At 37.3% G+C, this 60,948-nt stretch overlaps 2 protein-coding genes and 1 long non-coding RNA gene across 4 annotated transcripts in view; 1 reads left to right on the top strand and 2 right to left on the bottom strand.

Moving 5' to 3' along the window:
• Positions 1-1,663: 1,663 nt before the first annotated feature.
• LOC115924211 lies at positions 1,664-3,841 on the bottom strand. Its single transcript, XR_004064212.1, has 2 exons — positions 2,789-3,841; positions 1,664-2,425 (listed from the first exon to the last, which is right to left on the bottom strand). It is a non-coding gene; the product is annotated as an uncharacterized LOC115924211 (long non-coding RNA).
• Positions 3,842-7,187: 3,346 nt separating this feature from the next.
• Positions 7,188-38,942, bottom strand: LOC115924210 (AT-rich interactive domain-containing protein 5B-like). Its single transcript, XM_030986110.1, has 9 exons — positions 38,800-38,942; positions 38,225-38,482; positions 16,709-16,976; positions 14,921-15,160; positions 13,879-13,982; positions 12,540-12,765; positions 11,299-11,449; positions 10,437-10,620; positions 7,188-9,946 (listed from the first exon to the last, which is right to left on the bottom strand). Exons 1-9 carry the CDS (start codon positions 38,902-38,904, stop codon positions 7,958-7,960), a joined length of 3,525 nt encoding a protein of 1,174 aa, XP_030841970.1. The 5' UTR covers positions 38,905-38,942; the 3' UTR covers positions 7,188-7,957.
• Positions 38,943-52,075: 13,133 nt separating this feature from the next.
• The window catches only part of LOC105442315 (peptidase inhibitor 16-like), a 10,845-nt gene continuing 1,972 nt past the window's right edge, over positions 52,076-60,948 (top strand). Inside the window, exons 1-2 of one of the 2 annotated variants that reach the window (XM_011674293.2) lie at positions 52,076-52,315; positions 60,300-60,385. In XM_011674293.2, coding sequence (XP_011672595.1) covers positions 52,226-52,315; positions 60,300-60,385 — 176 coding nt within the window. In that variant the 5' untranslated portion in view covers positions 52,076-52,225. Of the gene's footprint in view, positions 52,316-57,586; positions 57,883-60,299; positions 60,386-60,948 lie in introns of those variants that run through there. The other variant, XM_011674294.2, reaches the window with a different exon arrangement.

Here is a 60,948-nt window from a genome sequence, read left to right as displayed (position 1 = left end):
TGGGTTATTAATGTAGACAAATGCTCATGTACCCTTTACAACTCTTTTCATGTATGTTATTACCAAAGAAGAAAAAAAGCCAGTCAGTCACTCAATAGTGTCTGACAGTGAAGTCTAGCAAGTAAACGGGTTTCCTTGCATAATTTGAATATGAGGACACTGCTAACGTTTAAATTTCACAGATAGGACATACATGACACATTCATAATTCCTGCAAAGTTCTACAGAATTTGAGGTTGGCTGCAAAAGGGACATAGTACCTTTAAACAGCAATCCAAACTGTGTAATGAGTTAGTTTGTGTGAGAGCAGAAAATGAGAGAAACAGAATGGCAAAAGTTTGAAATACATTGATTGGACCATTAAAGGGAGTTATGAATGTTTGAAAAATGAGAGAACTAAATCTACCAGGTTTGTGAATCTGAAACTGGCATTTTGGTCAATGGATTGTGACAAGTAGTCGTGTACAACGCTTTTGTTTCTTGTTTACAAAAAAATGATTAATTTCTGTTTTTCTCCTTAGTCCCATTTCCCTTGGGTTTACCACTCTAAATTTACTAAGGATCGCATTATCTTCATCACCTTGAAGCGGCACTTAACTGGAAGAAGAAGAAGAAGAATATGATAAGTGCTCTTGAGAGAAAAGACCCTCCTGACTCAAACATTTTGAAACATTTACATTTTAGCCATTTTGTGAGTTGAAATAAATGGGACAGTTATTCGGCACTGCCTCACAGGAACATTTAAGATTCAGTCAATTTGAAGAGCCCATATTGCCTTCAGCGAATACAAATTTTTAAAATTGATAACTTTCCTATGTTTTGTCAGATTTTAATTCAACTTTTACCAGTCTGATTTTTGTCTATTGAGGTTGAATTTTCCTTTAAGTGGGAATGTCGTGGTCGAGTGGTTTAAGGCGCTCGACTGTAGATGCGAAGGTCGAGGGTTCGAATCCCGACACGGCACTAATATCCTTTGGCAAGATATTTACCTGCACTTGCTACTCTCCACCCAGGTGTTAAATGGGTACCCGGTAGGATGTGAACGTTCATGTGGTTAGTCGAGCAAGTGTGCGCTTGTAAAATGGCGACTGGCTGGAATGCTCCCCGGGAGTGGTAAATGTGCACACATTGCGTGCGGGTAAGCCTGAATCCGATGACCGGGGTAATAATATATCTGTAAAGCGCTTAGGCACATCGTTGGATCGGTGTATAGAGCGCTATATAAAAACACGGATTATTATTATTATTATTATTATAAATACTTTTTTCTTTTTATTACATTAGAATAAGGCAAGATTCAAATCAAATTCTTGTGTGATTCAACATTCTCAATGACAATTACTCTGTGGCCAATATCCCACACCTATGTAACCATATGTCAGAAACCTTGCCCTAACCCTGTACCTTTTGACAAAATAAAAAGTTTTTCTCCTGCCATAGAGGATCAATGGATTAGAGGATCAATTGAAGTACAAAATAATGGATCATAACTAACACTACTAGTACTGTTAGGGATTGAAGTTCATTCAATTCATTCCACACTGGACAGCTTTCAACAAAGCTTTTTGGGGTGGAACAAATTCATGATCCAAGATTGAGATGTTTGGCCCATACTTTTTTTAAACCAACACATACATAATCAATAAAACAAAATGCACAGCAGTTCTGAAGAATTCCTATGCAAATACTGCATAGTTTTTATTTACTTTCATAATCAAACGACATGATATATAAATAGTACATCGGTTCCAGTTGGAGTATAAAAAAATTGTCCCTACCATAATTTCAATATCTGATATTTCTCCCACACACAATAAGTAACAGATGCTTTACAAGAAATAGAGGGGTTTTGATACAATTAAGCATAAATGCCAGTTTTGGAGTATTCAAATATCAAAGCCAAGATTGTCAATATAGAGACCCACTGCAAAAGCATACTCTATTAATTAAAGCGATACTGTACTAGAAGTGCATGTACCACCGCAAAATCCCCTCCAGCACCATCTAAGGTCATCTATAGCAGTATAGTCCCGTAACTCTCTACTTCTCTAGCTGCGCTGTTGGTTCTCGCATCGACTTCTCTGTCTGCAAAGTGGAAATTAGGTATCGAGTTACGTGCTGTTGGAGAGTTGACCATGAGATGGCGCTGTGCAATAAACAGTACGCTTGGGCAGAAAGTTCATTGGTTCAGTATCGCTTTAAATTATCAATACTAGAGCAGGCAATTGACGGCCAGAGGTGCGTTGACGAGTCTCTTCACACTGAGGTACAAGCCAGTTTGGCTCAAGTGCACAAACATGTTAACGGCAGCCATAAAGACAAGGATATCTAACCAGGCGTCTAGGTGTTGTCTGTTCATAATTTTGTGCATTTTTGGCAACAATTCACCTCCAAAATGATAATATCATCATCAGATATGTAAACTCTTTAAAGGTAAAGACCGTCATGCGATTGCATTGTGAAAGAAACGTTGTGGAATCGATCAGAAAAGGTTGATCATCTAGCATCTAGCATCTGCAAGGTTCTGGAATCATCAAAATGATAAGAAATTTGGCCCATTCTTCGTAAAGTTACAAGCACTATACACAGAAAGATGTATATGGGACTACCCTATATCTCTCACAGACCATGAGAGAAACAAATTTACCAAATATGTGAATTAGTAGGCGGTTTCCCGGCAAATTTGTTATCATCATGTATTAGTCAAAACATATTCTTTCACATGATTGGTAATGAGAACTTCCATTTCATTTTTTGAAATTGGGGCGTTTCCAATACTGGTCTTTACCTTTAATGTACATGTAGTTGGTGACGTATGGGACAAGATAGAGTGATGTCGCCATCTCGAGGAATAGAAAGAAAACATGTTTTACAAAGAGAGGCTTGAAAAACAATAATTTGGGGGAATCAAGAGGGTACTGACTACTCTATAACGATTGGCAAGTTGGCTTCGATAAATGACCCAGTCCAAAAAAAAATGACACTTATGTTGCATACATTTCTCATACATATACCGGTAGCTCACTGTACACTGAAAATGACACTTCTTTTTTTTTACATTATTCACAAAGGTTTAATTGAATAGCATACCAAAAACAGCTTACAAAAAAAAGTTAGTATGATACTGATAACATAGACATTATCGAGTTTACCCAAATGTATGAAATGATTGGAGCATAAAAATGTGTTGCCCATCTAAAACTGTCTATTTGTGAACTGAATTGGAAGACAACAACATGCAGTAAAAGCAATGTGGTGTTTGAAAACAAATTGCACATTTGTTCACTAGTAAATTAAATGTTTTGACTCGATAAGTTTCGCTTGGTGAACTCCGTAGCAGGAAAATGACAAAATGTATTGGTATAGTTAATCCAACGCAAATAAATATATATTTTTAATCAGATTTGTTATTCTTCCGGGAAATTAAAAATTAATTAAACCGTAAACATTTTGTGTACATAACGGACAATAATATGCCATTACTTGTTTAAACAACAGATTTTGAAAGCAACCATATATTGTATGATGGCCTAATTTACTATTCAGCAAAAACTTCTTCCTTCATCAAGTATTTTATCTTCATAATTTACATCCTTTAAAAATTAGCTTTATCAAAAATCACATCATTCATTTAATTAATTGCAGACATTGTATAGACGACAATCTATTAAGATATTATTGCAGCTTTTAACACCAGAGTAAAATGTTCCCAAAGAATGAATGAACCCTTCATAGTCTTACTGTTGCATAACACTTAATATTTTCAATACTAACAAAAAATGTAATGTGACATATTAAAAAGTGGCACTGAAAAAGAGTGCCTCTGCTAGGCTTGTTTCTTATGGAGCTCTCACACTCTGCCGTGTAGGCCTACCGTCCACCTGCCGGGCTATTAAAAAAAAAACAGAGTCCAGAACGTTGGGTTTTGAACGAACTTGTCCCCGGCCGCAAAAAAAAAATCATAAAATTAATCTTTTCACCGTTTCGTTGCCATCTTCTGACCGTTCTCACCGGGCGCATACCGGGTGTTGAACGTGCTTCTACCGTCTTCACCGCGCAGATTGACTTTTGTTGAAAATTTTGGCCGTTTCCACACCGGGCCCATACCGGGTCTCGAACGTGTGCACCGGGTTTGTAGCAGCCACCTACCGGTCACTTAGCGTCCCCTCACCGCTCGGAGCGTCCTGTGAGCGAGTCCCCGGACTGCTGACGTCATGACACGACTGCCATAAATACCCCGATTTGAACGGCAACGGTCAGTCCGCTCTCTATTTTTCATCACCGTTCTGTAACGGGTTATGAGCGTGTTGTGAACGTGTCCATACAGTGTGACCGTTTTCATAACGTATTCATACCGTCCTCATACCGTTCAACACCGTCCTCTTGCCACTTACTTGCGGCCGGTGCCAGCCGGCCAAAGTTTTGAACATGCCCAAAACTTTCGCCGGGTCCCACCGGGTGTAAATAAGCGCCAACGCCCTATTAACGTGTTGCCCGCTTTGATAACGAACCACCGTGTGCCCTCGCCGTTCTCCACCGTCCGCAGACATTTTCGCGCACGGTGGCACACGGTAGGCCTACACGGCAGAGTGTGAGAGTCACTTTAGGTAGAAACTATTCTTGCATATTTCAATTATGGAGGGGGGGGGGGGGGTGCATTAAATAAACTATTTATCCTGACATCATTTTCTTACAGCCGATAACTTTTTAGGCATTATGCAATTTTGCAGGATCCAACAATTTAGCTGAAATATGAATCCCATCTCCCTCGATTGAGTTGCAATATAAATCCCAATTTATCAAGTCCAACCTGTCAAGAGTCGATAACATCTAATGTATGTTTAGCACATAGTGTAGTGAACGTGAAGCATGGGTACTTTGGTTTGTACATGTATGAAAAGTAATGAAATAATGATATGATCACACAGGCATATTCATGCAAACTGAATCAATCTTTCAATACATTTTACACGTTGTATACTTAAAGATTGTATAGGCATGGCAATGGTAACGTAAGTGGTGACATGATCATGTACATGTGGGAAGGCCGGCCCCATTTGACTGATTACAGTAACAAGTCGTCCCCATTGGTCTCCAGAAAATTTTGCGGAAAGGGGATCGGATTTCGGTCTTAAAGTTCCCATCTGAAAAATCTTTGCTACTGGTAATGAGCTTTAAGCACCAATTTTCTTGGTTCAGAATCACCAAAATCAATTTTCCAAAACCCGTTTCAAATAAATTTCAAAAGACCAATTTGGGAATGCTTTATACGTGCAGTTATCATCATCATCATCATTATCCATCAATGGGATAGGCTCTTTAATCCTTATTTTATGAATATAAGCTACAGACTTTTCAATTTATTGGGGGGGGGGGGGCATGAAAAAGAAACATAAATAGTATCAAAAAGTTAGTCATTTGTGTTTGTTATTGAGAACATCTTGCTTTTCATTAGCTACATCCTTGAGAATGTTGACCTTTGGGGCTAACTGTCAAAATGTATTTCAGAGGTAGTTACTGAGATCTATTTTCCTTAGACTATTTATGTCCTTCATGTGACATTACTCATACATCTCAGAAGTTTCATCAAAAGAGAAAAGAAAATCAGAAGTAAATCCCCATAATTTTTTGTTAAATCATCAACAGAGGTAGAACGTATTGACCTGAATGAGGCTTAAACATACCTGTAGTTCAATTTTTTGTTATAATTCCTATATTTACTTTTTAAGATAAAAGCTACCAATCAGAGTCCACTTTTTACCATCTTTAGGTCATAGTATTCATACGTAAGTTTATCCTGGATTAAGGTTTAATCATGCCGAAGGTCCAATGATTTATAGAGCGCCTAATTTCAATCTCTTTACTCCATACAAATGATCGTATGCCTGTAACAATATGATTAAATGAAATTAATCAAGTCATGATTTTCAAATCAGAAATTGATTTCACAATGATTTCCATTTGTACATGTAGTTAGAGATTGATCGTATTTCCAGGGATGCGGAGATTGGAATTTGGCGCTCCATAAATTAGAGGACTAAATCTAGCACGTCAGTCAGGGTTTAAAGCCATTCTGTACTACACGCACTACAAATCCCCTCTAGCACCATCTCAGGTCAGCTGTAGCAGTTCAGTTCAGTATAGCTTAAACCTGGATTAAAGGTATTACAAAGTTTTGGGAAATTTTGAAAAATGGGTGGATAGTAATTCTTTACAATTTTGATATATTTGGATGCCCTGTGGATGTTTTAAAAACACCAGAAATTTGAGCCCCTAAAACACTTCTGCTTTCGAGAAAAGTTGAATATAAAGATTTACCGGTGCTCCCGGTAAATTTTGATAAATTTCAAATAGCTCCTACGGCCGTACAATGGTAGCTGCGACCATAAAAATCTCGGAGTATGTAGTTGTGGTATATAATTTCCGATCGAGAATAGCTAATCGGTCGATTTTAGTCTATAAACATTGTTTTATAGCTTAATTAATATCTTGACCTTGAGAGGGAGCTATTCAACATAAAGTGTTTATTATTTACAATTTTATAACTTTAGAGTCGATTTCGACCGCGACAACGATCACTGAATATTGTAGGATCGTATATGCTTCCAATATGTTCATTTGAAACAAGTTCATGACCCCATACCAAAACTTTGTATTACCTTTAATGTTAATTCACATTTATGAATACTGGCCTCAGTGTCATATTTCTGTCAAGATTATCTTCTAATCAACACCATGATCTCTAAATCTCACTGATATTGCTACTTGCTAGAATAAAAAAGTGTACTCCTAAAAATGTCTAGTACGTGTAAGATTGACCATCCAATGGCATCATTACTGGTAGATGTACATACTTGCTGTGTTTGAAATGGATTCCCTGCAAAACTGCTTTGATGGTATTCTATTAACGTTTGAATTTGTATAACAAAGAGTGAGAAAATTGACAGGAGTTTAGGATTGATAGACAGGAACATACTTAATAAATCTAAGACATTTACTTATTTCAAGAAGACGGATAATACCCATGATTCAAATCGCAGCAACATGACAACTATGACAATTGAACATCAAAACATCTTAGAATAATACATACTTTACAATGGCAATGGCATGTAATGTCCCATCCACACACAAATACAAAACAAATGGATCACAAATTCACGATACCCCAAAATAAACTTTTAAAATCGAATGTAAAATGAAATATGAAAAATATTACTTTCATGAGAATGAAGGCTTTGTGAAAAATGTATAAAACACTTGATTTGTGCAAAAATATAAATTTTATACAAGGCACATGATGGAAGACTTACAAAATAAACAAAAACTGACCAATAAACAAACTGGAAAACATACGTGACAACGAAACTTGATGTGCAATTGCCCAATGGATGTTTATCGTATTTACGGCAGTGCTATTGTCTTTTTCGGCTCGGATACCGAGTAACATATGGACAAACTGTATTTACCAAGCTGGACATTTACACGTAGATGTAATTGATGAAGTACGTGTACATTTAAATTTCTGTAGACTTGATATATAATGTTGGTGCTACATGAATGTTCGAAGCAACCAATACATGATTCTGCTTCTGTGCCTGCTTCTTCCTGCCACATATACAGGTCTCCTGAGTTCAAAGGTCACAAATGCAAATTATAGGTCACGGTACAAACTGTTTGTAAACTTCTGTCGATAGTGGTTCAGAAGTACAAACGTCAATATGAATGTGTAGTTTAATTTACAAGAAATGTGCATACTCTCTCCGCAATAAAATTTTCCTTCAAGAACAAATTGTGGAATGGTTCTGCACAATATATTTGGAAGCATACACAGGGTCCGTCTCACGATACATCAATAAGATAAAGCAAACCTCCATAATTCTCCCAATAAACATAATGGAGATGTGTGTGGTCATCTAAACCTTCAATTAAGCGTGTATGTCCAGCAATGATATGACTAGCTTCTATACAAGGAGGCCTGGGTGGAGTCCCGAGGAAGCTGTGCAGTACTATAAGGCACCGATGGCGCAAAAGGGAACGGAGGGCGGAAGAAAAGCCCCTGCTGTAGCATACTCTCTGCCTGACTGGTAGGTATACCTGGGACAAGCCCCTGCAGGAAGGGCGACCCAGCCGGTAGGAATGTTGGGCGTGGAAGCATAGGGTAGTAAGGGAGCATGGGAAACCTAGAGAGGTGACTAAGATCAGTCAGGGGTTGGAGAGGCTTGCCCATGCTGTCTACTGCCATCGGAAGACTGAGAGCTGCGGGGAAGTCCAGAGGGAAATGTTGGGGGACGAGATCCTGGGCCAAGGATTTGGGGGTGGGGGCCTTGGAGGGGTCGACGACGGGGAGTTTGTGTAGAAGGGAAGGATGGGTCTGGTTAGTGGCTGGGTCAATGATACCCTGAGTGATGGAACCTCGAGGATTGGGTGTCATCTTCACTTTAGGTGCCATGCCAAGAAGGGAAGATGAAGCCATCAGTGGGGCTGAATGAGTCGAGTGCAATGGCGACGAGGAAGAAAGCATGGCATGGTGCTCGCGAGAGTTGGAGAGAGGAGACGAGGAACGCTTGCGGACTTTCTTATCGGAAGTTCTTAATCTATGCACTGGAGAGTTCCTTATCACATTGCTTGTGGAATGCAAGTTGGCATTACTGATGACACTCGGCCTACGCTTCCCATAAACCTCGTCTTCTAGCACATTGTCATAATACCTCTTCAGCTTCTTAGGCATGCTTAGGTCACAAGGTTCCTCCTGCTCCGGAACGGGTTCATACTTGACCGAGCGAGAGGAGGATGCAGAGGAGGAGGAGGAGGAAGAGGAGGAAGCAGATGAGGAAGAACGTATTGGTGGTACTATAGAAGCATGAGGTTTGACTGGAGTTGGTTCTGGTAGAAGAGATTTGCTTTTTGAATCATCAAATTCATACTGGCTTAATTTGTTAGTCACCTGAGTTGGGGCTATACTCATAACAGCTTGGTTATTGAGTTCTACTGGAGGGCGGTAGAGGAGAGGGGATTGTGGTAGGAATGTCATATGATACGGTGATAGGAACCGTGGTCCTGCTCCCAGCAAGCCTGGCATCTCTGCCACCACTTTCTTGTAGTGTTCTTGCTCAGCTGCAAATTGCTCTTTCGTCATGTTGCGTAAGATGAGGTCGTTGGGTTGCACAGCGCTTGCAAGTGGTGAATTGATCAACCCCGATGGCACATCACTTTCCAGCTTCACCTTTTTGGGATGCGTGTGCTGTATGACTGATGGGCGTGGAAGGAGGCTTTCCTGACTCCCTAACCTCAGGTCACCCATAGTGACATTGTTCAGATGGTTCACAGGGCTCGCACGACTAACATGCTTGCTATCAACTCCTCTTGAAATATGCCTTGAATGATCTACAAGACCTCTTTCTTCTTTGACCACTGAGTTATTCATAACTGAATGTGTTCTCTCACTTTTGATAGGCACTGCCTCCTCTTGTTTTACCTCTGCTATTTCTCCCTGCTGCATCAGTGGTGCCCCGCCGCTCACCTTGTCCAAAACGGTCGATGGCTGCGACTGAGGAGCAGGCTGTTGCTGCAACGGTTGTTTCTGGTCCTCAGCAGCCTGGTGGCCCAGTGCGGGACTCTCCCTCTCCTGTTTGGGTACTGTTGTAGCTGCTAAGACGGGTACCTGAGGTATGGCCAGGATGACTGGACCCATGTTCTTCAGACCGAGATGATGATGGTAGAGGTGGCTTCCCCCTTGAAGCTGAACGACGGGCGACTGTGGTATCATGGGAGGCATGGTCATGATGGGCATGCCGTTGATGCTCATCGCAGGCTTCACCTCTCCGCTGACAGTCATTGATGGAGTTATAGTGGCTGTGCTCGTTGGCACAGTGGTAGTTACTGTTGACACGGATGCACTTGTGTCTCTCATGACGACACTATTCAATCCTGCTTGCTCTAGCATCTGAAGAAAAAAAGGAAATACACAAGGATGGATTTAAAATTTAAATTAAATCCTGACACTGTATGCAGGGCAATCAATATATGTACTTTAGAATGTAATGAGCTCCAGGCATCACAACCTTCAGAGTTCTTCTCACATAAGAATCCCATTACCTACCTAAACAAATTAATTGTTTAATGCGAAGAATTTGTCAACAATTGCTAAGAGCAAAAGGTAGCCAATTCATTTCCCCCTTAGTTTATAGGTTTCAACAACTCCATGGACACAATCATTAAATATACTGTATGTAAAGGTGTCGTGGTCGAGTGGATACGTCACTGGACTGTGGATCACAAGGTCCGCGGCTCAAGTCCCGCCAAGGCACTAATGTCCTTTGGCAAGACATTGGCCTACATTTGCCAGGAGAATCTAAAGCTAAGGTATTACTTATAGATTAGAGTCTCTGAAATGCCCTGCTTAACACAATACTAGACTTGAAGCAATCTCTTACCTGCTCTTGCGCTCTCCTCTCTGCTTGCCGCCATGCCTCAAGCTCCTGAAGTTGTTCTCTGACGTGTTTCACCCTCGACCTCTTCTTATCTTTCTTGTCCTTCTTCTTCTTCTTGTCCTTTGCACCATACATGTCTGCTGGTTTGTCTGGCATGCGAAGGTGCTGCTCAAATGGAAAGAGCAACCTACAAAACAAGAAGACGACAAGATTAAAAACATTTTTCCCCTTCTAGTACATTTATTTTATTTATTTATTAGTCTTTTTTTAGTAGGGTGGCTCCATCAGTAGTTAAATACTGTTTTCAGTGGAGGTCATATCTTATTCCGTACTTCATCTACATTTCTATTATTCTCCAAGTCCTACTTATGGTTCTCCTTCTTTGGTCCAAGCTTTCTTGGAGACCAGTTTGTTTGCAGAAACCTTTTGACTGATTGGTTGTGTGCCCTTAATGAACGAGCATTTAGATGAAATTTACATTTAGCACAGAAAAGTAGCTGCGCTTTATACCCGTCTTTAAAACATATATACATGTAAATACACTTTCCCCACATATCTCTTTTTTCTATTCCAAAGCATTTCATTCTAGTAATTTGAAGATTTTTCTCGATACATGGTAGGTGAATAAGGGTTTTAATTTAAAGCCCCACTGTACTACTTGTAGCTCCTTGCTCCCTCTATATAGAAAATGCCTAAGCGGTGCCTGTTGGTCCCCCATGATCCTCTTTTTTCTTATGTTACTTGAGAGCTGAGTTGATGAGATAACCACCTGCCAGTGACCATGCAGGGTGGTCTAATCCCTCCTGATCAAACTAGTACAGATGGGATTTAAATAGTTTTAATGTTTATAGTTTTATGTGCAAACCTTTCATAGTGTTTCCTGGTGCATGTTGCAGCACTGGTACTGTTAGGGTTTCCCCCTAGCTGATCATAGATGACCTTCCATTGTTTCTGTGATGTGATACTCCTATAGCCACCAAGCTTGACAGCCAGCTCAAAGAAGGCAAACAGATCAACTGCAGGCAACAACAAAAAGAGACAATAAGATGGATTTGTATGAAGTTACATCAGTTGGGGTGGTTTAAAGCGGGACTGCACTACTTGTAACTACTTGCGCCCTCTATATAGCAAACAATGCCTTAGCGGTACCCGTTAGTCCCCCATGATCCCCTTTGTCTAATGTTAAGTGAGAGCTGGTTTGATGAGATAACCACCTGTCAGTGACCATGCAGGGAGGTCTAATCCCTCCTAGCCAAACTAGTGCAGACAGGCTTTAATCATTTGACTTTCAATTACATATATTAAAGTTACTTAGTTGTTGTTTTTTGGTCTTATTTTGTGTGAGTGAATGTTGCTTTGGTATAATTTCATGACTTGTTGAGATAACATTTATGTTCAAAACAAAGCCTGCAACTCTGGGTACTTCGATAACAAATATAACAAATATAAAGTAATCTAAAACACTAAAAATAACAGGGCATGGCACAAGGCTCTAGTACTCATAAACTTTCAAATATTTCCTCCCCCCCCCCCCTCCCCCATCCATTAAAAAAGGCCATTCTTAGTAGTTCAATTGTCCAATTTGCAGGCCAAAAAAATGAAAAGGTTAAATTCCAATGGCATTTGAAAGTAAATACTACTTTAGAACTTCCCTAAAAAAAGGGGGCTTGAAAATGTCTTTAAGTGGGAAAATAACGACTATTAGTTGTTAAATCGACTTAAAAGCTATAGAGCCAGTAAGAAATAGTTTGATTTTCGGACCATTGTACCGAATGACCGTACGTTTTATGCTGCGCAAAGATTCAATCAGTTTAATTTTGGCCAATACAAGAAGTGGGTTATTGATGTAGACAAATGCTCATGTACCCTTCACAGCTCATGTTATGTATGTTATTACCAAAGAAGAAAAAAAAAGCCATTTTGTCACTCAATAGTGTCTGACAGTAAAGTCTAGCAAGTAAACGGGTTTCCTTACATAATTTGAATATTAGGACACCGCTAACGTTTGAATTTCACAGATAGGACATACATGACATATTCACATTCCTGCAAAGTTCTACAGAATTTGATGTTGGCTGCAAAAGGGACATGGTATCTTTATCTTACGCTGTTTGAATCCAAGGTGTGGCACTCTGTCGATGGGTGTGTTCCTGTCCTTCATGTACTTGTAGAGGTGCGTAAGGAAGAGCTCCTCACTGGTCACTCTACCCATCCTAAACTCCGCCTTCAGCTGAGACAGGGTGTCGGCCCCACTCGACCCAAGCTCCAGTCGGTCTCTTGACCTCCGTGACCCGACCCTGTATGTCCTCTTGCTAGCAAGCAGGAAGGTGTTCTTTTTAATGGAAGATATGAACAAAATAAAATATTCCGTTAGGAGTTAGGATTAAAACACGCCTAATTTTTAGGTCAAAAACAGATAGGCAATTTAAGCATGTTTCACTGTATATGTATGCTATTGGATTTTAATCTTTATACTTTAAGAGAAAGTAGAGCTCTGGGAAGAGGTAAAACATAAATTGTGAGCATTATCATTGTTATTATGCAAGTGTGGAAGAACATCAGATAACAAATGTTCCCTGAAAAGCATGGCTCTTCAAATGCTTTCATATTCTAAATATGGCAAATAACAACATAAAAATCGGGACAGATTTTTATCCCACATGTTCATGTAGCCCCATATACATCTTTCTATGTACAGTGCTTGTAACTTTACTTAAGACTGAGCCAAATTTCTTATCATTTTGATGATTCCAGAACCTTGCAGTACACACCAATACGCTAGATGATCAACCTTTTTACATCGATTCCACACCGTTTCTTTCACGATGCAATCGCATGACCAGAACTCAACTTTATCTTTAAAAGTAAACTCTGATTAAAAGTAAGAACCATCATGGACATGAATCTATTATGTAGTGATTCTCCAGGTAGTCCACGTAACTTCAACTTATGTCATTTACTTTTGCAGCAGTTTTTACTTTAACTATTCATTTGCATGTCATGAATGTATAAAACATATGGAACATAGAAAAAGAAAATTTGCCTGGTGCAGGCATTAATTAAGCGTCACCCGCATCAATCTAATAATTTATGTACCGTTACAAGGGGCGCGTGTCCCATATTAGTGACAATGATATCTACAACTGCAACTACGGAAGGATCATTAGCATTAATTGCTGAACAAGATGATATCGATTCCTTTTCCTCATAAACTCCAGTGCTCCGTCTTGCAAAGAGTTGATATCAATCTCAATTATATACATAAGACATAGGATACTACAAACTTACGATTGATTGGAGGACTTGCGATTGATTTGGATCAATCGTAAGTCTTTGTAAGACGGGGCCCTGGAGACCACTTTTAACAGTTCTATTCATCATTATCCTTATTGGAGATATGGGTTTGGCCCTTGATGCTGTGGACCGAAACTGTAGTAAAACTCACCTGAAGGTTATGTGAGCCGGTGTGATTTCTAGGTGGTTCATACCGATCATCATCTGATTTTAACTTCACTTTCTTCTTCCTTGGTCTACCTTTCAGTTTGGGAGCTATACAAAATCAAATCAAATGCAAAATATCCACATTAGAAATATACAAATGCAATCATCATATAAACATAAAACTTTTAAAATGGCATTATATTTGATTAGAGTCCAAGCAACAAAACAGTGTGTATGTTTTCAGGGTATGGCAAGTCAGGTTAGTATACAAGCAAGTTACCAATAGTACTCTGCAAAGCCAACTGCAGTAGTAGCTCCAGGCTCTATTTCGTGGTATAGGGAAAGGATTGGGTTAGTGATGGGTTGTAGGTTATTTTTAGGGTGATGATATCAAAGGATTCACCTAGTGTAGAAGATTACTCTAAGCCTGGCATCATCGGCTCGAGATTGCCAAATATCCCGCTATTTGAACCATCCCGATCGCAAATTATCCAGCTAATTTGCGTCTACATCAGCCCGCAGTTGCAATTAGCGGGATATTTGGTCAAGAAAACATCCCAAGAAGTCTTGGTCTTGTTTCCAAAATAGCCCGCTATTTGGGAAATAGCGGGCTAATTTGTGCCTGTCCGAGCTAGTTTATGAAGAGCGTATTGGTCTGGTGGAGACGCAATTTTGAGCATCAGGATAATATCCAGAGTCTGAAAATAGCGGGTTATTTGGCAAACTCAAGCTGATGAGGACAGGCTTATCGAGCTATTGTCTGTAAAATATTTGTCTCACCATCCTCTGGGGTGATAGTGAGCACTAAAAAAAAAATTTTTTTTCCCTCAACCATGCCCCCCTTGAGTAAAAAATGGAATCTAACAACATCCCCCCCCCCCCCTTTTTGAGTAAGAAAGTTGGGAAAAATAGGGAAAAATAGGGGAAAATAGAGAAAATAGAGAAAATAGAGAAAATAAGAAGAAAATAGAGAAAATAAGAGGAAAATTTGAAAAAATAGGGATAAGATTGGGTAATTATCAGGCCTGCATCCTACGTACACCTACCTGTATATTCACACAACCTCTCGTCCTCCTCCATGATGGGATGATCAAACTCGTCCCGGCAGAAGAGCAGCTTGGTGTGAGGGTGGGGCATGGAGAGGAGCCCCAGGGCCTTCAGGAGGGGGTTGCTACGCCACTTGTCCCCCTGCTTCTCTATCCTCTTCAGGTTGCCATGGTAACGGCAGTAGCTGGGGTAGCTGACCACCATCAGCTTCTGGTCCTCTTCCGTATCTTTGCAGGGTTCTAGAATGTTCAAAAGGGTTTGAAATATTTTTAAAGTTAGGACCAGAGTCATCATACTGTACAACACAGGGCTTGACACTATAAACAGGCGCCCAGTTCACATGGACACCCTGAGTCTGCCCGGACCCCCACAATTTCAAAATTTAAGAGTACAGCTCATGCATACACAACCGAGACCCACTTTAGTAAAAAGGTACTTTGGAGCCCTGATACAGTCATTCAGAGATATTCTATTTAACTTGTAGTTGTGTCTTGTTTTACTGCTGTTCTTTTATGTTTCATTTTCTTTCTATTTTTTTTAATTTGTTTTAATTATTTTTTTGGGGGCCGAGTTTGTTTGCAAACTTGTTTAATGTTCAGAATTTTCACAATTTATCTCATATACATTTAAATTTTAATATACCCATGTGTTTACTCTGAAAGTAGTTTTATTTGAATTTTTTAATGCTGCAGTTCAATTATGCCCTTTTGCTGTATTCTTGTTCTTATTTCTATGCTTTTGTTTTCTAATAATACCAATATTCTCACGTAGCAGATAATAATATACACATAATATCAGTAGATTGTACATCATTTGCAATCTTTGGAGTTTGGAAGAATTTATATTAACTTGTATGTTTTCAGTGATTAGGTAACCATTTTGAATTTCTGTGGCAATTCATTATTCATGACCTTGCCTTTTATCATCCACACAATAATTTGGTTTCCACATGTGTAAATATCACACAAGAAGCACATTTATTATTACAACTTGGGGAATGCTATTTAAATGCTCTATTGTAATCAGATTGATAGGCAACAACATATTCTGATATTGTAAAATCAAACAAAATTACATGTATTTGATTTTGTTAATCCTGTACAGGGATGGGTTTTTTTTCCTGCATAATGGATTAAATTTTTTCTCACTTTATCCATGGTACATGTATATGGTATTGAAAAACATACCGGTACAAACATGTAACACCAACAACAGATATGGTTTACACATTGCCAGTAAACATGTACTCATTCTTTTTTTGTTCGTCATAAACATATGGTACCCATCTGGCTAATAAAATAAGAAACTTACAATCTGTTCGAAAATTCTCAATTAGATTGAGGCATCTGTGTCTTTTCTCCTGTATCGGTTGTTCAAATTATCATTGAATGGAATTATTCTCATTACTATCCTTAAAGGGGAAGTCCACCCCGATAATTGACTGGTATTAAAGGGAAAGTCTACCCTAATATTAAAGCCCATCTGTACTTGTGTACAGGAGGGATTAGACCACCCTGCAAGGTCACTGGACAGGTGGTTATCTCATCAACTCAGCTCTCAATGAACATAAGAAAAAGAGGATCATGGGGGACCAATGGTCACAGATTAGGCATTGTTTGGTATATAGAGGGCGCAAATAGCTACAAGTAGTGCAGTGGGGCTTTAAGTTGGTTAAAATAAAAGTAGAAAAATGAGAGAAAAAGGTTAGTGACAGTTTGAGATGTATACAAGTTTATAGCTACTGGTATTTCAAATTGATTTCATTTATATTACAAAAGACCACTGACCGTTTGAGTTTGTGGCTTGTTCATCTGTACACCTTAACCTGCTCAATGGTAACTCTTCAATAGCATCTCCATCCTGATTCTTAATAGACGCCACACCCTCGAACGTAAATGCCCCGCCCTGTTCCTCTGTGGTGGTAGTAGTGGTGGCGTGGTCGCTGGGGCAGATCGTGGGGAAACCATCGATCCACCTGACATCTTCCATGATCACCCATTCGAGGAGGTCTTCGATGCTCATGATGGCCTTGCCGTTGACTGCTATCACTTCATTCTGAAAGATTAACAAATGAGAAAAGTATTGCCATTAGTATGAATATAAATGGAGAAACAAACATACATGTAAGGGCACATGTCTGTATACTATGAAATACATTTGAGGGATTCAGTGTTAACATTTGTGGGCCCAAGTACAACACATGTACATTCAAGATTCAAGGTTTATTTTATTCAATATTCAGTCTTTATGGCACAATTTTAACTTAATAAGTTTATTTTCATATTTTGAAATTAAGAAATACAGCAATAAAGGCAAACAAAATACATGTAATTAAAGAAAGAAGGAAAAATGGAGATTGCAAGGCAAGGACAAAATAATGACACAATAACAATAGTATTAATACTAATGTAGACGAATTCAATGAGTATAACTATAAGAATTGTTTACTGTTCAAAAGACTAGCTAAGAAGGGGAGTTGAGTGCGCTAAATACAATGTACCGTTTAATTTGTCAACATAAATCCTGAATTACTACATCATGTGCAGACAGGTGGGGAAAATCAATCTAATGACCTGAAAGGACCTTGTATATGATATTGTATGCGAAACATTTATCACATAGATAACCCTTCTGACATTGACCTAGATTTATTGTGTTTGTTATCTACACGACACCAACCTACCCCAACATCCCTGTCATGTCGTATATCTTTCTAAAATTTACATTGTAGGCCAGTCAAATGTACCTGAAGAAATGCTTAAATTCCTTCAATGGGGAATGTAATGTATTCATTGCAAACAAAATGAAATCATTGAATACAGATTTCATATTAGAATGAAGGTCTATTGTTCATGCATACCAGTAGATGTACAATGAATCATGTTTATTTTGTGTCATTTCATGCATATGATTCATGATTCTCTGTATTAAATTTTAGAAGAAAGACAAAGTTTATATACATTGATGAAATGCCACCTTATGAGCACAAAAAAAAAGGGGGGGGGGTGAATCATATCAATTCACCTGAAAATATATTTTGGTCACAAATGACATGCTCTACATAAATTGTGACAATTCACTGACCACAGGAAAACCCTAGGGGTAAACAACAGAGTGACCTTTGCCTCATCTGAGACCATTTGAAGGAGCTTGAATCATTCATTACAAGGCAGGTGTTCTTGGGCTAATAATATTGTTGCAGCCAACAAGATGATCCCTAATGTTCTATTCATACGCTGACAAGTACATGACCTTCCCCCTCCCTTTCCATACACTCTCTCTCTCCCCACCGCCCCCCTCTCTCTCCCTCCCTCCCTCCCATCTCTCTCTCTCTCTCTCTCTCTATGATACTATCTCTCCCTCCCTCTCTCCCTGTGCACTGTAACAATCACATATACATTTGTATTTGTTTTACCAAGGACTTCCTAGTAAGTCCATGGTTTTACTCACTCCCTTGGTATTTAGATTGTTCAAGCAATTACGCAATGCTATCTAATACTAACTTGATAAAGGGCAAGGCATTTACACAAATATTAAATGCACATGTGCCAGAGAAGATGTGGAAATGACAATTACACTGCAGTTATTGATGATCGAACTAAACAGGAAACAGAAAAATCTGCAAGACCCTAAAGAAATCATCCATCAGGGGTAATACTGTGCACACACTTGAAAGTGAAGTAAACATGCATGTTCAGTCAAACCTGCTTTTAACGACCGACCTGTCTACAAAGACCAAATTTTGTTGTTTCCCTTGGACGATCGCTATAGACAGGTTTCACTGTAGTATGTACATGTAGTAGGCTTGAAGTTGATAACTCCATTTGATGTTAAATTTGTTGTAATAGGTTTACCCATTATCATTCTATAGCAATCCATGCAGTATTTCTTTGGTCCATGATAGTGATAACATTTCATAGTTGGACGGTGGGGGGGGGGGGGGGGGGTATGATCAATATAAACCTACTGTCTTTGCTCTCATTCTCATTGACCCTACAATATAAACCTACTGTCTTTGCTCTCACTCTCATTGACCGGTTGACTTCTGAATTCCCTAAATCCTATAAAAACAGGAGCCACCAAATTTATGTAGGCAAAGGCAATTTGTAACAACGAATAGAAAAGAAGGGGCTCAGGGCACTTTGCTCCTAAATTACATGGAATTTTAAAAACCTGTAGGCCTACAGTAATAGAAGGAAAAATTGAATGTGATATATCTGTTGAATTCTATTCATTCTTTGAATAAAGAGATTTAAATTGGCTTTAATGCCCCTCTGAACTAGTTTGGCATGGAGGGGTTAGACCCCCCCCCCCCCCCCACTTCAAGGTCACTAGACAGGTGATTATCTCAACAAATCAGCTCTCGATTAACATAAGAAAAAGGGCATCATGGGGGACCAATGGTCACCGATTAGGCATTGTTTGCTATGTAGAGGGCGCAAGTAGCTATACATGTAAGTAGTGCAGAAGGGCTTTTTAAGATCTTGATTCTCATGAATAAAGATATCTAGCTATGACGATCTAGCGGCAATATTTGTGGCAAATATGTCTCTGTATCCTCAAACAGGTCTTGGGTTTCGTCAAGTACCATGACTCACCGAGACAGAACCCACCTCCAGTGGCAGAATTTTAATTGGACTCGAAGCTCAGGAGGAAAAGACACGGTTTAGTCACAAATAAAATAAAACTTCCCTCTTTCATGAACCCAAAAGTCATGTACAAGAGTACCAAGTTGACTCACGATGGTCATATAATGCATATATCCGTTGTCATGCAGGAAAACTAAACATTCAACCACTACTTTTTTCCTAAAATATTTCTTGGCCGACAAACCCCTTATATGAATTACATATGGTGATTATACACTGCAATATTTGACTCCATACTGTAGAAAGGCAAAACAAACAACAAAAGAAAAGCTATGTACATGTGCCTTTTGTTACCGGTAATCAAACTGTGAAATGTAAATACACAAATTTGCCTATCAAAAAGAGTATTAAACTACACCTGTAAGGTTAAATGCATAAATAATAAAAAGAAACAAACAAACAAAAAGGACAAACAAGACAGAATTTATACAATGTATATGTGTAGGCCTACATGCACTGTAACTGGTGTTTCAATATGCCCAAATTGCCTTTAATAAGTTGACTTCACGGACAGTATAAATTTCATGATAGTTTCCTCAATTTATGTTCACATGTAGAGCACTTAAAAATCTCTCTTTAAATGTTGAATAACTATTACAATAAATGAATGAACATTGAACAGTCATTATTTTAATTTATCAAGTCAATAAAAAATGCACTTTGTTCTTTGTATTTAATCTCTCATACTTCATAATGAACACTGATACTGATAGCCATCAAAATAATCTCATTGTATTTCCTGTCTGAAATTAAATATATCAGCCACCATCAGATGGAAGAGATATCGGAGCTACTGTGCAAGGGATAGGATTTCTGCAATGAACTACTATCATGGTTTTCTTCAGAGCACAGTATAGATCTCATGCAATATACTGTACTTCTGCACCATCTTGGTGTTTACAATAATACATGTAGTCTTTGGTTTCAGACTTTTGGCATCTTGCACATACTACAGGCACCATGTAAACTAATACTGAGGTTGTTGAAGGGAAATACAACCTAATAAGTTCTGTTTTTGTGAAAGCAGAAAAGTATTTAAAAAAAAAGAGAATGGAGAGATTTATGAAATAAATAAATAATAAGAGAGTTATATGGGTCATATAAAATCACTATAGCAAAGTGAATCACAAATTTGCAAGTTTGAAAGTGCATTGTGATATAACCACAGACAAATTTCCCTTTTGTTGTCTCCCTGATGTTGGTACTCTTAATGTCAGTTGATTATTACTTCATGTTTAATCAACAATATTATCATCAGAATCACCATCAAAATCCTCCACATCATCATCATTATTATCCTAATCATTATCATTATTTGTTATTATTATTATTATTATTATTAACATACGGTAATCATTATCATCATTATCATCATTCTTCTAATTCTGCTCACTATTTTTTATGCTTATTCTTCTTATCATTATTATCATTATGAATTTAACTTTTAGAATTGTTATTATTATTATTATTATTATTATTATTAATATTAATATTAATAGTAATATTATCATTATTATCATCATTAATCATTTTATTTTAATTCTACTTGTATTATTATTACACACATTTTGTCTTTCCTTATTCATTGCCTCTGTTTGATCTTTGAATATTTTCACCATTTACGTAAAACATCTTCAACATTCCAATAAAGAGGGTCTGAACTAAAAGCCTAGCTACATAGTAAGACAGTACAGTTTAAATTTGCTTACTGCTTGCTGCTTTTAATAATTGAGAGAGGACAAGAAGGGAAAGGGAACACTGGTTCTCAACTGAATATTAATTTGAGCCCAATAGCATGTACACATGTTAAACATGGACATTATTCGTAATGATGCATCAATACAACTGGCAAGTTCTAATTGTATTCACTGTGAACAGCAAGGGATTTAATTTCAAGTCCGAGCATATTATTGATATTCCTATATTCGTGGAACATCATCCTCAGGAGCTAGGCTCACACTCACAATACCTATGAATAATTTATGATAATCATTGCCTTAGCCATTCCTTTGGTACATACATGCAGGCCGAAGAGTTTATAATCAAGGGATGCGTGTGATGTCCATAGACAGCCAGTTGAATTAAAGGGCCACTGCTGAATACTTAAAGATGTAAGCATTCTCAAGAAACACAAATCAGGACAAATATATCTTTTTTTTCTTCAAATACTTGAGAAAAAAAATCAAAAACTAGGTAGGGGTATGAATAATTTTAATAGTACAGTATTAACAAGATGCCACCACATGGGGACTGGGTGGAGGTACATTAAATACAAATTGGTGTACTGGTAATGAAATTCCTATCATGCTATTAGAACTTGAAAGAATGTACCTTGATCGCTCTTGATGTATTGCATCCCAAACTGCCTATCCTATTGCATCTCAATAAAGCCGCCTCGCTCTGCTCTGCTCGCGTGCGTGAGAGTGTGTGACTGTGTGTGTACACATGTTCAACAACATACATGTAATAATCCAGGAGCTATCAGCCATGCTTTATTACAAATCCACACTTGATGGAAAGAACAGGGATTATGCCAAGAAAATGAACTAAGGTCAGGTTTCTTTCGGAATTCATCATGTTATGTACGGTACGGTAGTTGAAGAAATAGGAAACTGAGCTCAAAATTGATATCCAGATTAATTCTGATAAGACTTTATATTTGTCTTGTTAGTGAGGCAGAGGTGATTGAGTTTTTAAGTCCTCTTCTAAATATGTACATTTGAAAGCAAATCACTGTTTTAAAAAGAAAAGAAAAAAAGGAGAATAATAATTTCAAAAAGAACAAAATCAATTAAAAATATTTATCAAAAAAATAATTTAAACAAAAAAAATTACTGTATCTTCCGTATTCATTATTATACTGAACATGTACAGTGAGTACATGTTGTGAAGACGCAGAAACTTGTATTCTTATCTCTTTTTCTTTCTTTGACGATAAATTATTCTTTATGTTAATGCAAACAATGATTACAGTGAACACATCATTAAATCCTTTATTCTCAAGACAAAATTGTTCCAGCAATATTGCATCAATTGGTATTTGATTCTGAGCGTGATGCGAATATCAGATATTGAGAATGAATGAAAACTCTGTCTCAGATTCCAATTCAATATGCAGGCCTGTAATGTGTAATGAATTTACCTCAAAGGCTCAAAGCCTCAAACCTAATACAATGTACAATTCCATATATATAAGCCCATGATGTGCCAGTTGCGGCAACATCATTAAGTTGTACAATGTATTTTCTTCTGCTGTAGGTTTTTCTTTTTTTATGATTTTTTTTCATCCCTTATTAAATTTTGGTTAGGATGTCTTGTGTGTGGGTAGTGCACGTCATTAAGCAGAAATTTACGTCAACAGCATGGATTTGCATCCATTATTAGGAGATGGGAGACCGATGATTCTCGCTTTCTTTAACAGCTGGGTTTTTGTAAGGTTAGGAGGGGGGGTTGCTTGTAAAACTGTTTGTACGACAGAGATGATATCATTTGTGGACTGTCTCTAAATGTCAAACAGAAGATGTACATAATATGCACTCATATAATTCAAGTGTGTATACTCAATGATGACTGACTAAAACATAATACCAATATAAATAATAATAAATTGGCATAAAAAGCAAACCAGATCAAAAGCAAATTTACAAGTAAATATTAAAAGTACAAAATTAATATACCATAATTGATGTAGAATAACTGCACTTTTTCGCTGAAAAAAATTCAAAGTCAGGGGTGCGTCTTTTTTTTTTTAAAGTTTCGATTTAATGCCCCCCCCCCCCACCTGGCGCTATGCCTGGCAATGACTCCTAGCTCAGTAATCGGTGTGTTGACTCACCACTCGGAAACTAGAAAAACACTCCAATTTGTCTGTCATCTTGGTTTAAAAGTAATCTTTCTGATAGATCTCAATACCGGTATGTATTTTATAATAATAATTCCTCCAATTTTCCTTCTATTACACAAGGTACCACAAGGTTCTATCCTAGGTCCTCTACTGTTTTTTAATTTACACTAATGATCTCACATATTCAACTGCACCTCGCAGTTAAATGAAAGGCCTTCCAGTGTGGGTTTTTTAACACGGACCTGGCTTTTCTGTCGGCAAAAAAAACTTAAAAAAACAAACAACTAATTGTTTGTTTTTTGGGGGTGTTTTTTTAGGATGAAAAAGAGGGGTGCCGTATGAGGGCGTTTTATACAACGTTAATTACGGTATGCAGAAATATAATTTTGCTTAGATTTGTTTTTTCCCTTCCATAATCCGTTTTATGATTTCACCATTTCAAAAATACATACTGTACATGTACATCTGGGAAGCAACACAAAAGCCCCTCCCCCTCTCCTCCCACTTCTTCTACTAAACTGGATAAGTTTGAAATACTGCAAAAGCAAAAATTACATGAATTTTGCATGAGCCTTCAGATTTACAAACACTACATCAATTTCTAAAACTCATGAAAGCTTTTCTCTTGAAAAAAAAGGTTTGCCATTTACAATTTGCATTAGTTTCATACCGCTAAAATTCTAGTTATAATGTACATGTACATCAGACCTGATTGTAATTGTGAATAGGCTCTCAAAGGCCAAATAAAAATTAAAAAATGTTTTAAATAGCGTCCTGCCTTTTTGAAAAATAGGAAGGAGGAGGCCCTTTTTTTCAAAATGGCCGCTCAAGATGGCTGCTCTGCACATTTTTCCTGACAGTCAGGCTATATTTCAAGATGGCCGCCAACAAATTTGTGTTTTTTTAAATTAGAAATAGATCCATTTAATCAGTGTTTTTCATGTTTTTTTTCTTTAAAAAAATAAATAAAAAAAACTTCAAAAAAAAAAATAGAAGGGGGCCCCTAAAAAGGAAGCGGGCGGGGACGCTAAACATGTATATTTTTTTAATGGCCTAAAAGAAGGCTGAAATATGGAATAAGAACTGTACCTCCATGTACAAAACTAATATGACACTTTTCCAGTTTTCCTGATCCCCAACGCACCAACAGTAAATGACAACAAATTATATTGTTTTGATCAAGTTGGCCATCATACACTCCTGTAACATGAATAGTTAGTTGTTCAGAGTTGATTGATATTGACAGCTGTATATTTTCACAGTACATCTGTGGGGTGTTTCACAAAGACAAAGATCGACTTAAGTTGGACTTGAACTATGGCAGGCCATTCATGCCACTCATTTTGCTCAACATTGGTCTCTCAATCATGATCTTTAGGTCCTATTTTTTTCTTCAATAATGAACTATCAAAAAGTGTAAATTCTGTAGATTTGCGACCATGATTTGTAAACCAATGTCAGGAATGATTACCGTAGAGGAACTAGTGGCATAAACGGCTTGTCTACATGTAGTTTTAAAAGTCCAACTCGAGTCAATCTTTAGTCTTTGTGAAACACTCCCCTGATTTATGAATGTGCTGGAATGTAACAGTAGGTCTATTCATGGTAATGAAAGTTTTAATAGCCAGTTCAGACTACAGAAAACATACGTGAAACTTGTAAAAAAGAAACGTCAGACCGTATTTGCCAGCGTATAGGCCGCAGTATTTTTGGAAGAGAAAATATCAAAAAGTCGGGTGCGGCCTATGCGGCGAAAGAGTAAAAAAAAAAAAAAAAGTCAAACCAGCACGAATTTGCACATATGGGACTAGATCTACGAATGGTACAATAACTATACATTTCCACACATCTTACCGACAATTTTATCTTGCATTGTTGACATGAAGACGAAAATAAACTTCCAAAAACAACCTCTGCCGATAGATCTTGATCTAAGTTCGTGCCAATGCATTGCAAAAGTAAAAGAAGGGCCCGTTTAACGGAGCTGCCGCAAATTGTAGCACGCAAAGTCGCTGTTTTGAATCCATTTCAATACACAAGAGAGAGGCGCAATGTACAGGTGTATACATCACAGAAAACTTCATATGCTAGCATCTGTGCGGCATGGCAGAGCGGTCTAAGGCGCTGATTTTAGTCACATCAACATTTGAACGCAAGAGATCAAATCCCGACTTCGAATTAAAAAAAAATAAATTTAAATGTCAAAATCGGGGGTGCGGCCTATGCGGCGCTGCGGCCTTATCGCCGGCAAATACGGTACTTGTATACAAAGACATTATCTCAAAGAGGTCAACTGACACAACAGCTGACCAATTATCACTGCGCGTTCATAATAAGCCCCACCCATTTCTACGATATTTGAGCAATATGAAATTCAAACTACCAAGGACTCTTGATTCTTTAGTGAGTTTTTGTTCAGAACAATGGTCAAACAAGTGTTTCGCTATAAGAAGTTTTGTTATGAAGTTAAGACATTCACACTAGGAAAAAATAATGACTAATCACTATATGTTCATTGTAGGTCTATACAATGAAATCTGGTAGTCTGAATGGAGGGTGACAAAAATGGCCGCTTAAGGGGTCTCACTCTTCAACAATCTTGTAGACCAATTTTGTAATACAACACCTAAAGTTTGAATTTGAAGGTCACTTTGACTGTACTCAAAAAGTATAGTATAGCTCACCTGAGTAATGTAGTGAGTCTTTTTTCTTCAAGGCATCTACATGTATATATTACATGAGTAGTTGAATTGTACATTGGTTCATGTTTTTGTAAGACATCTTGCCTTACATTTTTTTTTTTTTTTTTTTTTGGGGGGGGGCGAATGTCTAGGGAAAAGAAGGGTAGCATTGAATAAAACATGCATTGTGCATGTACTGAAATACTTGTTTCACTAGGAGAGTAAAGGAACAGGAAAAAAAATGCATTTTAATCCAAACTTGTGCAAAATTAAGTAACATTACGGCTACACATATAAAGCTACAACCTGTACTCTCTTTCTATTTCTCAATCAAGGGATCAAGAAAGGTCATTACATTGACGTGCATGAGTAAATGCCCTTCTACTTCTAGCAATTATGAAAGCACAAATGTGACCAATACTTTATGTATCAGTCATAAATGTAATAAGCGTCCTTTTTGAAATATCACTCCAAAGTCTCCCTGATACATGTACAGTACATGATTGTGGTAAACTAATTATGTTTACATCTGCAGAGGGAAGTTGTGATGAAATCTGACTCATAATTGAAGACAGAAACTGAAAGTAGAAATGATTAAAAGTAGATCTGCTGCACTGAAAATACAGTAAAGAGTAAACCAAGAAGTTGCAATAACAACCAAATAATATAAATCAAGCAATATTACTTATGCTCCATTGTCATTGCTTTTTATCATGCCTGTAATGCATCATACAATGTACATGTATGTACGGTACAAACATGTAATTGATGTACATGTACATTACAGTGTATGTGTACATTGTGTCTCCTTTGCATTGCATATTTGATCAATGTCCTGATGTAAAGAAGCAAAAAAAAAAAAAAGCACAATGCACCTGCGTGTTTATAATGTGAAGTCTCATGACACATGTTCATACAGTATGTTTCCATGAGACAAACAAATTTGGTTACATTTTCAATAACATTTTGAAAGAAATTACACTGTGTTTGGAACTGAAATCTGTTTAAAAATGAAAATGATAAGTTTTAGAAAAAATAAGCTGAAGTAAATATTTCAGCCGTTGCACTACATGTACATGCATGATCTCACTGTGGATCACAATGACGCTTGTTTAATCTTCTTCAAATTGTCTGCTCGGGACCAAAAAGGCATTGACTGATGTACCTTGTATCATTAAATATCTACATGTACATGTATAGAGTTATGTAATGTCCTCGAGGCTCCTAAAAGATAAAATCACTGATTTTCTCTTTATTAACCCTTAAAGGTAAAGACCAGTATTGGAAACGCCCCAATTTCAAAAAATGAAATGGAAGCTCTCATTACCAATCATGTGAAAGAATATGTTTTGACTAATACATGATGATAAAAAATTTGCCGGGAAACCGCCTACTAATTCATATATTTGGTAAATTTGTTTCTCTCATGGTCTGTGAGAGATATAGGGTAGTCCCATATACATCTTTCTGTGTATAGTGCTTGTAACTTTACGAAGAATGGGCCAAATTTCTTATCATTTTGATGATTCCAGAACCTTGCAGATGCTAGATGCTAGATGATCAACCTTTTCTGATCGATTCCACAACGTTTCTTTCACAATGCAATCGCATGACCATAACTGGTCTTTACCTTTAAAATTAAGTTCAATATTGTACATTAGTACATGTAGACTAGTTGTTACTTGGCACGAGTCCTAACTTGAGTACTGACTTTGACTTGATACCTAGTACTTAATGTACTGTATGATCAGCAATATTTGTTCTTGAAGACTTGAACTCTAACAATAACACATAAATCATATCAGTACCAAATAATGAAAAGAGGGTCAAAGAGAGACAGAGGAGAAGGGAGAAGAGGAGAGAGACAGAGGAGAAGGGAGAAGAGGAGAGAGACAGGGAGAGAGTGAGAGAGAAGGACATTCAAAGACATACAACGTACATGTACATTGTACATGTACATATTGTAGAGAGAGAGATAGAGCTAGAAAGAGATAGACAGAGGTTGCGTTTATCGACCAAATTTTTGGCTAGAATCAGGTTTCTCAAACGTCTTTCAGGCAAATTAAAAAATTTCTTGCATGTACAGTAAGTGTTTTTTTTTCTTCGTTTCAAATAATCTATTCATAAATATAATATTGTAATGTTATATCATACATGTACAATGTATGCATGTGATGACATTTACAGCAAATACCTTGTATGCCAACATAATCCAAAACGTTTTTGTTATCCAAAATAATGAATACAAAAAGTAAAGTAAAATACAAGCAAACAAAACAAAAATCAATTAAATATGCATGAAGTGTAACTTCATATCATGCAAATGCATGGGTACCAGTAATGTTGTAATACATGTATTCAATAGCACTGCTCATAGTTGCTAGCTATTAAACGAAGGAAATATGTACACACAGGGTATTGATTGTTCATTGTGATAATATCCCGCGGAATAGTAGTGTTCATTGAGCGCTTATGTTTACAGGGATGTGCACTTCGCACAGTGCTGATACACATGTTCAGATTTGAGATACCAACTTGACACCAGTAGTCTCACAACTAGACCCACTATTAAACCCTCTTTGCATTAATTTCCTTCTTCTCCAGAATATCATTTGTGCAAACATGTAATCAATTATCTACTTTATCTATAATTTCAATAACATCTCTGCTTAGTGTTGTCTTTTTCTCTTATTTTTTTGTTTTGTTTTTGGTTGTTGTTGGGGTTGGGGTTGGGGGGGGGGGGTAATTTTCTGTTCTTGCTCTTAGTCTATGCTCAGAAGTTTATTGTTTGTATGTTAACTTGATGAGACTAAATGCTAATGTCATCATACAATCAACTAAACAACATCCAGCTATTTATATGACCTCTCTTGTCAAAAGTGTCAAGTTGTTTCCTGATTGAGTTATGGCATAAAAACAATGCACATTTCCATTTACATGTTTAATTCCCAGTGTAAACATAAATGTATGTGTCATGTGTGCAACGTGAATACTTGTACACGTACACCCACACAACAGATCTATGAAGCCCAAATGGCTCACTTAAAGTCTTCAGCTATTAGAGTCTGATGTTAAAAGACTATTCCCAGGGCATGCATGGCTCATTATAATATCATTGATTCAATTTCAGCTTTCTCTATGCATGACCCCTTATGATCTCTGCACAAGAAACTTGCAACAAGTCAACTCAATTGCAGCTCAAATTGCTATTCCTGCATTTTTCCTGGTTCTTTAAAGTCACATTGTAATTCAGCGAGACATGTGTGCCCATTTTAAACAACTCTAAATATACCTATAAATCACATTTTTCATCATTCATCCAACACAACGATCTACACCACGCAATAAATGGCTGTGTGGCTTGTCTTGTAGTTTTAAATGTAGGATCACTTTACAACCTGCTGCTGTTGTTGCTGTACACATGCAGATGCAGGCCTTGACATTTTGGAGGAGGGAATTTTCATTTTAATGGGTCTAATTTTGTTAGGTACATACATGTAATATTATTTCATGCAATGAAAATCATTACATTAGTCAAAAGAGGCAAGAGATAAATTGGAAGTTTTCACTGTTTGAAGTTATATTTTAATTATTAATTTATCCAACATGTACATTAAACTTGAATAAAATTATGGACTTGTTTGTGAATACTATCAGCTCAAATACACTGTACCATCTCCAAAAAATAGAGTAATAATACATTTGCCTACAGATACTGTACATACATGTATCAGTAGATCAAACAAAACCACTTTGATCAAATTAAATAATTTCTATTAGGGTACTCCCACTCACACCTCAACTCTAATAAGTGGCATTAAATCTACTTGTACCCATGTCCCATGTGTTGTGAAGGGTAATTATAATGAACTGCTTTCATAATAAGCACACACTCTACGCGTTACGCATTGTATGGTCATACACATGTAATGGGTGTATTGTTTGACCGATAATGAATTTGTCAGGGACAGACACTCTTGATCATAATATATATGCCCGTGATTATGTCTAATGAGTACATTGTAGGTCTTCGCAAGAAAGATCGCCTGAATTTTGCCGACTACCGCTCAACCATGATCAAGGCGCTTTGTCTTTGGGTTTATAATGAGGAAGAGATCTGTATTAGTTTGATTTTTTTCTGTATTCTGTAGATACACATACATGTACAATGTACGTGCCAGCTAATTATTAGTTGGCACATGTACAGTGCAGGTATGGACATGATTTAAAGCTTACATTGCAAATAATAAACATACATAAAACATGTACATGTAAAGTAGAAGTACATGTACATCTCATTTTGTATATAATATTTATCACTCACTTTTTTTTGTGTGGATAACTGTCAAAGAATTGTGCATGTATATAATTTAAAACCAGTAATTGATAAAATAGATGTATAAAAGAATGCCCCCCCCCCCCTCACACACACACATTAAAGTTGCGGTTTCCTATGAATGATCAACACAATTCAGGTATTAAATGTTGCCTCTGTGTGTGTGTGTGTGTCTGTACATACAGTGTACATTTATTAATCTGGTATGGCAATTTAGGTCAATAAAGTTCATCATTTTATGAAAGGAATCGGAAGTGAAATCTGAAATAACATGACAGAGGAAATTACACTCGTCTCTCGGTTTCCTTTTATTAACACAATTCTCAAAAGGATTACACATAGTGTATAATTAAAACATGCTCTTGTGATTTACATGGACCGTATGTGATGAATGTATTTTATGGCATAGTTTGTGAAGTGTATAAGATTGGTCTTCCTTCGATAATGTATGTATCATTTGTAAAATACATTTACAGATGTATAACAATGAGATTTTGCACTTTGCACTTGGGGGGGGGGGGGTTGTTGGGTTGTTGTTTTGTTGTTTACAAATAAGTCTACAGGCCCTCCAACAGTCCGACTACTCTGTACAGGAAAACATGTTATTGTAACAAGTAGGTTAAAAAATATCATTTTTGGAGCCATGTACGGAGTATGAATATAGTTCTGTTTTTTCTCATCATTAAATAGACATTTAGAAACTTGTTTGAAGAAATGCATTTAAGTTTAACTTAAATGAAATCTTTGAATTGTTAAGGGGTCCTTTTGAAAAATAAAAAAAGGCTGGAAATGTAAAATTGTTAATCAAATTTTTTTTCAAGCTGTCAGTGAATATAATAATAAAATCAAATATAGCAAATTTAAAAAAAAAATTGAATTAAATAAATATAAAAGTTATATGAAAAGTGATTTTTTTTTCTCTTTTCTTTTCCATATGATTTAATTTCCTATCTCACGTTTCATTTTCTATTCTAAAACAAATTGAGACATTTAATGCTTATTAAATATTACTTATTTTCTTTGTGATTGGTTATCTTTTCTATCATTCAATATTTCAATTACATTATTTATTTGATATTTCAGGTAAAGAATGAGGATTTTATTAAAACCACATCCTTTTCCATGATTGCTGAAGTTGTATGGCCTTCTACAATAACTCATGCAACATTCTCTGTGACTTTCATCGGGGGTGAGAAAAGAGAACAATAGATAACTATCATTTCCAATAATACCATTTAGTTTGTTACATGGTTCCCATTGCTTTGTGCAAACAATTTGTCTCTTCCTGCTCTCAATTCTTGCCAGTAAACGGAAGACACAGACAAGTGGTCACCATCAACCGCCTTAACTCGCGTTTCCTGTCGCTGTCCTAAAAAAAAAATCAAAAAAAAAAAAAAATCTAGTTTTTGAAGCATTTCTTTCTTTTAATTCTCCATATGGTTGTGCCATTGTTTGCACGCGTTACGGGTGTGCAATTTGAACTCGTTATTGATAAGCTTCCCGCGCAGTATACTTGGCAGATCATTCATTATGTGAAGTTAATGATTATTGGCTCGAGGTTAAACCTGAATATATACAACATGTACATACACACAGTACATGTTGAAAACCCAAGAATGAAATAATTTGCGACGAGGCACTTATCAAAAATTTGTGCATTAAATTTGATTACTTGTTGAATATGGCCTATGGCCTATTACTTAGTTGTGTTTTGTGTTCATATTGACATATTTCAAAAGTATACAGTATGTACAGAGCACTGTACAATCAATTGACCTAATTATCATGGTAAATTATTCCACAATTAACAATGGTGTCAACTGACTGGGATTAAAGTATGTGTGTACTTTAATGCATACTTAATCATTATCCTCATGAATATTCATAATGTCAAGTCTTGCTCACGCCCCCTGGTTGAACAAACACACAATGCACCTGCATCAGAGACTTGCACCCCATGCAAAATACACTGTACACACAGACATAGTAGTACTAGGATTAGGTCCATGGTTCAGCAAACAATCAATGAAGGGTAGCAAGAATGACAATTATTTTGACTGTGATAATATCACCAGTATATAGTCTGCTGTATAAGAATAACATTCTGAACTTCTGAAGTAGCTCTTTTCTATTGCTTGTATTGGCTTTGTGTTTTTGTTCAATTGTTGGGCTGAACGTACAATACAGCACACAAGACTATTGCTCAATCAATCAGTCTACTACACGTACATATCTACAGTATCATCTACTAGTATCTAGCAATCTTTTTATAATGTTCTGGCAACTTCTGGAATGGAAAACTATAAAGGAAAAGACATCACACTATTAAAAAATGTTGAAGCTTATTGTAGGGTGTACATAATAACAAGGTAATAAACTTCTTGCAAATTATGTTATCCCCATTTTCTATTTCATGTACATCTTTTTTCTCTCTCTATTCAAAGACTCTTTTCTTTTATATACATATATTTCCCTTTCTTTTTCTATCTTTCTTTTCTCTATCATTCTATCAATCAAAATTGAGTAATGTGCCTAAAGGCCCTAAACCCTAAAGTAAACAAAGGCAGGAGAATTTGAATAAATAAAAGCAAATAAGATGAAAAAACATAATAACACAATAAAAGCTAAGCTTCGTCCAAAGTTCTGTGACATCGAACAGAAGATCCATAATCAGGATGCACCACCAGCACTTCAGAGGTCTATTATCACAAGAGAGATCTGCATAATAATGTACAGTAAACCCATTCCTCTACACACAAACATACAGTTTATGCTAAATAGAGCTCCCATTGTGTTTGTGCACATTACCGGTGTATACATCGTGTATATACAGTATAACACCATCTCTGCGCCGTTTTACAACAGCCAGAATTATATTAAAAGATCAGCAGATTTGATTGTGCAGTCGTCCATATATTATGAGGTTCAAGCTTCACTGTACATGTAACCTCAAATTTCAATTGATTTGTTTGATAAAAAAAGTAGTTAGAGACTTAGGGGTATCAAATCATATTATCAAGGTTATTTTCAACAGAAGCTGTCTCTTATTATATTAAAATATGAACATGAATACGGGAACAGTGGTACTCAGGAGAAACCTCAAAGGCCTATATGTACAACATATTGAATGTATAAATAATGTATTGCAAATTATATTTAAAGGTAATACAGGTGTACAAAGTTTTGGTATGGGGTCATGAATTTGGTTCAAATGAACATATTGGAAGCATAGGCGATCCTACAATATTCAGTGATCGTTGTCGTGGTTGAAATCAAGTTAAAGTGATGAAATTGTAAATAATAAACTCATTATGTTGTATAGCGCCCTCTCAAGGTCAATATATTAATTTAGCTATAAAACAATGTTTTTTGAATAAAAACGACCGATTTGCTATTACCGTTTGGAAATTATATATCACAACAACATACATGTATTCTGAGATTTTCAAGGTCGCAGATACCATCGTATGGTCGTAGGCGCTATTTGAAATTTGTAAAAAATTTACCGGGAGCACCGGTAAATTTGTATATTCAATTTTTCTCGAAAGCAGAAGTGTTTTAGGGGCTAAATTTTGTAGTGCTTATAAAACATCCATAGGGGCATCCAGTTAAATCAAAATTGTAAAGAATCACTGTCCAGCCAAATTCAAAATTTACCAAAACTTTGTAATACCTTTAAGTCTACTAGATCACCATTCACCACCTAAAAAACTAAGGGCTGTGTACATAGACTACATTGTATACATGTAGGCCTAAAAATATGCATGTTTGTAACTGTTTACCGGTAACTATTTATAGCACTCGCTAAAAGATGATGAAATCAATGAAACTAGTTTCATTTCATGTTGTTTGCAAATATCGGGAAATGTACTAACTAGACATTTTGAGGAGCAGGAAGTTACAGAAAATCCATGTACCGGTAATTTAAATGAGCTGCACAGATGCCCTTTTTCAAAATATGCTTTTGCAAATCAGAGTTCTCTCTCTCTCACACTTTCTAGGCTAACACACATGTACCGGTATGTGCATTACAATTTACAACTTACAAGTACTCAAAAGTTTTTAAGTTTCTATCGTACTGGTGTAAGGAAAACATTAACAAATAAATAAAACATTCAAAAGACACCACCCCCCCCCCCCCCAAAAAAAAAAAAAAAAAAAAAAAAATACATACCGGTAAATAAATAAAAATACATGTACATTAACACACAAACAAAACAAAACATGTATGATCAATCATCATAAAAATATATCATACAAGTGATGATACAACCAAGTTCAACCTTACAATAATTGCAAGTGGTGCACTTCTTGTGATTGCATCATTTACAAGGTGGAAAGAGAAATTCTAAGTACGGTACAGGTACGGTACATGTATATGTAACAAAAACACAAAACACAAATACAATTAAAAATTGGTTCCAACATGTACATTGTATGCCTTGTTCATATTTGAGTAATTGATTGAATTTCTAATGATTGGTAATATTTGGAAAATACTAACAGACACAACACTTAACCTGTGTATGATACAGTTGTGTCAATGCAGGCATGCAGATAACATCAGTTTCCATAGATCTATATTAAACTCAATTGAGCTTAACAATACAGTGCATCTCAGTAGGTAAACCACAAATTCTAAACCTGTGTTGGCTTTTGCAATGGTTGAGAGATCATTTACATAATAAAAGGGTGATTCCAAACTCAAACTTTTCATGACAGTGTGCGACGACGAGTCATTGGTGGTCTGGGAAGACTGCTTTGTTCATAATCACACAAAAGTATGGTAGTGTATTAAACAGTGGAGGAATGCAATGATGGGGCACAACAATCTGGACCTATTATATAGCAGGCAAGATTAGCTGACATACTATACTATGTACCTGTATGTACAATAATAGTGCTCAGTAGATTAGATGCTTCATTACTTTGTTTACTTCTTTGCCATAATTTCTATGCTTCTATTGCAGACAAATTCCCTGATTTATATTCCTACTCTAGTTGAACTGAATTTACTTGATCTTTTTATTTTATTTTCATTTTTGTAAAAAATTTGGTTTATATTGTAATTGATGCAAACTTGCAAAGTGCAAAGATATCTTTTTTTCCCTTCAACTTGATCATGTGTCACAATACACATGTGCACATTGTGGTTGGTCAACATTCAAGCGCCTAAAGAATGATCTTACTTGCTTTAGTTTTCTAACTTTGAAAAGAGCACACGAATGTACAGTACACGTACATGAAAAGAGCTAAAAAATAATCTTTTAATACATTCTATTAACAGAAAAAACTTTTTAGTCACTTTTTGATAATTCAACATCTCAACAATTGTTTCATGCAGCTTTGGAATTTTTTTTTTAAATGTTGAGCATAGAAAAACTACTCCTACATGTACAGTACATCTAAAACAGCAAGAAAACTTTACAGACAGGACTTTTTTTACCCATTAATATAATATACAGTATTCATTTAGGTTATTTGCACGTACAGCAAAATCATGTTACTCTGGCAAATTGATTAGATCCAAGTATCTGATCGAAATGAACTAGTTGGGGAAAGAGTTTCAAATTTCATTATTCTCTCCTTCTCCCTCTTTTCTCTTTCGCGATATTACAAGTGAGCTCATATCCAGGTTCACAACGATATGTTGTGACTCACAATGAGTTGGCAGGCACCGTTAACAGGCAGAGACCAGATCAAGTCTCACCGGTATTGACACAAGCAAAGGAATCAGAGTCAAACCTCGGAAGTTGACGAATTAAACCGTTGAAGAATCTAGCGCTAGCACCTACTCTCTAATTCTTTGCTATGTACAACAATCTATGTTACGAGCCTGTTCCTGTCATTTTGACTCAATGAAAAATGGCTTAGTCTACTACATTTGCATCATACAACATGTACTTAATAACAAACATACAGGTGTACATCACACAATGCCATGGTGAACATTAATGAAGTTCGTGATTAAATTTACAAGTCAAATTACATGTTGTTTCTCAATGAAAAAGAAAGCCAACACGCCCATGCCCACACAACCAATTCAATACAAATATGGATTAGGTAAATAAGGAAGAAATATCATTAAGAAAAAGCTCCTGGATCCAGTGACAAAACTGTTATTTCATTTTTTGTGTTCAATGATTTGAAATTTTGAATTCCTTTCTGATTTGGGTTAATTTATTGTATGTTATTGTATGTTATTTTATGTTATTTTATGTTGTTATTATCAGTGGCCTAATGAGCAAAAACTTTTTCGGGGGCAGGACAAAAAAAATTGCCTGCAATATAGATTGGGGAATTTGTAATTCTCAACAAACGCATAAAAAAGTACAATTTTAAAAAAAGTGAGAAAAAAAACCAAGACAAATCTTGTCATTTCAGCAACATTTGTAAATCAATGGTATCGAATGAAAAATAAACCATGTTATAATTTTATTTGAGGGTGGGACATGCCCCCCCCCCCCATCAGTACGCCAGTGGTTATTATTGTTATACTACATGTATACAGGATGTAATGTTGTTGTTATTTTGCTTTACTTGTGCCAGTGTTTTAGATATATTTTTTAGTTTTTGACATTCTGGAAATCTGTTGATAAAGTTACAAAAAATCATGGTATCTTTACAGAATGAAAGCAAAACATTGAAGAAAAAAAATGAATTGTCATACATGCATCTTGATAGAAAAAAGAAATATGGTATGAATAAAGATATCTTTTACATATTGACTACCAGGTATGTAAATTCTTTTTGTTCTTCCAATGACACAAGCCCAGATTTCTGCCTATTAAGTTTACATAATTACTATAATCATGTGAAACAGGGAATTGAAAGAAAAAAAGAAAAAAAATTAAATATCCGAAAGAATCCAACCAACTTGAAAAAAAATAATAACACAATGTACATTGTACACTATCAATACCCCAAATTTGTGAGAATGAATATCTATTGGTTATTTATTTGACCCCAAAAAATAACTTGCCATTTGCATTTGCAGTGAGTTAGTATTGAGGTATCCCCCACCCCCTCCCCTCCCTATCACCAGCCACCGTGACCCATACAGCAAGATATTGTTTTTAAAGCATTGTCATTGTCAATTGTCATCAACATTGTTTGACAGAGATTATATTTTAATAATGTAGCACAAAGCAAAGCAAAGCGAAAGCTTTCAGACAATGTATCTCGCCAGGCACTACATCACCCCCCCCCCCCCCCCCCAAGGAGAAGAAAAGAATTTCAGACCGAATCAAATGGATGTTAAAAAGTATTGTCAACATTGTTTGTCAAAAGACAATGTCGCACAAGGCAAGAACTATAGCAAGGCCACAAAGTTTCAAACAATAGCGACCCTATTCGTCTATATATGCGAGCACATTTCATTATAGAGCAAGGATGCTTGAGGAAACACAATTGAGATTAAATAAAGAAAAATGGCCAGTCCAAACTCTTATGTGTAAAAAAATCTTTTCAGACAGGGTTACAAGATACAAAGGTCACTCAATAGATTTTTTTTTCTTCTCAAAAATCAATAGGCAGGTATTATCATTTGTGTGTATCATTGTGTGTTTGTAAGAAGATGTACGAGTGTGTATCGCCCGCTTGTGAATGGTTTTCAATTTGTTCACTGTTCCGTATAAACAACCAACCATTATCTGTGTATCCAACACCTTCAAGACATTGATGGCACCAAATCATGGCACAGACAATATGACTTTATTATGATTCTATTTTTATTTCATTCTAATTTTAGGAAAAATTATTTTTAAAACATGAGAGGAGAAATAATAACTCACTTCTCCGTGAGAATGATGTCTGCCGTCTGGAGTATGTTCAGGGAGAAAGTAGAGCCGTAAACTGGATAGCATAATTCCTTCCGTGCCCTTGTCTTCCCATAATAATTGCAGTTCGGCTATGCAAAGAGGGTCGTTTTCCGAGCACTTGACGAAAAAGAATTCGCCAAGCGAAATCGTTCTCCACTTCGAGTTTTTGAGAAATTTGAAGCCCTTGAAGAAAGTGTAAGGCCCATGTTGCCCACACTTGGACCCAACCCACTGTAAATTAAAACAAAGCGAGGAAATCATTAGAATAACGAAGTATTTGGAATGCAATTTAGGCCTAATTATATCTTAGTTTATGCACACAGCAGCACACACACTAAATTCACGCATATCGTAACATTACACTCCCCCTCAAATATTACACCAAGGGTCAAACTTCGAATCGAAACTTCACTCGCGGTCTTTGAATGGTAGCAATATAAAATCACTCTCAAAACATAAAAAACGTCATGAAAATTTCCAACAACTACACCACACTGATATCTTATATATAATACTTGATTTGGTAAAATATTTCAGCAAAAACTCACCTGCAACCGGTATTTATCCATAATTTTAGCAGTGATATCGCGCTGTTTAAACAGTGGTAGTTGTGTCTTCGTGAATACACACTTGTTGTTTGACGGTGACGTCATTCTTCATTTGCATAATTTATTACACTCTTTGCTGCTTGATTTGCATCGAGAGCAATAAAGAAAGATTGACACATGAAATCACGTGATTTATTTTTATTGATAAACGTGTGATTTGCATGACAATTACTTGTTGGCATTTGAGGAAGCTAAATATCACTGCAAGATGACGATATAGCCTATTATGACAATTTAATACAGCAGCGCAAGTGAAGGCTACGATATGGAGCTGCGATATTGATGAGAAAAGGAATGCAATATTTACTATTTTCCTTACCTAAAAAAAATATAGGCCTAGACTATACTATATAGTCCTATAACTATGATATTTTCCCTGTCATTCAATCTCAGAAAATGTAGGCCTAGCCTATAGCGCATGTAGACCTATTTCAAATTAATAATTGACCATAACCTATACATATTCTTATTTTTACTTATAATTCCAAATGATAATTGTCATATAATCGGAATGACGTACATAAAGACTCTCTTCAATTACGAATAATTACTTTGCTATGATTTCAATTTTGACAGTAAAATGATAGGCCTATATAAAACTATGACAAAATATAAGTGAATTACATTACAAAGTTTTTTAATTTGTAAAAAAAATATTTTAAAAAGGAGGCGGCCCCCGAAAAAGAGGCGGGCGGGGACGCTAGACATGATTTTTTGTTTTCTTTCTTAATGGCCTAAACTGACATCGACTTGACAGTAACCAATTAGATTAAATCAGATATCAAGGTCTATGGAAGAACTAAAGTTTTTTTTTTTTTTTTTAAATCAATAAAATGGGATAGGAAGCCAAAGGGCATCTGTCTTCAATGGCTCATCAAGAGTGGGTGCATGGGGGCACGGGCCCCCGTCCCTGGCAAAAAAAGAATTAAAAAAAAGATGGCCCCCACCTCTGGGGGAAAAAAGAGGAAAGATGGTATCCACAATTTTATATTTGTTTTGCTCAAGGAGGGGGAGGGGGGTGTTGAGTAAAAAAAATAAAATAGTGCTCACTATCCTGCCCCCCCTCCATTGAGCACCCCCCAAAATGCTCATTACCCCCCCCCCCCCCTCGCCGACGACTGGATCCGCCCCTTGCTGTCTCATCTCCTCCTCCCCCCCCCCCCCTAATCATAATCATGCCAACGGGCGTACAAATTAACTTGAATGGGATCGATGAGCATTATTCATTCCAGTTCTATTTTGTTTCCCGATCACCGCCCACCCCTGTAATGAAGACGTTGATGCTAGCACTGATCATTATTTATATCACCTGATCATGCTGCCCATGAGGTATGGATAGTATCCCTCAAAATGTAAGGCAAGCTAAGAAAGTTCAACAATTCAAAACTGCTCTTAAAACATATTTATTTAATATTATCATTTTTTTGCAGTTTTTCTATTATTTTTTAAACTCCGTCTTCTTTTTTTAAAACTCTTTCCTAAGCGCGTTGAGATCCTTTTGAAAGGTATATTGTGCGATATAAGAACAATACTGTTATATTATTATTATCATAACCGATGTGATTCCTTTCAATTTTAAATGAATAAGTTTAACATTATATTACTCCATGTCTCCATTCATTCATAATATATGCATAAACAAAATGTAAAAAATGGATCACGAATATTAACACTGGATGAATGTGGAGACAGCTTTTAAAGGTACTTTGTAACATTGTCAATAATGTCAAAAAATGCTTTTAGTATGGTTATTTATTCCTGGAATTAATAATTAACCATCTCTGAAAGTATGAATTGAAAAGAGGATCATTTACCCACACAAAATGTAAAAGAATGGACTTTTCGAAGATAGATTGCACTGAGAGCGGGGGAGGAGGGAAGGGGGATCCCCATTCAGTAGGTAGTTGTGCTGGTCTTCAGTGTAGCGCAAATACAGGGGCACAGTGCAAGAAAGAGAAAGTTGCAGAGAGGGGCCCGGAGGTATTGTGTGAACTTGAGGAGATATAGATAATTGAGATTGAGAGAGACAGAGAGACAGAGAGAGACAGAGAGAGAGAGAGAGAGAGAGAGGGGGAGGGAGGAGGGGGGGGGGGGTCAGAGCAGGCGCGGATCCAGGATTTCTTAGGGGGGGGGGGCCCAAATTTGAAATTTTGCGAGCCAAATATTGGTACGTAATGGTGACCAACAGTGACATAATGCGGGGGGGGGGGTCGGTGCAGGGAGGGGCGAGTTTCCCCCTCCCTCCTCCGCGAAACGCGGAAGCTTTGACGTTTATTAAATTATTAGAGAAAGAAGACGATTCGTTGTACCGTTCTCGAAAAAAATTCTCGTCTGAATTAAGTTTTTCACCTCCCGCGCGAAGCGCGGAAAATTTTACGATTTATTTAACTATTAGAGAAAGAAGACGGTTAGTTGTAGAGTTTTCGACTCTTAATCCTCGTCTGAATTCAGGTCCCCCCCCCCTCTGCGCGAAGCGCGAAAGCTTTTAAGTTTATTTAACTATTAGAGAAAGAAGACGATTCGTTGTACCGTTTTCGAAAATAATCCTCGTCTGAATTTAGATTGTCCCCCTCCCGCGCGAAGCTTGGAAGCTTTTACGTTTCATTAAATCATTCTAGAAACAAGACGATGCGTTGTACAGTTCTCGACTCTTAATCCTCGTCTGAATTCAGTTTTCCTCCTTCCGCGCGAAGCGTGGAAGCTTTTACGATTCATTAAATCATTAGAGAAAGAAGACGATTCGTTGTACAGTTCTCGACTCTTAATCCTCGTCTGAATTCAGTTTTCCCCCTCCTGCACGAAGCGCGGAAGCTTTGACGTTTCAATAAAATATTAAAGAAAGAAGACGATTCGTTGTACCGTTTTTGAAAATAATCCTCGTCTGAATTTAGATTTTTCCCCTCCCGCGCGAAGCGCGGAAGCTTTGACGTTTCATCAAAATATTAAAGAAAGAAGACGATTCGTTGTACCGTTTTTGAAAATAATTCTCGTCTAAATTTAGATTTTCCCCCTTCCGCGCGAAGCGCGGAAGCTTTTACGTTTCATTAAATCATTCGAGAAACAAGACGATTCGTTGTACAGTTCTCGATTCTTAATCCTTGTCTAAATTCATCCCCCCCTCCCCCTCCTGCGCGAAGCGCGGAAGCTTTGACGTTTCATTAAAATATTAAAGAAAGAAGACGATTCGTTGTACCGTTCTCGACTCTTAATCCTCGACTGAATTCAGGTCCCCCCCCCCCTCTCGCGGAAGCTTTTAATTTTCATTAAATCATGAGAGAAAGAAAACGATTCGTTGTACCGTTTTCGAAAATAATCCTCGTCTGAATTTAGATTTTCCCCTCTTCCGCGCGAAGCTCGGAAGCTTTAACGTTTCATTAAATCATTCGAGAAACAAGACGATTCGTTGTACAGTTCTCGATTCTTAATCCTTGTCTAAATTCATCCCCCCCCCCCTCCCCCTCCTGCGCGAAGCGCGGAAGCTTTGACGTTTCATTAAAATATTAAAGAAAGAAGACGATTCGTTGTACCGTTCTCGACTCTTAATCCTCGACTGAATTCAGGTCCCCCCCCCCCTCTCGCGGAAGCTTTTAATTTTCATTAAATCATGAGAGAAAGAAAACGATTCGTTGTACCGTTTTCGAAAATAATCCTCGTCTGAATTTAGATTTTCCCCTCTTCCGCGCGAAGCTCGGAAGCTTTAACGTTTCATTAAATCATTCGAGAAACAAGACGATTCGTTGTACAGTTCTCGATTCTTAATCCTTGTCTAAATTCATCCCCCCCCCCTCCCCCTCCTGCGCGAAGCGCGGAAGCTTTGACGTTTCATTAAAATATTAAAGAAAGAAGACGATTCGTTGTACCGTTCTCGACTCTTAATCCTCGACTGAATTCAGGTCCCCCCCCCCCTCTCGCGGAAGCTTTTAATTTTCATTAAATCATGAGAGAAAGAAAACGATTCGTTGTACCGTTTTCGAAAATAATCCTCGTCTGAATTTAGATTTTCCCCTCTTCCGCGCGAAGCTCGGAAGCTTTAACGTTTCATTAAATCATTCGAGAAACAAGACGATTCGTTGTACAGTTCTCGATTCTTAATCCTCGTCTGAATTTAGTTTTCCCCCTTCCGCGCGAAGCGTGGAAGCTTTTACGAATCCTTAAATCATTAGAGAAAGAAGACGATTCGTTGTACCGTTCTCGACTCTTAATCCTTGTCTAAATTCAGTCCCCCCCCCCCCTCCCCCTCCTTCGGGAAGCGCGGAAGCTTTGACGTTTCATCAAAATATTAAAGAAACAAGACGATTCGTTGTACAGTTCTCGATTCTTAATCCTCGTCTGAATTTAGTCTTCCCCCTTCCGCGCGAAGCGTGGAAGCTTTTACGAATCCTTAAATCATTAGAGAAAGAAGACGATTCGTTGTACCGTTCTCGACTCTTAATCCTTGTCTAAATTCAGTCCCCCCTCCCCCTCCTGCGCGAAGCGCGGAAGCTTTGACGTTTCATCAAAATATTAAAGAAAGAAGACGATTCGTTGTACCGTTCTCGACTCTTATTCCTTGTCTGAATTCAGGTCCCCCCTCCCGCGGAAGCTTTTAATTTTCATTAAATCATTAGAGAAAGAAGACGATTCGTTGTACCGTTCTCGAAAATAATCCATGTCGGAATTTTGTTCCCCCTCTATCCCGCACGAAGCGCGGAAGCTTTTATGTTTCGTTAAATCATTAAAGATTCGTATTATAGTTCTCGCCTCTGGATCCTCGTTTGAATTCAGGTTCCCCCCCCCCCCCCCCCCCGCGCGCAAAGCGCGGAAGCTTTGACGTTTCATTAAGATTAAGAGAGAAAGAAGACGATTTGCTGTACCGTTCTTGATTCTGAATTTCAAAGATATCCTTTGTCTGCTCCTTTTTCTTCCTACGCCCCCGCCTGGCTACGTGCCTGCGGTCCGATAAACATATTTTGATACCTTGTCCGACCCCGCAAGCTCAGGGGTTTAAGGCAATAATTTACGGTCAGATAAGCATTCAGGGGCCCGCCTTAGGGCCCCTGGTGGGGTCGAGACGGCGGAGCCGGCCCCGGAAGCTCAGGGGTTTTAGGCGTTTAACTAAGGTCCGATGAGCTTTTTTTTTGTATACCTTATTTTTTTTGTGACACTGGTAGGACACTATTGGCGTAAAGTACAGGGGGCAGAGCCCCCCCCCCCCCAAATCAGGGGTTTTAGGCATTAAATTACCGTCAGATAAGCATCTATGGGCCCCCGTAGGGCCCTATAGGTGGAGTCCATGGGGGCAGAGCCCCCGGAAGCTTAGGGGTTTTAGGCATTTAATCCAGTTCAGATGAGCATATTTTGATGCCTCATTATTTTTTAACACAAGCAGTTAACTATTCTCTCTTTCTTGCTCTCATTCTATTTTATTTCTCTTTATTACACTTTTTCAAAAAAAGTGTAGGGGGTGGAGGGAGCTCGAGGCTCCCGATTCCTGCCGTACCTCGGGCCCTGACATGTAGGAATCTCAAGAATCATATTTCTTGCCTGGCTGTAAATTTAGGAATTTGTCATTTTCCAACAAACACATACAAACGTATAATTTACTAAAAAGTGAGAAAAAATCTCGGAAATTAAGTAATTTCAGCATTATTTGTAATCCACGGTTGTGGAATTAGAAATAAACCACGTTTGAGTTTGATTTCCCCCAAGCCCCCCCCCCCCCCATCAGTACGCAAGTATCTCCTCTTTTCCTTTTTTCTTTCCCTTTCCTTCCTTCTCTCTTATTTTTTTGATGGGGGGGGGGGGGGTCAACAGCCTGGGAGGCAAGGCTCTTTCGGCCCCCCCCCCGATCTCCTTCTTTCCCCTTTTCTTTTTTCTTCCACTTTTTTCTTTCCCTTTCTCTCTTCTTTCCCTTTCCCTTCTTTTCCTTTCTTCTCTCTCTTTTTTTTTTTTTTTTTTTTTTTTTTGCGGGGGGGGGGGGGGGGCCAAGGCCCGCTCGGCCCCCCCCCTGGATCCGCGCCTGGGTCAGAGAGAGGGTCAGAAAGAGTGAAAGAGTAAGGAAATAATTGCCTCTGACAAAGTTTACGTAGTCAGAACAAATTAGTATTGGTCGTATTCCTCTAAATTAAATGATGATTCCGTTAAATCGGCATCACAAAACAAATCACAAAATATAGATACAGAATAAATAATAGGTCAGGGCCTCTAAGAAGCAACTTTTGCTTGTACATGAGGCCCCTATCAAGGTAAACTCAATATTAAATTAAAAAGTGAAATAACTAAAACTTACTAGGTACGTACATTAAAAAGAAGAAAGGAAAAAATTACCGACCATTAACTTTCAGCAGGCATTACATGCAGTGGCGGATCCAGGGGGGGGGGGGGGGGCGGGCCCCCTGGGAAAAAAGTTAAAACACGTGATTTTTTAGCTTTTTGGGGGGTGCAAATTTTCAAATTTTGCGGGAGCAAAAAAAAAAATAGTGCTCATATTGTAAAAAAGTGAAATGTGAAAAAAGTGTATTGCTTGTTTTTATACTTTTTGCTAAGGAATGTAATTTTTTAACGAAACAAAACTTCAAAATCGTTCACTATGCTCCCTCGCTACTGCTTAGCCCCGTGGACCCCACATCAATTTACGCTCCACTTGCTTTGCTCTACCTGATCGTAAATACCCCCCCCCTCCCCCCCCCCCCCACACACACACTTTGAAAAACATTCCGCGTGGCTTGCATGTAACATGAAAGAGTGGTGGTGATGCAGAATTTCTTTTTCTGCCTCCCCCCAAACGTTTTTGCTCATTACGCCACTGCTCACTCGTCCCTCGCATTACGCCCCCCCCCCCCCGGGTCATGAAAAGAAATCGCCGCCCCTGTTCAAAACTGTAACATTTGAATAGAGTTCTAACACGAGAAAGTGCGGAGTTAGATGTAAGGTTATTACAAATTGAGTATTTTCAATTCTTATCGGGTCAGTGTTTGATGGATTTTTTCCCTTTGAGAATGGAACATGAATACACACTTTGTTTTCTTAAAAATCAATAACAGCGTGTAACATCTCAACCAGTCGTTTAACATTTGTAACTAGGTGATCTGCCGCGTAGCGTAGCAGAGCACCTATTGTCATATTGATTTCGTCAGACTCTATATACCGGTATATTGGTTTCTTTTCTTTCTGTATGCATTTTGTTCGCTTCATATCTCAAAAAAAAAAGACAAGGGTAAATGACAATGTCGATGACATTTTCATGACATACTAGCCAGATTATTTTTTCCTTTCCTTTTTGTTTCTTTTTTTAGCTACCAAAGAAGGGGGGGGGGGGGCGACGGGCCGGCCGTGCCCCCGCCCCTGAATCCGCGCCTGAATATGGATCACTTTCAAACACTGATAATTTTCCATGAAATTGTTATATGCCTGTACAACTCGGCGAGTAAAATCGTTATAACAAAACTACCGCTCGCCGTGAGCTGACGTAGAGGTCAGTGAAAAAGTGTCGTTACCAGAGCCATTGATTTAAAGGTCGGATGAAATCCAAATATAAGTTGATTACTGTTGATGTGCAGGGCTGCATACAACTCATATTTTGATGTTCAAACATCTGAATATATTTCATAGATTTTTAAATATTTTTTAGAATAATTTTCTCAGACCTACTAAGCTCTACCCTAAAAGAATGCTCCATATCTCATTCCTAAATGACATCACCTGTCAATCATTAGTGAGCTCACAAGAGACAGTGATATGTATCTTCACCGTGGCTGACCACTTGTTTACAATAGAATTAAAGGATGGGGATGAAATGAGAAGAGAAGCTGACGACAGGAGGAAGTGGTAATAACTGTTAGTATATGGAGAGAGATTTTTGCAAAAAGCAGAACTGAAGGGAGAACTTACGCAGCCCCCACATCTTGTTATATTACGAAATGAGAATTGAGATTTCGATACCGAAAGACATTTGGACATTTTTTTAAAATTAATGAATTTATTTTCTTTCTTTGCTTGTCTAGACTTTAAATTAGATTAGGCCCTATCTGAAAATAAGCAAACATCAACCTTTTTCGAGCAATAATTGAAAAAAAAGGGTTATGGAGAATTGAAGGGACCATACGGTATTCAATGTCACACAATGAATATTTAGCCAATACATTTCGTGATTTTAAATTAGATTAGGGCCTAGCAGAAAATAAGCAAACATTAACTTGAATTGAAGAAAAAGAAAGGTTATGGGAAAATTAAAGAGACCATACGGTTTTCAATGTCACAAAATGAATATTCAGATTGGATTCCAAAGGACATATGAAAGTCTATTCTGACTCAGTGAATCCAATATTTTGAAATGAAGATATTTTTGTAACATGAAGTCCATAATCAAATGATTTTTTTTCTTTCTAGGAAGAGTTCAGATTGCAGTTTTTTGTATTAACAATGTCTCAACTACATTCTGCTAGCTAACATTTATCTATGTGGGTTACTCAAATAACATTTCAAGTTTGGTGTTTTCAGAGGGGTGCACCAGACGTGTGCAACAGGCATAACGGCGGTGGGGGAACGTGCCCCGCCCTATATCTCTCTCTTTCTCTCGTGATGTCCTTGTAGTAACTTCTTCGCCATACGGTAATAATTGGAATTTGCATGATATAACGGCCTTGTATATTAATCTTCCTCTCACTGTCACGCATATTATCAATTAATATTTCGACTGTGAAATTCACTTTCTCCGGGACGGAGAGTAGGTCACCAGCCCTAATATAAACGTCAGTATTCCAAGAGCTGTTTCATATCTGAGCTGTGCCTACCTCTACCTATACCACATCATCATGATTCCCGCATTGAGCCTCGTACTTGTGTTGGCAGCCCCCTTTGGAGAGATGGCTTATGGACTCACCCCAGAGGAGAAATCAACTATCCTGACTCGACATAACAAGTACCGTAGTAATGTAAATCCACCTGCTGCAAATATGGTACCTCTGGTAAGTTTTGTTATATACGATACTTACTGATCTTGCGACACCACTTTCTTTTGCGAAACTTGCTCCAAGTCAATTTCCTAAACACTAACCGAATTCGTAGCTTCAACACTGGACCAACATTATGCCTAACCATAAACATTTTCAAGATTTGCAGAGAGAGGCACCAAGAAATATTTGTTAAAATTGATAATATTGATAACGATAAAAATAATAATAATAATAATAATAATAATGATACTAATAAATGCTATTATTATTATTATTATTATTATTATTGTGAACGTTAAACATTTTAGATTAATATAATGCAATGTCTGGTTTAAAAGTTAATATGTCTATACCTAATCCGCAGGTGAAAAACTTTTGAAAGATATAGATGCTCACTTTTATAGATTTCTATGGGGGGGGGGGGGGGGGGGAGAGAAAACCTGATAAAAATAAGTGGAAATCAAATGGCACAAAGTTATGCAGGTGGGGGGGGGGGGGGAAGGGGTCAAAATGATAGATATATACACACATTGCCAATCATTAAAAACTTCCTGAATTAAGAGATTGGTAAGTGGCTCAATAGAACGCAATATCCTCTTTCTTTTGCAATTTTTCTTGCCCGAACCGCATTATTTAAAATTAACCCTTACTGTACATTTCCTGCTAACCCTTATGGAATAATGATTACATTAAAATAGGCAATAGCCCAATAAATAGTAAAACATTGTGTAAGAGTTCGTTTTGACAAAGATATTTTAGAGACAAAAATTTAATATTGATATTTTTGTTTCTCTCTGGAAGATAAGTATAATATTAAAATAATTTTCCTTTTTTATCGTTGATTATGCGATGCAGTTAGAGAAGGGTTTAGCAATGATATTGTACTTTTTTTTACAGGGAGCCACAACCCCTTTTTCCAGATATTACGTATTTAAGGATGTTGACATATGACATATCTATGCAATCTTATTAAAGAGAAGAAAAGCAGAATGTAAAAGTTTTCTTAAATGGAAATGCATTTTCGACCTGAATGACAAGAGTTGGGGAAAATATTGTTCAATTGGATTTAATTGTATCATTGATGTGGGCTTACGATGGTTTCAGTTTAAGGTTTTGCAACGCATATTAAAAATTACGAATGATTTACTGTTTAAACTTAATATAGTCCAAAGAAAAGAATGTCCATTTTGTAATGAACAGAGTGAAACAATCTGCTATGTCATTGTACGCATGTTAAACATAATTATTTGGGATAGGTTGGCATATTGGATATATACTGGAACCAGAAATAGAATAATATTTTCACTGCAAGATAACTTATTTGGTTTAAGAGGTTCAAATAATTATGCATTGAATGTATATTGATTTTGGTGCGACAGATGGTGTATACGTGCAAAATAAAGAAAACATTGCCCGATATAGTGCCGGGCTACGAAAAAATGAGACGCTGCCGGGCTGGTATCGAAACCCTCAACACTTGAATTGAGAGTCAAGTGAATGAACCACTGGACCACGGCAACGGTGCATATTAAAGCTAATTGCGCTCACAGGCTGATTAGCGCAAGTAATAATGCAACAGGTGAGCAAAATGAGTTTGTTGATAACGCCATTTCGGCGGCTTGAATCAAGTGTGTACGTCCATTTGCGCATACGAGGAATGCTTTGCATCATTGCTTGCGCTAATCAAACCGTCAGGGCAAATAATGCATACACCCATAAATTAACAGTAACGCTTAGTTCGTTCGTTCGTGTCTCCTTAGATCAAGATAGTTAATATGTAAAGTTCCTTAATTAAAAGTAAATTAAATTAAATTAAGTTCTTCCATCGCCCGATTGCTGCAATGGCCGTTTCATTAACAAGGGCCAGGTCTTCATCTGTGCAACCCGTTCCACCGCACTGCAAGAAGTGGTCCATCGTCTGAGTCTCTCCGCAGTCGCAGAGAGTATCTCCTTCATGGGCATAGCCCCATCTTGCCATATTGACCTTACACCGCCCCATTCTCGTCCGCATTCGATTTAGGCATTGCCACTCCGGCCACTTCAGGTTAAGCCCTTTGATGAGTACGGGCTTGGCTGATGGTGGAGGATTCTGTTCAGGTGGTGGGACAGAATCGAGGAAGCTGTGTCGGGGTTGTAAGTATCCGTGTATCATGTGTCTGTCATCTGTCGCCTGCTTCATTCGTTCCTTTAGGCAGGTGTTAGTGCGCCTTTGGTTAGGAGATCCAATGCCAGCGAGGTGATATATCTCCTCAACTTTTGTTGGTTTCAGGCAGCCTGTTATCTTTCGATATGTGTTATTGAGTGTGGTGTCAAGCTTCTTCACATGGGCTGATCTGCTCCAAACTGGGCAAGCATATTCTGCGGATGACATGCAGAGGGCAACAGCTGCACTTTGTACAGTTTTGGGGTCAGCGCCATAGTGTGAAGATGCCAACTTCCCGATGATTGCATTTCGAGACTCTACTTTGCCTATTGTCTTCTCGATGTGTTTCTTGAACGATAAAGTGCGGTCAAGTTTTACACCTAGATACACTGGATACTCGCAGTGGTTAAGCTGCACATTGTTCCACTTTAGCTTCAGTTCTCTCTTTGCTTCCTTGTTCTTCAAGTGGAAAACACACACCTGAGTCTTGGATGGGTTTGCCCGTAGGTAATTTGCCCTGTAGTACGTACTCCGAAAGGTTTGCGAGCGCTGTGTTCAGATGGAGTTCAACAGCTTCGAAGGTACTATGCTGGGCTGTGATGCAGGTGTCATCTGCATAGATGAAGTTTCGAGTGTTCTTTGTTGAAGGTATGTCAGCAGTGTAGATGTTGTAGAGTGTTGGCGCCAGGACGCCACCCTGGGGGAGACCGTTTTTCTGTTTCGCTTAGTTTGCACGATATCACTCTCACATGACGTATCAGAGACCGCTCCAGTCGTTGACGCAGTCTTGCGTCAAGCAAATGACGCCTCGTGTACAACGATGATTGTCTTGCGATCTTGTGCCATGCATTGAATGTGCTAAAACCAAGTTGATAATATTCGAGCACCAAAAGTAGCAGTGCTAGACATGAGCGCTATATGCGAACCCACCATCGTAATTATGATCCTACATACCCAATATCATTATTCAATGCTAATTATTTAATTACCTGTAAAGGTTTCAATGTAAACTATATGAGCAAATGAAATGGCACTCTTCTGATTTTGTTTTTCTCTCCCTCTTTTCTTTTTTTTGCAGTATGTCTCTTTACGTTTCTATTTTCTGTTCTTACTTTATTATGAGAAATATTTTGATTTGATTTGATTTGATTTGATTTATTTATTTCTGTTTGATTTTCTTTTTCTTTTGCATTTTTACAAATATATAACAAACAAATATTGCAAATTTACACATGACAAAAGAATATATGTAGAATAAGGTAAGGCTGGGTGTAACTAATCGAGAACATCAAACAGGAGGGTTGACAAAATAAGCAAAGCTTGATAGTATGACTACCCTCAAAGGATACATAATAATACAAATATGGAAGAACAAAATATTGGTAAAAAGGGGGAAAAGACAGAAAAAAGAAGAGAAAAGAAAGAGGGGATGCACATCAATATTCACAGACTTATGTGGTAGTTGGATTTCAAATTGATATATAAAGATTTTAAATAAGAAAAGAAATGCAAATTTGAATACTTAGAGTGGCCAACTTGGGATACAATAGAATGAGAAGACTCTCAAGGTTCGGACAGTAAGAATGTGAAAGTAAGATCAACCAGCTGGTTTTAAACCTGGGCCTGCGAGTCAGAGCCTTGAAATGTTTGTATAGAAGACAGTGTTTATTCAGTATCCCAAGTAGGCCACTCTTTATTCATACGTGTATTCATACCAGGTCATGGAAGGTTATAATCAACGTTTCAATAAATGGAAGCAAAAAAAAGTAAACAGTACAGAAAATTATCGAGTTTTGTAACGATGGGTAAACGAGGAGAATTTTTTATGATTATTTCACCAGGATGGTTGTAATAATGACTTTAAAGTTCTTCTATCACGTCCAAACGGAAAAATTACCTGTAACAATTTCGATGTCTAGAGTTTATTATCTTTTTAAAGATAAGTGCAATATGTTGAACAATTCTTCTTACTTTCTTATCCCTTTTTTTCGTTCCTTGTCAGTTTTGGTGAATTTATTCTTTTCAATGCAATTATATAATGTTTGTATGTATCAGTCTTTGGACTGTTTCTACAACCCATTTTCTTTCAATGAACCGCAATAAATGACAAAACAAACAATCCAATTATTGCCTCGTTCTCTGGTAACAGCAATGGGGCAACAAGCTTGCAACGTTGGCGCAGACGTGGGCTGACCAATGCACCTTCGGCTACAACAACCCGTCTACAGAAAGATGGGGCGTGGTAGGCCAGAACATCGCCAAAGGGTTCGGTAGCAGTCTCATTTCTTTGATGAATTCGTGGAATAGTCAGAAGGCTAATTATAACCTCGACACCAACATGTGTTTAGCTGCCGGCGCATCCTGTAACGCTTACATTCAGGTGAGTTTTAAAGCTTAAAACTAGCCATTGAAAATACATAAACAGTGGCGGATCTACGGGGTTGGGGGGGGGGGGGGGTTAGCGGGTTTAACTTCCCCTTTGGGCTGCCAAGTGAAGATGTAATGTGCATAGAAAAACGCCATCATAATGTCCGGACCCACACAAGAGGACACTTTTTTTTTTTTGGTCTCGGAATTTGAAAATTTGACATTTTGCTCCGTTGGAGGGGAGGGGGGGGGGGGGGGGGGGTAAGGTCACCTGTTTTAGGTCAGCCATGTGAATAATTTTTTTTTTAAATAATTAAAAAAAAAAAAAAAAAAAAATCAATCCAAAGGGGGGGGGGGGGGAGGGGGGAGGGGGTTTAGGCTTCTTTTTTTTGGGGGAGGGGGGGGGGATGGGGGGGGGGGGTTACACACATAAAAATACAAAAAAGGGGGTTTAACCGGCTGGCTATGCGTATTATAACCAACACGAAAAAGCCATCAAAAAGCAAACATTGGCATTGGCTTGAATAAAACGTATAAGGCGCTATCTCGTTTTTCAACGGCTGGTTTAAAATTACCGAAAATTTGTAGGGCACCACAAATATTAGAAATGGTTATATTTATGGATATTTCAGTAGTTCTCAGAACCGATTTTGATCTTGATTTTGTCATTTGAATTGTATATTCTTTCAAATTTGACACTCAGTTTTTCATTATCTCACCATTTTTTTTTGTGTAGCGCCCTCTGCAACAAAACTCAACTATTCCTTTAACAACTTTATTATTGATATCCTTACCAAGTTTGGTCATGTTTAAGTATGTTTCTTGAAAATGTGACAGATTACAGCTTACATCTAAAAGTATTCAACAAAGGACCTAATTCAACCAGTCCGCCTTCCATTCTTGAGTTACAAAAAAAAAAAAAAAAATTAGATTTGCCATGGGTTTGAACAATTTAACTGTTTGTTGGTAGCGTCCTTTTTACAAAAAGCGTACCCCGACGACGAAGATGATGGTGATGATGATTATTCTTTTTGGACCCTCCGACAGGCCATTTATTGATGATAAATATCTGAATAACATATTTGAATACATGTACAAATGAATATCATATGAAACATCAGAATAAGATATACGTATAATGAATATAATAGCGATGAACCCGATCAAACGTATAGCGGACGATGTATACAACGTAATAGCTGCAAAATTGGAGGAGCAAGTTGTGGAGAAAGTGTATCAAGCTGTCAGTTTGGATTTGAAGAAATAGAAGACAGACGAAGCTCGGTCTTACAGTTCAACCGGATAGATAGCAGTCACCGCCAGGGGCGTCGCTAGACCTTTTTCAGTCGGGGGGGGGGGGGGGGGGGTGAAGAGGCCAACAAATTACCGACAAAACTAGCCACCAATTACCGAAAAAATTAAATGTCCAATATCTACAAATTCAACCCTATAAACCTGGGGCCGACTATCTATCTATAGTATCTATAGTACTTGCATATGCGCAAAATGGTCATTTTCCTCGACGACATAAATATACGAATCATTTCTTCAATTAAGTCAGCATCATAGCTATATATTTTAATGCAGGCGCGGAGCTAGGATCTTATTTTATGGAGGGGCGGTAGTGAGCAAGAGAATCACTTAAAAGCGCGCTCATTAGTTGGGTATGGGTGATTGGCCTTAGACGTTAGGCTTAGACGTTTTCTTAAATTATTAGGAGAAGAAGACGATTAATTGTACCGTTTTCGACTGGTAATCCTTGGCTGTATGAATCCCCCTCCCGCGCCAAGCGCGAAAGCTTTGACGTTCCATTAAATTATTATAAAAAAGAAGACGATTTGCTGTACCGTTTTCGACTGTTTATCCTTTTCTGAATTCAGTTCCCCCCTCCCGCGCAAAGCGCGGAAGCTTTGACGTTTCATTAAATTATGAGGAAAAGCAGACGATTCGGTGTACTGTTCTCGACTCTTAATCCTTATCTGAATGAAGCTTCCCCCTCCCGCGCAAAGCGCGGAAGTTTTGACGTTTCATTAAATTATTAGAGAAAGAAGACTATTGGTCGTACCGTTTTCGACTCTTAATAAGCCCTATTCATCCGAATTCAGTTCCCCCCTCTCACGCGAAAGCTTTGACGTTTCCTCATATTATTAGAGAAAGAACACGATTCGTTGTACCGTTTTGACTCTAAATAAGCCCTATTAATTTTGTCTGAATTCAGTTTCCCCCTCTCGCGCGAAGCGCGGAAGCTTTGACGTTTCCTTTAATTATTAGAGAAAGAACACGATTCGTTGTACCGTTTTCGGCTCTAAATAAGCCCTATTAATTTTGTCTTAATTCAGTATCCACCTCTCGCGCGAAGCGCAGAAGCCTTGACGTTTCCTTAAATTATTAGAGAAAGAACACGATTCGTTGTACCGAAACGCGGAAGCTTTGACGTTTCACTAAATTATGAGAAAAAGCAGACGATTCGGTGTACTGTTCTCGACTCTTAATCCTTGTCTGAATTCAGTTTCTCCCCCTCCCGCGCGAAGCGCGGAAGCTTTGACGTTTCATTAAATTATGAGAAAAAGCAGATGATTCGGTGTACTGTTCTCGACTCTTAATCCTTATCTGAATGAAGCTTCCCCTACCGCGCGAAGCGTTTCATTTGACGTTTCATTAAATTATTAGAGAAAGAAGACGATTGGTCGTACCGTTTTCGACTCTTAATAAGCCCTATTCATCCGAATTCAGTTTCCCCCTCTCGCGCGAAGCGCGAAAGCTTTGACGTTTCCTCATATTATTAGAGAAAGAACACGATTCGTTGTACCGTTTTGACTATACATAAGCGCTATTATTTTTGTCTGAATTCAGTTTCCCCATCTCGCGCGAAGCGCGGAAGCCTTGACGTTTCCTTTAATTATTAGAGAAAGAACAGGATTCGTCGTACCGTTCTCGACTCGTCTAAATGAAGTTTCCCCTTCAGCGCGAAATTTTGGGCGTTTCATCAAAATATAAAGAAAGGAAGACGATTCGTCGTACCGTTGTTGACTCTTAAACCTTGTTAGAATTTAGTTTTCCCCGGAAATTTTAAAGCTCTGATTTCTTTAGCTGATATTAGAGGCAATTGAAACTTCGAAAAAATACAAGTATTGTAGTTGTAGTCACTCTTGAAGTCGTCACAGAGGATAAGAAGTAACAGTTCGTAGGGAAAAAAACTTGTCGGCCGACCGACAATATACATCCCACCGACTTCAAACTTCTGCATTGATATAGTACACGAGGATCGAGCAAGAATACCGACACAGCTGACCCGACACAGCAACATATTTAACCGTGTCTTTCTTGCTCCCTCGACGAGACGACTCCATCCATCAACCCCCTTCTCTCTTTTACTCCCACTCCTCCTCTCTCAGACTCTCTCTCCTCTCTTTCATCCCCCGTTTCTTTTGTTTCCCTTTCACTCTTTTTACTTCTTTTTTTCCTTCTTTCTTTTCTTTCTTTTCCTTTCTTTCCTCTCCTCCCTCTTTTTCTTTTTCTCTTTCTTTCTTCTCTTTTCTTTCCTTTCTTTCCTTTCTTTTCCTTTCTTTCTTTTCTTTTCCTTTTTTTTCCCCCTCCCCCTTTTCTCTTTTTCCCGACGGCTGCGCATTTTTACCGACAATATCCTGACAGGTGGGGGGGGGGGGGTGTCGCACCCCCACACCCCCCTTGCCCTTTGGCGACGCCCCTGGTCACCGCATCTCTCCACGTCCGAGCCACGCTGCTGACGAGGGACGCGAGTCATCGACTTCGCCACCGTACGCGAGTACTACGAGGAGGAACAAACCGAAACCGATCATAGTAAAATTTAGCAGATATAATATCCGTAATTATGTGTAAAGAGCCAGGACGAGACTGAAGAATGTTGATGGACCGAAAATATGGCTAAAGGAGGATCTCACTACAAAGCGAGCTAGCCTCTTTTGGGAACTTGTTAGCATCAAGAAGTCTAAGTCCTGTTGGACTCAGGATGGAAACATCTTCGCTCTAAGTACAAGGGACTAAAAAGACCAGGATCAGAACTACACAAGACATTGAAAACTTGTAAGAACTCCTTTTCCACTCTGTTATATTTCGATAGCTAATTATATATCATGCCTGGACAAATTAATCTGACTCACGTTGAATTTCCATGTTTAGGTTGCCGGAAAGAAGTGAAAGAATATCATAATGCCTCATTATGTGTACATTGTAACAAATGAGCTCATCTGAGATGTACACATGCATCTACTGATACGTTTTACTCTGATGCCAATTGGATGTGTAATTTTTGTAGTCTTAAAGAACTCCCTCGATACGTCGATGAACCTGATATTTGTTCTCGAAATGCGGATGCATGTACTATGAAAGTGTCGATAAATGTTTTGAAAAGCTGAATTCACTCTCTGGTATTAATATTTGCCATTTAAATGTCAGCTCTCTGATGAAGAATTTTGAAGAGATTCGTAATATTTTAACCACATCTAACATGCATATTTTTTCCTTATGTGAAACTCGATTAGATGGTTTTATTTCTAACCCTGAAATATTCATATCAGGTTATAAAATTGTGAGATTAGATAGAAATAAAAATAGTGGTGGAATTATAACTTATATTAAAGATACCGTACCATTCAGTATAAAAAATGAATTCTTTGTTGATGGTTTGGAACTAATGTGCTTGGAAATCTGCTTACCAAAGCAAAAACCCTTCTTAATAGTATATTGGTACAGACCACCAAATTCCCATAATGCACACTTTGAGAAATGTGAAACTTTGTTACAACTCTTAGAGTCATCCTCTAAAGAATTTAATATCTTTTGGGATCTCAATTGTGATTTATTAAAAAAGCCCTATGTCAAGTCAAACGAAAACTCTGAAGCTTTAAGTGAAGAAAACATTTCGAATAATGCAGGTAAATTAAATGCAATGTGGAAATCATTGAGACGTATCATACCTAAAAATGTCAATGATAGCGGTTTTCAAAAGATAATTATTGACAATAAAGAAATAACAGGTTCAAAATATATTGCATCATGTTTGAATGATCATTTTGTAGATTTACCATCTAAAGGGAAGAGAACCAAAATATTTGGTGGTAATATGGATCAGTATATGACTCAAGTAAGCTCAACATTAAAGTTTAAAGAGATAACAGATAATGATGTTTTGAAATGTATTCATGATATTGCAAGGAATAAGGCCACTGGTCTCAATCAAATACCAGCAAGTTTAGTTAAAGATTCTATAGAATAATGAAGAACAATAGAATTGTTAAACCGCTAACTCAAATCATCAATGCGTCATTAAGAAAGGGGACAATTCCTGGTGCCTGGAAAAGGGCCCGGGTGACGCCTATTCACAGAGATGGTGATAGAGCTAATCCACGCAACTATAGGCCAATATCGGTCTTACCTGTATTATCTAAAGTGCTGGAAAACTTGTGTTTAATCAAGTGTATGATTACCTTTCAAAGAATGAACTATTATGTCATAATCAACACGGCTTCCGCCCGAAACATTCGACTTTGACTGCACTCTTATCTCTCACAGAAGATGTTTGTAAACAAAATTAGACAATGGGTATGTAGTAGGTATTGTATTGCTCGACTTATAAAAAGCGTTCGATTTTGTATCGTTTGAGATTTTGCTTAAAAAGCTATAATGGTTTTGATCAAAATTCAATATGTTGGTTTCAGGATTATTTCCATGATAGGGAACAATGCACTTTGGTAGACGGTAGCATGTCACAGATCAGAAAAGTAACAAGCGGAGTGCCCCAAGGAAGTATCCTTTGGCAATTGATGTTTATTATCACTCTGAATGATTTATATAAATCAATCAACAAATGTTCCCTTTCTCTGTATGCGGATGACACTTGCATGTATTTTTGCATCAAAAGACCCAAAGATATATTAGAGAAAGTAATCAATGGTGATTTGAAATCAGCTACGACATGGCTTTAAAATAATGAATTGTTGCTTAACGTTGACAACTGTCAGGTCATGTTAACTGGTTCAAAGTCAAATTTGAGTCGTTTCTGTCACAGATGAAAAAATAGCATTAATACTGTACAAAACCTTTATTCAGCCTCATTTCGCTTATTGCAGCACGATTTGGATGAACGGTACAGAAACTCGGTTAAAACAACTGCAAACTCTACAAAATAGGTGTTTGAGATCTGTACTTGGAGTTAATAGTAGATATCACCTTGAAATTCTTCATAAAACCCTTGAAATTGACATGCTAAAAGAATACTGGGTCAAACAGGCTTTAGTTACTATATTTAAGTTGTTACATCATCTTGGTCCACCTGTCTTATCGTCATCGATCCAACTTAATACTAATATAGGCTATATTTTTCGTTATGCAAATTCACAAATCCCTCTTCCAAGACCGCACAAATTTTCTTCAACATAGTCCATTATACCATGCATCATTTTTTTTTAATACCCTACCAAACGATATCAGAATTATGAATGTTTTAAATCTTACAACATTGAGATTAGTAAAATTCAAGATATTTGCTCTCTTCTTTCGTCTCGATGGTATTTTTTTCCCTTCCCCCTTACTTTGTCACTATGATTCTATTTTGTACTTAAATTTCTGTAAATATGTTCACTTATTATAACTTTGTCACTATGATTCTATTTTGTACTTAAATTTCTGTAAATATGTTCACTTATTATAACTTGCATATTTGTTTGTAAATTGTATTTTCATTGTTTTATATTCTATTCTAATTATGTTCAGCCTCGCTGAAAAACAGCTTTTGCTGAATGCGGGCACAATTGTATTTTTGTTTTTAACCGTGAATAAATAAAATATACCACACCATACCTGTAAAAGTATAACTTATTGATAATAATAACATGATAAGGATAGTATACATACAGAACATGATAATAACAAATTATTAAATACATTTTCTTCATTATTACGCACTTTGTCAAATAATTCAATGCAAATACAAGACCCAATTGGAAAGTTGTAATATGAAAGTATATGGACCTTTATGCCTTGAAGATATTTCATGCTTGTTGGAAGATTAAAAAAAAAGGATGTAGACATATAAATCAAGTCATGCTAAAAGAAAAGGACGATCATTTGAATATCATTATGTAATAGATGGCATGCAGATAGTATTTCAAAGTATAATAAATATATGAAATATTATTTCAGTGTTATGTTTCGCTGTATAATGCATACAACAGTTCGGTACTTCAGTACAGACTTTTAAATAGCTAAGGATACTATATTTGAATAAAGATTTTGTGAAAATTTAAATAATTCTAAATTAGAACTGTTCCCTTTGTGGAAGAGAAGAGGAAGATATGGTGCACTTTTTTTACTCATGTAACGTGACCAAATCGATTTGGAGTCGTTTGATTGACTGGTTATACATTGTAACACGTTGTAGAATAAAACTGTCGTTAATACATGTTTTGTTTGGTTTCATTGAGAAACGAAATTATTTATTATGTAATAATTTGAACTAGACAACAATTATATTTATTCGAATATACAAATCTATACGGACCTTCCAGACAATACAACGACATATCAGGAATAGTTACATAAATGAGAGGCAGGTTAGTATTCTTGCTAACAAAACTGACAAATTTGATTAAAAATGGTTAAATTTGGAGAGGATTTGATCGTTTGATAGTATTATTTAATTGAGTTTCCAAAATTATTTTCAGTAACAATGTTGCATTTTTTTCTTTCTTCTGGAAATGAAGAGTATGTATGTTTATATGTTTATATATATAATTTTTTATTAATCTATTAGGATTATTAATTTTATTATTTTGCTTAACGTTGTTTATTTTATAATTATTATTATTATCATCGTATTTATTATGTGATAAATTAGCATCATTATCATTGTTATTGTTATTATTATTAGTAGTAGTAGTAGTTGTAGTCGTTGTTGTTGTTGTTATTGTTGAACTTGTTTTATTGTCATCACCATTTTTTCTTCATTTTGGTTTATACAGCTGATTTGGGCTGCAACCTCTTTCGTTGGATGTGGCAAGGCTCAATGTGGGGCAAAGACACACCTCGTCTGTAACTACGGACCCGGGTAATTTGATTCGTTGTCATCCTTGCATGGTCATTGTTCCTATTTTGCCCGGGATATTTATACACACACACACACACTATCACAATAACACACACACACACACACACGCACGCACACGCACACATACACACACGCACACGCACACACACGCACACGCACACACACGCACACGCACAAACATGAGTACATGACTGCTTTGAAATGGCACATTGCTTGGAAACGGAATTAGCATATTATGTATTGTTACACTCATAGTCATAATCATATCATATTTATCTTTCTCTATTATGTTGTGGAAAATATATATTGGAGAGACGGGAGATATTGTAAGAATTATAACTTAACATTAACCCATCAGAAAGTAAATCAAATACTGAATGTAAAGTAAACATATTTCAAGATGTGCAATTTAAAAAAAAAAAAAAAATTGTTGGTGTTTGACTGCACAATTCTGTAAATTGAGAACCGTAAACGAAGCTGAACGAAAAACCCCACCCCCCATGAAAAAAGTACAATGCATTTTATCAATATATATTTCAACCACAGCTGAACAAGTTTTAATT

Source organism: Strongylocentrotus purpuratus, unplaced genomic scaffold, assembly GCF_000002235.5.
Source record: "Strongylocentrotus purpuratus isolate Spur 01 unplaced genomic scaffold, Spur_5.0 spur5_scaffold_15, whole genome shotgun sequence".
In the NCBI taxonomy this organism is placed as follows: Eukaryota; Metazoa; Echinodermata; class Echinoidea; order Camarodonta; family Strongylocentrotidae; genus Strongylocentrotus; species Strongylocentrotus purpuratus.
Note: the sequence above shows the minus strand (reverse complement) of the source record. Positions and strands in the feature narration are given on the sequence as shown.

What these genes read in the sequence shown, in the direction of transcription:
- LOC115924210 (XM_030986110.1), bottom strand. Translation starts at nt 38,904, where the DNA reads ATGACGTCACCGTCAAACAACAAGTGTGTATTCACGAAGACACAACTA. An exon ending in CCGGCTCACATAACCTTCAG is followed by an intron (nt 12,766 to 13,878) that starts GTGAGTTTTACT and finishes TCCATTAAAAAG; the next exon opens with AACACCTTCCTGCTTGCTAG. An exon ending in ACACCTTGGATTCAAACAGC is followed by an intron (nt 11,450 to 12,539) that starts GTAAGATAAAGA and finishes TGTTGCCTGCAG; the next exon opens with TTGATCTGTTTGCCTTCTTT.